Source organism: Salvelinus alpinus, chromosome 8, assembly GCF_045679555.1.
Source record: "Salvelinus alpinus chromosome 8, SLU_Salpinus.1, whole genome shotgun sequence".
NCBI classification, from domain to species: domain Eukaryota; kingdom Metazoa; phylum Chordata; class Actinopteri; order Salmoniformes; family Salmonidae; genus Salvelinus; species Salvelinus alpinus.
The window spans coordinates 19,769,269-19,830,216 of NC_092093.1; the positions used below are offsets into that span (position 1 = coordinate 19,769,269).

General features: G+C 42.6%; 3 protein-coding genes across 4 annotated transcripts; 2 read left to right on the top strand and 1 right to left on the bottom strand.

Moving 5' to 3' along the window:
• The first annotated feature begins 13,017 nt into the window (after positions 1-13,017).
• LOC139582674 (N-alpha-acetyltransferase 30-like) lies at positions 13,018-17,786 on the top strand. Of its 2 annotated transcripts, none has more exons than XR_011676398.1 (4): positions 13,018-14,332; positions 15,319-15,442; positions 15,613-15,770; positions 16,006-16,139. XR_011676398.1 is itself a non-coding variant. In XM_071412876.1 (4 exons), exons 1-4 carry the CDS (start codon positions 13,454-13,456, stop codon positions 16,141-16,143), a joined length of 1,197 nt encoding a protein of 398 aa, XP_071268977.1. In that variant the 5' UTR covers positions 13,022-13,453; the 3' UTR covers positions 16,144-17,786. The 2 variants fall into 2 exon arrangements, 1 of the variants encoding a protein (XP_071268977.1); XM_071412876.1 differs by having other exon boundaries at positions 13,022-14,332; positions 15,613-15,668; positions 16,006-17,786.
• Positions 17,787-20,623: 2,837 nt separating this feature from the next.
• On the bottom strand, positions 20,624-30,532 carry LOC139582673 (armadillo-like helical domain-containing protein 4). The gene is made up of 8 exons (XM_071412875.1): positions 30,271-30,532; positions 25,321-26,528; positions 23,706-24,068; positions 23,363-23,518; positions 23,062-23,220; positions 22,884-22,915; positions 22,441-22,593; positions 20,624-22,172 (listed from the first exon to the last, which is right to left on the bottom strand). The coding sequence occupies exons 2-8, from the start codon at positions 26,423-26,425 to the stop codon at positions 22,098-22,100; spliced, it is 2,043 nt and encodes a 680-aa protein (XP_071268976.1). The 5' UTR covers positions 26,426-26,528; positions 30,271-30,532; the 3' UTR covers positions 20,624-22,097.
• A 658-nt stretch (positions 30,533-31,190) lies between these two features.
• LOC139582675 (actin-related protein 10-like) lies at positions 31,191-59,766 on the top strand. The gene is made up of 12 exons (XM_071412878.1): positions 31,191-31,371; positions 31,798-31,870; positions 53,314-53,396; positions 53,558-53,666; positions 54,098-54,273; positions 54,507-54,586; positions 55,672-55,707; positions 55,923-56,002; positions 56,184-56,257; positions 56,669-56,750; positions 58,391-58,592; positions 58,708-59,766. The coding sequence occupies exons 1-12, from the start codon at positions 31,295-31,297 to the stop codon at positions 58,887-58,889; spliced, it is 1,254 nt and encodes a 417-aa protein (XP_071268979.1). The 5' UTR covers positions 31,191-31,294; the 3' UTR covers positions 58,890-59,766.
• Positions 59,767-60,948: the final 1,182 nt, after the last annotated feature.

Here is a 60,948-nt window from a genome sequence, read left to right on the forward strand (position 1 = left end):
TACGCCACCAATCTAACCCCTTACCTATACAGTCAGAATATGATGCAGCTTTTGCAAGGCAGGAGAGACGGAATAAGTGAGAGAGAGTGGAAAGATGGAGAAACAGAGTGAGACAGACAGATAGATAGAGATGGCGGTTAGTAGTACTGGCTGTGACCCTGCTATAGAAGATATAGAAGGTAATTAAGAGCAGAATGTTGAAGTAGATGGGTCTGGAAAGGAGATTTAAGAGGGGAACTGATTGTGCATGTCTGATTCCAGCTCTTCAGAGAGTTCTCAGTCCCAAGGCTTATAGCTTTCAAAGGACTGGTTCTCTCTCTCTTTCTCTCTTTCTCTTTCGCTCTCTCTCGCTCTCTCTCTCTCTCTCTCTCTCTCTCTCTCTGTTTTCTTTTCTAAATCAAAACCACTTTATTCATACTTGTTACACCACAAACATGACACACACACACAAACACACACACACACACTGAAATGTGAGGGTTGGTGAGATAGGAAATATGACGTGGGCCGCAGAGACACTTATATTCCTCTTTAAAGCAATGGCCTCTTGTAATGAAATCAATTTACAGGGTAATCTAAAAATACAATGTGTCTGAGAAAAACTGACAGATGATCACAGCTTCATCATGTCAACACTTCTAAACTCGTCCCTTAGCGCCAAATCCTATCTATGTTTACCTTCTGGTTGTTGTGTGATCTCTTTAGCTATTATTAGAAATGTGCTGCTCATAGTGTATCCAGCCAGGTCACCCGTGGCCGTGATACAAGTCAGTATTCGACGTCCATCCATGTCTGAGGACGTTGGGAGATGACGTGGAAACTGGCCACTAGGGGCAACAGTGAGCGCTGTTACCATTTTGCTAGGGCATTGTGGATGTGGAAGATGGATGGGCGTAAAGATAAAGGTGGATGGCCATAAAGGTTGCATGCTCTAATTCAGCGATAGAACGTTTTTTATTTTATTTTTGTTTTAAGCCTATGCCAAACCTTAACCCTGACATTAACCATTCATAGTTAATGCCTAACCTTAACATTTTGGCATTAATGCCTAAACTTACCCCTGACCTTTAAAATGCTGAGATAATGCCTAAACTTAACGTTAAACAGTTCGAAATTTGACATTTCGAATTACTTAAAAATGTGATGTTTGAGAAACATGGTTGAACATCTAGTTCTGACGTGAGACTGTGAGAGCTTGTTGTGTGTATCATGGCTGTCCATTATGACTGGGGATTCGGAGGTATGGGCAGGACATCATAGTGCAGTCATCTATCCCCATACACTGAGAGAAACTCTGAGCCTGAGCAGTGTCATGTTCACGGCACCCCTGAAATCTGATTGGCCTCCCCAGTGGCCCCACCAGAAATTCTGAGATATGATAGGATGTCTCTGAATATATTGACCAATATGGATATAATATTGGATATAATTTTGACCAAGACAGGCACCAACAGTAATACTCATATAACTCACCGGAGGAAGCATCCGAGCAAGCGAAACAGCGCCCCTCTGTCTCAGTATTTGTAGCCCATGTATATGATGCTGTGTGGCCAAAAAGAGTATGACATGTCATATTATTTTGTCTAAACAGCATCAGATACATGGGCTACAGATACTAAGAAAGAGGGTTGCTGTTTGCCTCGCTCAGATGCTTTCTATGGTGAAATAGGTTCAGCCTCTTGCGAATTGAACTAAAGGTATGAAACGATAGACACGAACGAGAAATAATTGTATATGTTTGTTTCTTTTTTTAATGTAAACATTTTTTGGTAAGCCTGGCTTCCCTTGCCATGCACGAATACACACCACTTTGTAGGTTGAATGTCACTACACTTATGGTGTTTGTAATAGATGTCCCATTCCATTCAAATGGGGGGCACTATTCGGATGCTGGACTTATTTTGGAGTAGAAGAACTTACGCAGGTAACCTACTTAACCTACTTTTTTAAGTGATTTGTTTGACAATCAGATGACAACATCACGACTGGTTGTGTTCATAACACATTAAAAGGTAATACATTTTTACAGTTAAATTACATGTCTTTACTATAAAACATTTCACACATAGGAGGTCCCGTTGAAAAAGTTGAGACTCCCAAATGACATCATGAAGTGCTTTGAGAGGCTAGTTAAGGATCATATCAACTCTACCTTCCCTGACACCCTAGACCCACTTCAATTTGCTTACCGCCCCAATACATCCACAGATGATCGCAATCACACTGCACACTGCCCTATCCCATCTGGACAAGAGGAATACCTATGTAAGAATGCTGTTCATTGACTATAGCTCAGCCTTCAACACCATAGTACCCTCCAAGCTTATCATTAAGCTCGGGGCCCTGGGTCTGAACCCCGCCCTGTGCACCTGGGTCCTGGACTTCCTGACGGGTCGCCCCCAGGTGGTGAAGGTAAGAAACAAAACCTCCACTTCGCTAATCCTCAACACAGGAGCCCCACAAGGGTGCATGCTCAGCCTCCTCCTGTACTCCCTGTTCATCCTGTGGGTCTGTATCAATGCCTGGTAAGGCAACTGCACCGCCCGCAACCGCAAGGCTCTCCAGAGGGTGGTGCGGTCTGCCCAATGCATCACCGGAGGCACACTGCCTGCCCTCCAGGACACCTACAGCACCCGATGTCACAGGAAGGCAAAAAATATCATCAAGGACATCCACCACCTGAGCCACGGCATGTCCACCACACTATCATCCAGAAGGCTAGGTCAGTACAGGTGCATCAAAGCTGGGACCGAGAGACTGAAAAACAGCTTCTATCTCAAAGCCATCAGACTGTTCAATAGCCATCACCAGGCGACTACCACCCGGTTACTCAACCCCTGCACCTTAGAGGCTGCTACTATTTAAAGTTGAAGTCGGAGGTTTACATACACCTTAGCCAAATAAACGGGGTTTACATGTTTCACAATTCCTGACATTTAATCCAAGTAAAAATTCCCTGTTTTAGGTCAGTTAGGATCACCACTTTACTTTAAGAATGTGAAAAGTCAGAATAATAGTAGAGAGAATGATTTATTTCAGCTTTAATTTCTTTCATCACATTCCCAGTGAGTCAGAAGTTAACATACACTCAATTAGTATTTGGTAGCATTGCCTTTAAATTGTTTCACTTGGGTCTGTCACGCCCTGACCTTAGAGATCCTTTTTATGTCTCTATTTGGTTTGGTCAGGGTGTGATTTGGGGTGGGTATTCTATGTTCTTTCGTTCTATTATTTGTATTTCTATGTTTTGGCCGGGTAGGGTTCTCAATTAGGGACAGGTGTCTATCGTTGTCTCTGATTGAGAACCATACTTAGGTAGCCCTTTTTCCCACCTGTCTTAGTGGGAAGGTGTCTTTGTTTGTTGGTACTATAGCCTTTAGCTTGATGTTTTTTTTGGATTGTTTATTGTTTTTGTCGGCGTCATATAAATAAAGTAATATGTACGCTCACCACGCTGCACCTTGGTCCTCTTCATTCAACGGCCGTGACAGGGTCAAACATTTTGGTCAGCCTTCCACAAGCTTCCCACAATAAGTTGGGTGAATTTTGATCCATTCCTCCTGACAGAGCTAGTGAAACGGAGTCAGCTTTGTAGGCCTCCTTGCTCGCACACGCTTTTCAGTTCTGCCCACAAATTTTCTACTGGATTTAGGTCAGGGCTTTGTGATGGCCACTCCAATGCCTTGACTTTGTTGTCCTTAAGCCATTTTGCCACAACTTTGGAAGTATGCTTGGGGTCATTGTCCATTTGGAAGACCCATTTGCGACCAAGCTTTAACTTCCTGACTGATGTCTTGAGATGTTGCGTCAATATATCCACATCATTTTCCCACCTCATGATGCCATCAATTTAGTGAAGTGCACCAGTCCCTCCTGCAGCAAAGCACCCCACAACATGATGCTGCCACCCCCATGCTTCATGGTTGGGATGGGGTTCTTCGGCTTGCAAGCATCCCCCTTTTACCTCCAATCTTAACAATGGGCATTATGGCCAAACAGTTCTATTTTTGTTTCATCAGACCAGAGGACATTTCTCCAAAAAGTACGACCTTTGTCCCCATGTGCAGTTGCAAACCGTAGTCTGGCAATTTTATGGCAGTTTTGGAGCAGTGGCTTCTTCCTTGCTGAGCGGCCTTCAGGTTATGTCGATATAGGACTCATTTTACTGAGGATATAGATAATTTTGTACCTATTTCCTCCAGCATCTTCACAAGGTCCTTTGCTGTTGTTCTGGGATTGATTTGCACTTTTCGCACCAAAGTACGTTCATCTCTAGGAGACAGAACGCGTCTCCTTTCTGAGCAGTATGACAGTTGCGTGGTCCCATGGTGTTTATACTTGCGTACTATTGTTTGTACAGATGAACGTGGTACCTTCAGGTGTTTGGAAATTGCTCCCAAGGATGAACCAGACTTGTGGAGGTTGACAATTTTCTTTCTGAGGTCTTGACTGATTTCTTTTGATTTTCCCATGATATCAAGCAAAGAGGCACTCAAATGATGTCAATTAGCCTATCAGAAGCTTCTAAAGCCATGACAACATTTTCTGGAATTTTCAAAGCTGTTTAAAGGCACAGTCAACTTAGTGTAAGTAACCTTCTGACCCAACGAAATTGTGATACAATGAATTATTGTAACGATGTTCGTCTGAGGAAGAAGGAATAGATCAAAGCGCAGCGTGGTACGTGTTCATGATGTTTAAATATAGCCTGAACACTGAAACAAAAAAACAAAAGTGGAACAAAACGCAACAGTTCTGTCAGGCACTCACACACAACAGAAAACTACCCACAAAACACAGGTGGGAAAAGGCTACCTAAGTATGGTTCTCAATCAGAGACAATGATAGACAGCTGCCTCTGAGAACAACACCCGGCCAAACACATAGAAATAGACAACATAGAACAAAAACATAGAATGCCCACCCCAACTCACGCCCTGACCAACCAAAATAGAGACATAAAAAGGATCTCTAAGGTCAGGGCGTGACAATTATAAGTGAAATAATCTGTCTGCAAACAATTGTTGGAAAAATGACTTGTGTCATGCACAAAGTAGATGTCCTAACCGACTTGCCAAAACTATAGTTTGTTAACAAGAAATTTGTGGAGTGGTTGAAAAACAAGTTTTAATGACTCCAACCTAAGTGTATGCACACTTCCGACTTCAACTGTATGTAACAATAATTAATCAGAAATGCAGCAATTTGCTTCAATAGCCTTCATTTTTTCTATATCTTTGATTTATGATTTCTTTTAACAAGGAAAAGTACCAAACCTAAGCATAAGAGGGAACGACAATGCCTCTTCCCCTCGGGAGGCTGAAAAGATTTGGCATGGGCCCTCAGTGTAACGACTTTCCTCTTCTTCTGACGAGGAGTAAGAGATATCGGACCAATGTGCAGCGTGGTAAGTGTCCATTTTAATATATAAAAACTGAACACAACAAAAATACAAAATAACAAAGTGAATGAACAAACGAAATCGAAACAGTCCCGTATGGTACAGACACAGGAAACAACCACCCACAAAACACAAAGGAAAACAGGCTACCTAAATATGGCTCCCAATCAGAGACAACGACTGACACCTGCCTCTGATTGAGAACCATACTAGGCCAAACACATAGAAATAGAACAGAACAAAACATAGAAAAACAACATAGAATGCCCACCCCAACTCACGCCCTGACCAACTAAAATAAAGACCTAAAAAAGGAACTAAGGTCAGAACGTGACACTCAGATCCTTGAAAGTTCTACAACTGCACCATTGAGAGCATCTTGACTGGCTGCATCACCTCATAATATGGCAACTTCTTCACATCCAACCGCAAGGCATCACTGGGGCCGAACTCCATGCCTTCCAGGACCTCTATAACAGGCAGTGTCAGGGGAAGGCCCTAAAAATTGTAAAACACTCCAGCCACCCAAGTCATAGACTGTTCTCTCTGCTACCGCATAACAAGCAGTACGGATGCACCAAGTCTGGAACCAACAGGACCCTGAACAGCTTCTACTCCCAAGCCGTAAGACTGCTAAATGGGTGTTTAAATAGTTAACCAAATAGCTACCCGGAATATCTAAATTGACCATATTTGCACTAACTTTTTTGACTCATCACATACGCTGCTGCTACTGTTTATTATCTGTCACTTTATTCCTAGTTATACAGTTGAAGTCGGAAGTTTACATACACTTAGGTTGGAGTCATTAAAACTCGTTTTTCAACCACTCCACACATTTCTTGATAACAAACTATAGTTTTGGCAAGTCGGTTAGGACATCTACTTTGTGCATGACACAAGTCATTTTTCCAACAATTGTTTACAGACAGATTATTTCACTTACAATTAATTGTATCACAATTCCAGTGGGTCAGAAGTTCACATACACTAAGTTGACAGTGCCTTTAAACAGCTTGGAAAATTCCAGAAAATGATGTCATGGCTTTAGAAGCTTCTGATAAGCTAATTTACATAATTTGAGTCAATTGGAGGTGTACCTGTGGATGTATTTCAAGGCCTACCTTCAAACTCAGTGCCTCTTTGCTTGACATCATGGGAAAATCAAAAGAAATCAGCCAAGACCTCAGAAAAAACATTGTAGCCCTCCACAAGTCTGGTTCATCCTTGGGAGCAATTTCCAAACGCCTGAAGGTACCACGTTCATCTGTACAAACAATAGTATGCAAGTATAAACACCATGGGACCACGCAGTCGTCATACCGCTCAGGAAGGAGACTCGTTCTGTCTCCTAGAGATGAACGTACTTTGGTGTGAAAAGTGCAAATCAATCCCAGAACAACAGCAAAGGACCTTGTGAAGATGCTGGAGGAAACAGGTACAAAAGTATCTACAGTGGGGAGAACAAGTATTTGATACACTGCCGATTTTGCAGGTTTTCCTACTTACAAAGCATGTAGAGGTCTGTAATTTTTATCATAGGTACACTTCAACTGTGAGAGACGGAATCTAAAACAAAAATCCAGAAAATTACATTGTATGATTTTTAAGTAATTCATTTGCATTTTATTGCATGACGTAAGTATTTGATCACCTACCAACCAGTAAGAATTCCGGCTCTCACAGACCTGTTAGTTTTTCTTTAAGAAGCCCTCCTGTTCTCCACTCATTACCTGTATTAACTGCACCTGTTTGAACTCGTTACCTGTATAAAAGACACCTGTCCACACACTCAATCAAACAGACTCCAACCTCTCCACAATGGCCATGACCAGAGAGCTGTGTAAGGACATCAGGGATAGAATTGTAGACCTGCACAAGGCTGGGATGGGCTACAGGACAATAGGCAAGCAGCTTGGTGAGAAGGCAACAACTGTTGGCGCAATTATTAGAAAATGGAAGAAGTTCAAGATGACGGTCAATCACCCTCGGTCTGGGGCTCCATGCAAGATCTCACCTCGTGGGGCATCAATGATCATGAGGAAGGTGAGGGATCAGCCCAGAACTACACGGCAGGACCTGGTCAATGACCTGAAGAGAGCTGGGACCACAGTCTCAAAGAAAACCATTAGTAACACACTACGCCGTCATGGATTAAAATCCTGCAGCGCACGCAAGGTCCCCCTGCTCAAGCCAGCGCATGTCCAGGCCCGTCTGAAGTTTGCCAATGACCATCTGGATGATCCAGAGGAGGAATGGGAGAAGGTCATGTGGTCTGATGAGACAAAAATAGAGCTTTTTGGTCTAAACCCCACTCACCGTGTTTGGAGGAAGAAGAAGGATGAGTACAACCCCAAGAACACCATCCCAACCGTGAAGCATGGAGGTGGAAACATCATTCTTTGGGGATGCTTTTCTGCAAAGGGGACAGGACGACTGCACTGTATTGAGGAGAGGATGGATGGGGTCATGTATCGCGAGATCTTGGCCAACAACCTCCTTCCCTCAGTAAGAGCATTGAAGATGGGTCATGGCTGGGTCTTCCAGCATGACAACGACCCAAAACACACAGCCAGGGCAACTAAGGAGTGGCTCCGTAAGAAGCATCTCAAGGTCCTGGAGTGGCCTAGCCAGTCTCCAGACCTGAACCCAATAGAAAATCTTTGGAGGGAGCTGAAAGTCCGTATTGCCCAGCGACAGCCCCGAAACCTGAAGGATCTGGAGATGATCTGTAGGGAGGAGTGGGCCAAAATCCCTGCTGCAGTGTGTGCAAACCTAGTCAAGAACTACAGGAAACGTATGATCTCTGTAATTGCAAACAAAGGTTTCTCTACCAAATATTAAGTTCTGCTTTTCTGATGTATCAAATACTTATGTCATGCAATAAAATGCAAATTAATTACTTAAAAATCATACAATGTGATTTTCTGGATTTTTGTTTTAGATTCCGTCTCTCATAGTTGAAGTGTACCTATGATAAAAATTACAGACCTCTACATGCTTTGTAAGTAGGAGAACCTGCAAAATCGGCAGTGTATCAAATACTTGTTCTCCCCACTGTATATCCACAGTAAAACAAGTCCTATATCGACATAACCTGAAAGACCGCTCAGCAAGGAAGAAGCCACTGCTCCAAAACTGCCAAAAAATTGCCAGACTACGTGTTGCAACTGCACATGGGGACAAAGATCGTACTTTTTGGAGAAATGTCCTCTGGTCTGATGAAACAAAAATAGAACTGTTTGGCCATAATGACCATAGTTTTGTTTGGAGGATAAAGGGGGAGGCTTGCAAGTCGAAGAACACCATCCCAACCGTGAAGCACGGGGGTGGCAGCATCATGTTGTGGGGGTGCTTTGCTGCAGGAGGGACTGGTGCACTTCACAAAATTGATGACATCATGAGGGAGGAAAATTATGTGGATATATTGAAGCAACATCTCAAGACATCAGTCAGGAAGTTAAAGCTTGGTCGCAAATGGGTCTTCCAAATGGACAATGACCCCAAGCATACTTCCAAAGGTGTGGCAAAATGGCTTAAAGACAACAAAGTCAAGGTGTTGGGGTGGCCATCACAAACCCTGACCTCAATCCTGTAAAACTGAAAAAGTGTGTGCGAGCAAGCCTGACTCCGTGTAACGGAGTAAACAGCTCTGTCAGGAGGAATGGGACAAAATTCACCCAACTTATTGTGGGAAGCTTGTGGAAGGCTACCTGAAACGTTTGACCCAAGTTAAGCAATTTATAGGCAATGCTACCAAATACTAATTGAGTGTATGTAAACTTCTGACCCACTGGGAATGTGATGAAAGAAATAAAAGCTGAAATAAATCATTCTCTCCACTATTATTCTGACATTTCACATTCTTAAAATAAAGTGGTGATCCTAACTGAACTAAGACAGGGAATTTTTACTTGGATTAAATGTCAGGAATTGTAAAAACTGAGTTGAAATGTATTTGGCTAATGTGTATGTAAACTTCCGACTTCAACTGTAAGTACATATCTACCTCAATTACCTCGTACCCCTGCACATCGACTCGGTATTGGTACGCTGTGTATAGAGCCAAGTTATCATTACTCGTGTTTTTATTATTACTTTTATTATTATGTTTTACTTTTCTATTATTTCTCTATTTTCTTTTTCTTTGCATTGTTGGGAAGGCCGTAAGTAAGCATTTCACTGTTAGTCTACAACTGTTGTTCACGAAACATGTGACGAATAAAATTTGATTTGAAGCATATAATGCGTTGAACCATCATAATTATTGTACCAGTTAAAAGTTTGGACACACTTACTCATTCTAGGGTTTTTCTTTATTTTTACTATTTTCTACATTGTAGTATAACAGTGAAGACATCAACTATGAAATAACACATATGGAATCATGTAGTAACCAAAAAGGTGTTAAAACAAATCAAAATATATTTTAGATTTTAGATTCTTCAAAGCAGCCACCCTTTGCCATGATGACAGCTTTGCACACTCTTGGCATTCTCTCAACCAGCTTCATGAGGAATGCTTTTTCAATAGTCTTGAAGGAGTTCCCATATATGCTGAGCACTTGTTGGCTGCTTTTCCTTCACTCTGCAGTCCAACTCATCTCAAACCATCTCAATTGGGTTGAGGTCGGGTGATTGTGGAGGCCAGGTCATCTGATGCAACACTCCATCAGTCTCCTTCTTGGTCAAATAGCCCTTACCCAGCCTGGAGGTGTGTTTTGGGTCATTGTCCTGTTGAAAAACAAATTGTAGTCCCACTAAGCTCAAACCAGATGGGATGGCGTATCGTTGCAGAATGTTGTGGTAGCCATGCTGGTTAAGTGTGCCTTGAATTCTAAATAAATGACAGACAGTGTCACCAGCAAGCACCCCCACACATCACACCTCTTCCTCCATGCTTCACGGTGGGAACCACACATGCAGAGATCATCCATTCACCTACTCTGCGTCTCACAAAGACACGGTGGTTGGAACCAAAAATCTCACATTTGAACTCATCAGACCAAAGGACAGATTTCCACCGGTCTAATGTCCATTGTTCATGTTTCTTGGCCCAAGCAAGTCTCTTCTTATTATTGGTGTCCTTTAGTAGTGGTTTCTTTGCAGCAATTCGACCACAAAGGCCTGATTCACACAGTTTCCTCTGAACAGTTGATGTTGAGATGTGTCTGTTACTTGAACTCTGTGAAGCATTTATTTGGGCTGCAATCTGAGGTGCAGTTAACTCTAATGAACTTATCCTCTGCAGCAGAGGTAGCCCTGGGTCTTCCTTTCCTGTGGCGGTCCTCGTGAGAGCCTGTTTCCTCATAGCGCCTGATGGTTTTCAGACTGCACTCGAAAATGGACTGTCATTTCTCTTTGTTTATTTGAGCTGTTCTTGTCATAATATGGACTTTGTGTTTTACCAAATAGGGCTATCTTCTGTATACCACACCTACCTTGTCACAACACAGCCTCAAACATGTTAAGAAGGAAAGAAATTCCACAAATAAAGTTTTAACAAAGCACACCTGTTAATTGAAATGCATTCCAGGTGACTACCTCATGAAGCTGATTGAGAGAATACCAAGAGTGTGCAAAGCTGTCGCAAAGGGTGACTACTTTGAAGAATCTCAAATATAAAATATATTTTGGTTTGTTTAACACCTTTTTGGTTACTACATGATTCCATATGTGTTATTTGTGTTTTACCAATTAGGGCTATCTTCTGTATACCACACCTACCTTGTCACAACACAACTGATTGCCTCAAACACGGTAAGAAGGAAAGAAATTCCACAAATGAACTTTTAACAAGTCACACCTGTTAATTGAAATGCATTCCAGGTGACTACCTCATGAAGCTGGTTGAGAGAATACCAAGAGTGTGCAAAGCTGTCATCAAGGCAAAGGGTGACTACTTTGAAGAATCTCAAATATAAAATATATTTTGGTTTGTTTAACACCTTTTTGGTTACTACATGATTCCATATGTGTTATTTCATAGTTTTGATGTCTTCACTATTATTCTACAATGTAGAAAATAGTAAAAATAAAGAACAACTGGAATCAGTTGGTGTGTCCAAACTTTTGACTGGTACTGTATATAGAAAACCCCCACCTTGCATCGATTAAGGTTCCAAATGTTATGGCCCCCCTAAACTGGGTCTGTGCCCTACCTTGGCCACCCCATTCAAAATGTTCTGGACACGGCACTGAGCCATTGCACTACCACAGTACGTGGCTACTGGAGAGATAGCTTCGGATAGGACTTGACAAAGTTATAGGGCAACACTGCCACCTGTCTGTTTTAAAATAGCACTACACAAACCAGTTAATAAGTGCATGCGTGTGTGCCTGTACCAGAGTTGATGTCAACTCCATCTAATTCCAGTCAATTCTAGAGTTGAATTGTTTTCTTGCAGAGAATTCCATGTCCAATTCATCTGACAGGAATTCAACTGAATGCGGTGGAACTCTGGCTGTGTGTGTGTTTACATCATAATCTGGTGAACCCTTATCCAGCCTCTCCAGTTCATCTAATCCCTCCACCTGCTCAAACACCCAAACAGTCCAGGCCACACCCCCACCCCCTAAACACACATACGCCTCCCAGCTTCCCCCTTATTGCTCTCGGCTGGGGGTGCTCCATCCCCCTCTGATGCCCAGTTGGGCTCTGCCACCCCCTAACCGTGCTCCAGCTGGAGTGTGTACCCCCTTCCCTTTTACTACATCCACTCTGTGCCCCGTCTGCTGCCTAGCATTGCCAAGGGCTTCCCCGGTGTTAGGAGTCCAGCAGTGTGTGTATGCACATAGAGTCAGTGTCTGTCAATGAAAATAATATTACAAGCAGTTGTGATTAGGGTTAATGCGTTTGCAGAGATATTACTTTTGTATATTATTTTTCACCTGTATAGTATAGTTCTCTCTCCGTTACACACTTGACCAGTGCTTGACTTTGGCAGGAGCTCACTGGAGCTGAGTACAGGCACCTCAAATGTTCTACTGCTTGAGCTCCTGTTCTTGTTATTGAATATTAGCTAAAAAATATTGTGGAGCAGCTCCTGCACCTAAATACTATATAAATGGTACCGGCACCCAAAATTAGCACCGGAACCTATTTCAGTCCAAGTCAAGCACAGCACTTGACATTACTTCACCATTAGTAGCCTACTGCATAATACTTGGGGAGAAACTGGACATTTGCACCATATTGCAATGTACATAACAGTAGCACCCTCTGCTGGCAAGAGAGTATTGGATCCGGAGATGGCCTGCGTAATTTATGAATTTGATTTAAAGGTGTGAAAGGGAATACATTTGTAATACGTCAAAATTATAGATTTTTTATTTGGTCACTATTTACTTTGTTAATATCCAGCCCATTCATAATTTTGCTAGCTTTGCAGAGGTTTGCATTGTCTATTTATGCCTAAAACTAGATACACCAAATAATGCACCGTCGATTAACTCAAATTAATTTGTGAGCTTCGCTGATGCTCGAGGAGGGAGACCCAAAAAAGTTGTGCAAACCGCGCATAGATTATGCCTCTCATCACTGTCGTAAAGTGGCACCCGTGCATCGATTATGCTTCCCATCACTCTCGTAAAGCGCCACCCGCTTTCAGGGTAGTCACTACTTATCACAGCCACAAATTCATAATTATGTCTAAACCCCGCCTATTTCTACATTTTAGCTTCTTAAAATATGATTTGAAACCTTAACCATACTGCTAACCGTATTCTTAACCCAAACTTAAATGAATACCAAAAAGCTAAATGTTGTTTTCATAAATCTTTACGTTAAATCCAATTCTGACCTTGTGGCTGTAGTAAGTAGTGACAACCATCTTTCGGCTGCAATGGCGTTTGCTGCGACAGCACTTTCCGGCAGCGGGGAAACGGAGGAGAAAGCAACGACAGGCGTTGGAAGTAAAGACGAAATTGTTTCGGAAACCCTCGGATTTATACAATTATCGCCTAAGTGAAGTGAGCTTTGTTTATAAACCCGTTGACGAAACTATATTTCGAGGTTTTTTTCTAACGTGCATTGCCCCCTTGATGAGGTGGGATGGCTGCAGTGCCGACTGGGCCTAGCAGCGCATTGCCAGCATCCCCGGCTGAAATTTCTCCCTTCCCCGGGGATGGGAGCGTGGAACCTGGGGAAGGGGAGCAGCCCGGCTGCGGTTGGGAGGGCTCTGTAACACGACAGGAGCAGCGGGTCAGCGAGGACAAACGGCCAAGTAAGAAAAAACTGAAAAACATGCTATCGCATGCTAACCCGGCTGCGCTACACCTCAAAACGCAGGCCCTACAGGAACAGCAGCTGAACGGGTTGGTCAGTCCGTCTGAAGACGGTGTGATCTACAACCTCTCAACGGAAAACCGATCCGACAATCTGAGACCGTCCATGGAGCTATGTGACAGCAGCAGTTTTGGAGACGACCCGAGTGACAAAAATAATAGCGACCATTGCTGGCAACATGAGGACCACAGTCCGTGTTCGAAAGGCAGCCGCCACCCTCACTTGAACAACAATGGCATGAACGGTATGTTGACTATCACAAGAACTGAGGCTTTCCAAAGCCACGCTGTAACCGGACACAGCCCCGGTGGTAACGTTAGGAAAAGGGAATGTGACCCCACAGAAGCCCCTCGACCACCGAGCCAGCAGCCCCCAGACTGCGAAGGCCTTGGCGAGCACCGGGCTGGAGTAGAGAGTGAACCCGACGTCATACACCAGCCGCCGGTGTCAGAATTAGCGAGGCTGGATCTGAACTGTTCGCCTGACCGAGAAGCGGAAGAGAGCCAGGGGATTCATTATGTCCGCTACGAGTCCGAGTTACAGATGCCAGGAATCATGAGGTTGATCACCAAGGACTTGTCTGAGCCGTATTCCATTTATACCTATAGGTACTTCATCCACAACTGGCCTCAGCTCTGCTTTCTGGTGAGTATGACATGGCACTATCTAGTAAAACACCTTCTTGACTTGGTTTTGGTTGGTGAACATTAGCAAAATAAAAAGAGGCCAGTAGCTTCTGGGGCAACAGAGCGAGTTTGTTGGGACATTTGGCTGTGTTGCCGCTGACCCTAAGAGGCCAGTAGTGTCTCTTAGCACCGTTTTGATGTAGGCCTAGATACTGTTAGTGTCTGCTTCAATTGGGTTCTTTTCCTATCTTTCTGTATAGCAGTCCTGCTCATTTGATGTTCCTAAAGTTCTAGGTAAAGGGTAGGCTTCTCTTTAGGTAGATCCAGACAATACACCCTTCTTCTTCCCTGTTGTCTTGTCTGACAGTGAAACTAGTTTTTAAGTTGGGCTAAAAGGGTTGGTTAGTTTTGGTGTGACTGCTAGTGTAGACTTGTTCACTATGTCTATATTTAATCATCTGGAGGTGTCACACAGATACAGTTGAACATGAAGTGGCATGTACATGCGCTTGCATACAACACACACACACAAATAAACCCCCTTTGACAGCCTAACCCTAGCATAGTGTTGCAACCTCTGAGGCTTGCTGACTGTGAAACACTTGCAAGTCAAGTTTTTTTTACGTTTCTAGTCTTGATAATTCATTTTTGTATTTTGAGGTGAACTAGGCTAATAAGAAACAATTTGTGTCCACAAATTCAATGAGGTCCTTGCTTTTGCTCTGTCTCCCTCTCCATAAAGGAATGAGCCATTCATCATTGTAACCATGATACTTACCTATTCAATATGATTTCTCAGTCTACTGCCCTCAGTGACCTATAGGAAGGAGGAAGTGCTATGTGCAGTGTAATCAAACTAGAGGTCAGGGTAGATGTGTTCTTGATGCTCATTGGCTAGAAGCATTGGCTTTTGTTTACTTCCTGGTTTTGTCTGGTCTTAAGAAGGCTTCAAAAGCTTTAGGTTGGACACAGCACTAACATGACTCACTGTTTATTCATTTCCAGGCCATGGTGGAGCAGGAGTGTGTGGGGGCCATTGTGTGTAAGCTGGACATGCACAAGAAGATGTTTCGTCGTGGCTACATCGCCATGCTGGCTGTAGACTCCAAACACCGGAGGAAAAGCATTGGTGAGAACCAGCATGCTCTCTCATTTTCACATGACGACTAATCACGGTTTATTAATAGCCCTTTTTGCAAAAAAACATTTGATCTCAAAGTACTTCCATTTTCTTTCTCTCCACAAACTTCTATGCGTACCATCCCACTGAATTGATTTTCTGGTGCCTGTATGTTGCAGGTACTAACCTGGTGAAGAAGGCCATCTATGCCATGGTGGAGGGGGATTGTGATGAGGTAAGCGGACTGGTACTGTCTGTCTGATGGTGACGTCCGAAGGCCCTGTTGTCCCTCTGGGGCCTTCACTCAGCTAGTGGCCCTGACTGTACTTGGCCTGAGGTATTAACCACATATTATATATCCACACTAGGTGGACTCTAGTACAGAAAATTAAGTGCTCTAGTGAATAACATGGGGACATAATAGAAAAAATATGATCTTATGACAAACCCCCACAAAATGATACAAAGACTACTTGTATTGCTTCAGCTCTGACAAGCAGTATCTCTCCCCGCCCTCCCTCTCTCCTTCCCTCCCTCTCTCCTTTCTCTCTCTCTCTCTCTCTCACTCCTAGGTGGTTCTGGAGACTGAGATCACTAACAAGTCAGCTCTAAAGTTGTATGAGAACCTTGGTTTTGTCCGAGACAAGCGGCTCTTCAGATATTACCTGAACGGTGTGGACGCATTGAGGCTCAAACTGTGGCTCCGCTAGAGAGAGGAGAGGGAGCATGACAGGTGCTGCCCTCTTACTGAAGCAGCTCCAGTCTCACTCTCAACCCTGCCCTGGTCCCTTGTCTCACACACACGTGTGTGTGTGTGTGTATATATATATATATATATATATATATATATATATATATATATATATATATATACACACACACCTATATATATACAGTTACACACACACACACACACGCGCACACAGTCATACACCCATATGCACACACACATCGTCATACACCCACAAGCATAGATTCACCTACATTTGCATATACATAGACACACGCACATGCACACTACTCGTACACAGACATACACAGTACATACAACCCTCCCTTTTTTGATCCTTGACATCTTGGAAAACAGCTCAAGGCTGAACTGGACAGACAGAAATCCCACAATGTTTTTATGAAGAGGCCCTTGCCCTGTTAGCTGTAGGACCCTGTGAGAGGGGGAAGGAAGAGGAGTGTGTGATGTAGTCTGGTGATCTTTAACCTCAGAACATTGACCCCCCCCCTCCAACGGAGCAGTATCTAAGGCATGATGTCGAGGGTGAACCCACAAACCCCCGGAGGGCGATGCATCACGCAAAATCACCCACTGGAAAACAGAAGAATAATAATAACACAGGGTGAAAATAAGGAAGAGGGTGGGATAACGACAGATTCGAAGGAAATATTTGTGGAGTTTATTTTTTGTGTATATTTTTTAATCTCATGATTCAACAGGGGGTTGGAAAAGCTATTGTGTGTGTGTTCGTGAGAGTGTGTGTTTTGCCTAGGGGTTTGTAAAAGGAAGTGTTTAGGCTATTGTGTACATGTGTAAGGGACGTGAAGTAAGGGATGTGAAGTAATGTAGTGGATGGGTGTGTGTGCGCACGCATGCTTGATGGGAATCATGAGTTGTGCGTGTTAGTGTGCTTTTCTCCCCCTGTCTGTGTTTTCATTAACCCTACGTTGTGAGACGAACACGCCAGCTGCTTGCTGCTCAGTTTTCACCCCGTGCCCCAGACCAAGAGCTGGAGCCTGTAAAGATATGCATGCATTTATTTTAACAAGAGTGGTGGTATGAGTGTGTGTTGATTAACACTCGGAACATTGCCCAGTTCCAAACAGACCCATAGTCCTAACTCCTAGGCAATTGTGTAGATCTGAAAGGTTTGGATAGGTGTAAGCAATATGGTGCAAATTCTTCCTGGCCTGTCAGAGGGAAAGGTGGAGCTATTTCCATTTTTAGTAATACCTATTCAATCATTTCAGATACACTTGGTAAGTGCTGAGAGGGGTAAGGATGAGGGTCCTATTTGAGATTGGCCACTTGTGTTGGCCCTTTTTGCAGATCAAAGCTAATTTTCCCAAAATGCACTGCCAGCCACTGGAACATTGCTCAAAAATCTCCTGAGAAAGATAAATAATTATTGACAAAGGAGACGTTTGGGCTCGGAAACTATTTCCCTATTGCAGTTTGTTCATTCAAATTCCTCCTAATTTGGAGACAATTTTTTCCAAGCTGTCTTTCAATCATCACAGTTGTCTATGAATTAACAACATGCAGAGCACTGGAGTCCTGTTTCAGTATGGCAAAGTGTCAGGCTGGAGTAATAGTGTTATTAAATATGCTGGATTCCTGTTGGCTTCGCTCTGTGTGTGTGTTTGAATCAGTGTGTTGATCTTTGGTTGACCTCTGGTAAAGGAGGGCAAAAGTATTGTTAGCAGTTTACTTATTTCCTGTTTGCTCTCTGAGTTTATTTAGATTGTGTACTATATACTCGTACACTCACTCCCCTTAGTGGCCAAGCCTAGTGTGCACTTTCCAGGCGCCCTACTCTGATGCAGCACACACTCCGGTAACATTTGAGAGCTCCTCTGTCTGGGAACGACAGACACACTAGGCAGTTCCTATCTACTCCAATAATGGCAAAGAAAATCTGCGTTTGTGGTTGTTTTTTGACAACAAAAAAATACAAAAAATAACCCCAAAAAAATCAGAGTAAATGAACAAAGGTGTGTGTTTTGACTGATGGTGTAAAATCGGTTATTTCAGACTAGATAACCCTGAAGTATAGTGAAGACACAGGGACACCAGGAGCTAGGTATAGAAGGTGGTGGTGGTGGTAGTAGTAGTAATGGTGGTGGAGATGGTGGTAGTAGTAGTAATGGTGGTGGTGGTAGTAGTAGTAGTAATGGTGGTGGTGGTAGTAGTAGTGATGGTGGTGGTAGTAGTAGTAATGGTGGTGGTGGTAGTAGTAGTAATGGCGGTGATGGTGGTGGTAGTAATGGTGGTAGTAGTAGTAATGGTGGTGGTGGTGGTAGTAGTAGTAGTAGTAATGGTAGTAGTAATGGTGTTGGTGGTAGTAGTTACTAAAGATCTGCTCCTTGTCTAGCAGAGACACTAATGTACTGTACTGCTGAGCTGTGATGAAGTCCCATAGGCTGAGAGAGCAGCTATAAGGTGTACACTAGCATACACAACACATTATGGGCCAGGTTTACTCAGTGTCTGCATCTCTGTAAAGTTTTAGCAGCTGTTATTTCAGAGTTTGCAGCTTTAATAAAACAGATGCAAACAGTTAGGAGCTATTACTCAACGTCTCTTCAATTCAACCGGCTAACATTGCAGAATAGGAAGTGAGAAGGGATGTCGACAGATACTTTACACACAGGCTGCTGTGTGGGTGGTTATAGTATGTGTGTGAGTGTGTTTGAAAAGACCGATCAGATGACTTTTTTCTTTTCTTTTTTTTAAAGATTTGTATACAGAGTGTTTGCGCTCTATTCATTTGACATCTGAGGTCATCTTTTTTTGTGTGTTGTGTTTTTGGAGGGATTGATTAGTTAGGTTTTCTGTTTCTTTTCTCTGCTAATTTATTTTCACCCATCCAGACTATTAGGACTAGAATAAGAATAAAGGATTGGACAGCAACGATGTCATCAGAGATCCGGAAGCACAGATGGGAGCTAGGCTAGCTGTTCCAAAGCCATACTGCTTTGAACTGTTCCAATGGCACTCTGTTCCATTCACTGGGAAGACTTCCATTTGGCTCCCTGTGCAGATACACTTCCTGTTGAATCTTGACTCTTTCTGACATCACTCTGATCCTGGTTCAGTCTAGAGGTGTGAGGGGGCTCCTGTCCCGTTTCAAATTAAATTGGTCTTTGTTTTGGTCTGACCCGCTTTCCTCATTCTCATTGAACGTCTTTATTTCTCCCCTAGTTTTTAAAAGTGTGAACCCCTGGCAGTGCCAGTAGGGACCGTGGACATTATTGCCTGCCATGATAGGCCAGACAGCTCCGTTTGACCATCTACACCAGAGGTCTGTTCATGAGGGTGCCCTGTTAGATAGAATGTTCATATATAAATGTTTTGTCTAGAACCAATTTGATTCACTGTCATGTAGAATTAGGAATTGTCTACTCTATTCATTATCTTTCTAGCTGCATTGTTCTTAACTTTGCACCTCATTGAATGCACCCCAGTTGAAGGGCTTCCTTGTCAGTCTGTTTGTGGCCAGAGTCTGGTGTTATTTCAAAAGACATTGACATCTATTTAATCTATGGCTCTGGTCTGTTTTGACGAAGGAGTGAGCTAAAGAAGAAACAGACTGGCATCCAGGTAAGCTGATACCTTCCCATCCCTCATGGCTTCAAAATAAGTCAATGAATGGTCTTCACTACAGACAAATCAAAAGTTGTCTTGCCATTTCAGAGTTTAGGGTCTAAGAACATGACAAGGCTACTTAAACTGGTCTTGGAGGGCCACCATCCCACTGGTTGCCTAGCTACCATTCACCCCAGAGACCAACCACTCTTCTCCCATCTCCTTGTACGAGAGGAAGAGTTGTCAAGCTTTTTATTAGATATTCCAGTTGGCTTCTTGCTCTGGCTAGAATTTTCTCTTTAGGTACACCGATCTAGGATCAGTTTATCATGTCCAAATCCTAACCTTCACCATTACAGAGGGAGGATGTAAACTGACCTTAGCTCAGTGGGCATCTACTCTCTTCTTACCACTCCACTCGGGGACCCCACACACTGTGCCCCCCCCCAGGACCAGCTAAAGGGGGTCTCTGTTTTTTGCAGTGACTAGCCCTGGACCCCTGTGATCTGTAAGGTGTGGTAAGGGAAGAGAGAACGGTATTTTTGCATGTCAGAGTTCTGTTCCTCTGCCCCTCTTCCTCTGTCTCTTTGATTTCAATCTGTCCGACGATATCTTTTATTTAATGTGGGAACAGTACACAGAAATAAATTATTAGATTTTTTTTAATGCGGTAAGGTGGATTGGTTGACTCTTGGTTGTCTGATGGTTATCTTGGTTCCAAAGCAAACAAACGGCACATCTGAAAGAGTGCAGTATTTTACATTGTATTACAATGTATCATGTGATTCATTCATGATTAGGCATTTTGTCTTCCAACTGTGTTTAGCAATAGAAACAAAAATAGTGAACCTTTCCCACAAACAGAGATCCTCCTGGGTAAAAGAGAGCTTTATTGGTAACACTGCACATTTGGTATCTATAGAAAGAAAGCCCAAAATGTGGCCATCATTTTACAGAAGAACCCATACATTACATTGTTATTGCATATTCACAGGCAATATATCTCAAGCAACCTACCAGGAGATGGTCACGCAAAATGTGACACATTTCAAACTTGAATGACTACTATACAATGCAAGATTACTCAATTACATTGAATTAGACTTTTCAAAGCACCTTTAATATTTAGTGCTAAAATGCAGACACTAGATGCATCAACCACAGAAATGAATAAATATATACATTTGGATCACAAAGGCATCAACCAGGGGGAATGGAAACCTTTGTCAACATTAAGTGCGTAGACTAGCAGCAAGCGTCCTGTTTCTCCTTAGACTTTTGGCTTTCACCTCAGTTCTTTCAGGTCCCAGTGCAAAATAAGAAAAATGGATTGTTAGGCAATTAGGAGAAACAACAGTACAGAAGAGAGCGGTTGAGTGAAAATACAAGTAGTCTCCCTTTTAAAAAATCCCTCAGCATGGCTATGGGATGTAATGATTCTGAATGACTTGGACTTTCTGTAGAGTAGGCTATTCAATAGTAAATGATATGGAGATGATTAAATAAGCATTAGCCTTGTAGTCATGAAAGATGTTGCCTGCCACGCACTGGAGGAAAAACATTGTCAGGAGGAGCAACAATAGAATGATCAGTTTCCTGTAACTGTACACACAGAGAGAGCTGGTTCCTGCTGAATGCTTTTAAAGGAGGATGATATTAATTTGGCCTTAAACAGTCGACAAGGCTGAATCAAGCAATGGCTGTCTATGAAAGTATCTACAGTACATTAATGCACACTGGTGTTGACAGCTTATGTTTTTTCAGTGTCTATGATGTGTAATGAACTCAATAGTGTGTGACCATCTTACTCCAGTAACCGTGAGTGCATCTCTATAGCCTGTAGTGGCTTCATTTCTGAAGTGGCTTCCTAAATGTAGGAAAGGAGACAAGAAGAGGAAGCCACTTCATACTATTGAAATGCACTCCTCGTCAGCTATATAAACAGAGATCCTATTAAATGGATTCTGCTCTAGCCCTTTTATTACATAGAAAGTAATTGAAAAAGAGGCTTCAGCACACGGTCATTCTTGTATGCTCTACACACTGTTGGTTTAAAGGATCTCAAACACATTGTGGATCATACAAGAATGTCAATAGCCTGGAGTTTATTTTTCAAATATTGTATTGTTTTCCCTCTATGCACCTGTAACTACATAGGTGTTAAAACATTCAACCCTGTTTTACATGTCAAATACCCACCCGTCTTGTTGGTTAGACAGTCAAATACTCTCTGATGAATTATAGCCAATCGGCCCACAGTGATTGGAGATGTGGTAGTCATGGAGATATGATAACGACGACGCGGGCCGAGTCTCATCGGTTACAGGCACAGCGCTGTGGGCAGGATCAGAACTCGTCCTCAGAGCTGTCAGCCAATAGCATGGCTTGGTCCTGGCCGTTGCTGCTTGGCTCCCTGGGTTGCTGGAGACAAGACGGCAAATACCAAAAGTCAGGACATTCATTACATGGAGTTAAAGGTTGTATAAAGCTCAATAAGTCCAAAGTCTCTTCCATCTCTTTCATCTGCACTGATGTGAAAGAAACTGTCCAATGTCTTTAAATCAGTACAGATGAAGGTGTGGAGATGAGGAAGCCACTTTAAACTACTGGTTAATGGCAATTTCTACCACAAGCTGATATATGCATCCTTTTTTAATAGTGTAGCGCTAGTGAGCATATTCCTATTAACCTCAGTGTGCCTGGCCTTCCTCCTACGCTGGTGTTTGAAGCTGTTCCTCCTCTTACGGTGGATCATCCTGATGCTGTAGAGGGCCCCAACGATGAGCAGGGCCCCCATGATGCCAATGCCCACCGGGGCCAACATCCCAGACACATACCCTGCCTGGAGGGAGAGGGAACATGGTTGAGGGACAGAGGTGAACGATAGGGGTGTGTGAGGAACGAGCAGGGAGAAGAAACTAGCCACACACAGGAAATACAGACCACTCGTAGACCAGAGTGTCTTAGAGACAACTCTTCCAGTTGATGTTTTTTGACTAATTTAACTTAAGGGTAATAGGGGTCAATATTATCCCTGCTACACAGCCAAACAGCCTAAAGGACCACACTTTCTAACAGTTCTTTATAATGAGGTTAGTATGGTTCTGTCATGACCATTAATGGCGATCTTACCTTTTCTCTGATCAGTTCCACCCAGCTACGCACTGAAAAAAAGGGAGGAAGAGTGGCTTTGAAGCACATTTAACCCACACAAGATTGTCACCCACTATTTCAATTACACTTATTTCCTAATTGAAAAGAGCCAAAGTTAGTTTTATGTGCGCATGCATTCGTGTGTGTCTCCTCTCACTCAGGCCCTGATTGCGCTGCACCCAGACAGGAGGTGGGGGGATGAGGCTGTAGGGAGGTCGAGTGGGGGCTGGGATAGGGGACTCCTTCTGTTCCTCTTCGCTGTCCTCTTCCTCTGACTCCTCTGTGTTCTCATCCTCCTCATCCACCTCTGGCTCCTCTACAGGAAGAAAAGAAGGAAAACAGCTGATTCAACTTCCTGTCAATTTGAATTGTGAACTTTCATCTTTACATTGTATAAACAATGTGTGTACATTAGAGTATTAGTGTGCATTATGTGTGTGTGTTAGTGTGACTCCTACCTTCAGACTCCAGTTCCTCCAGACCTGATTTGACCACAGGCAGATTGGTTGTCTTGGTGACCGTTGTCATGGTGGTCTGCTGGGAGGCGATGCTTGTAGGGTTGGGTTCGGAGGTGGGCGGGGTTTCCTCTGGGTTCTGTATGGTCTCACTACCACCTAAATATAACCATCACGGCTGGATCATTATAGTGGATATAGTGAAGAATAACATCAACATCTAGTCCTTAGATACTACTGTAGAAACTTCTAGATCTAAATGGATCGGATGAGTGTCAGCAATATGGTGAAAAGATGAAGAGGACGAATGAAATAATGAAGAAGATTAATAAGAAAGAAGTCTCACCTGGCTGTTCTGTCTCTGAAGGGGGAGGGTCTATGGGTGGACCAGAGGGGCAGATAGGCTCAGAGATCTCAGCCCCGGATGTCTGCCATGGCGAAGTCCAATCTGGTAGCACCAGGGGTGGGACACGGGATGGCCCCGTGTCACCTGTGTCCACCTGGTCGAACTCCACCTTTGACAGTAGCATCCCCGTGGTAGCCATGGAGACAGACAGCTGTGAGTTGCTGGGCGCGAGAGAGGCTGTCGCTACCCCCGCCCCTTCAGGTGTGACATCATCAAAGGGCTCGAAGATGAGAGGGAGGTCCTCCGATGACATCGTGCCCTCTGTGGACGCGTCCTGCATGGGAGGGGCACTGGCATCGACGGCTGGTAGTTAAATACACACACACACACACCGACAGATGTTGGGTCTGGACTCACTGATGGTCCATAGGCAATTCGTATTGGCTCGTATTGGCTCTATTGACTGCTAGATATCAACCTGTGACTAGAAACATGATGGTATGTACTGGTGAAGAGAGAGGAGTTTTAGACCCACAGCTCTGCTTCCAGTTCTCAACTACATTCTAACTGCTCTGCTCACAAATAAAAAAGGTATAAATCCCATATCACATAACATAACCATGGAAGGAATCCACCATATGGTGCAGCTTTCTGGGACAGGTTATTCTTGTAATTGATGAAGATTCAATCAAAATGTTTATTTCTGCATCTCTTTCAGTCATGTAGATGTTTTTTTTTTTTGCCATGTTGAAAAGGGTGTTCCAAAAAGAAAATCCTTCCTTCTACATACTACTCATCAAGGTAGCTTGGTTTCCCTTGTAGGGAAGCTTCATGTCCCCAAAGAGAAGCTGGAACACACACACACAAATATACGCACATACGTATATGTACATACACGCACACGTCCCAGAGGGACGCTAACAGGCTGCCTGTAGCGCTAACAGACAATCCTTAGAGGGACGCCAGACAGGCAGGAACAGTCAGGAACACATATTGGCTGAGACAGACTCCTCTATTCTACTGCATCACACAGTAATAAACTGCCTGGCTGGCCATGCTAGTGCCTAGGTCTTTAATGTTCCTCTCTGATGGAGGGAGGGAGATAGAGATAAAGGGTGAGTGAATTCCCCAGACTTGTATAACAGTCCCTGTCATTGCTGTCTCCTGGCAGTCATGTGAGGTTTATTTCCACCGTCAGAAATAGAAAGTAATTAGACTGCTTCCCTGGAACCCTGCCTGCTAAGGTTCAAAGTGAAGCGTGGAAAACCAAGCATCCCCCCCCCCCCCCGATCATCAAAGGAGATCTCTGCAGCTAGACGTGTCACTTTCATTTCCCTTCCCTTTTTAATGAAACCTATTGAAACCCAGCGAAAGGCAAACAGGCAACCCGTGTAATGGAATTCTATGGTGTGACACAACAACAGCTAGAGCAGCACCTTACCTTGTTGTGTGGCAGAGTAAGTGTGTTGGTGTGTGCATGTGCAAAAACTCAACATAGAATGTGGCCCTCAAGTGCATCTGTAGAGTAGACTCACTCCAGGTGGCTGAGTTCCCAGTGGCTGTCTCTAACATATCCAGTATGTACTCATTGGACCATAGCATACTGCATACTCACCCCCATTTTGCTGTAGTGGTTCAGTCCAGAGGCTGTCAGGGTCATCCTGTCTGGAGGATCCTGTCAGGGCTGGTCCAAGGTCGGGCAGGAGGGGGTCTGGGAGAGCAAACGCTGTCTCTCCATCTTGGGGGTGTGGAGATGCAGGGCCAGCGGCCTCCAGACCACTAGGGGGCAGTGATGAATCGTCTCTGCTGGATCTCCATACTGACGGAGGGATGGAGGTCAATGGGGAGTTTGTAAGGATACTATGGGGAGATGAGGAGCTCGGTCTGGTCGTCTCTGTCTCCTGCCCCAGAAGAGGAGCTCCGAGGTCGGGAAAGCTCTCTCTGAGTTCCCCTTCCTTTCCTCCATGGAGATCTGGCCTCTCTTCCAGGATGAGGTCTCTTCTCTCCCCAGCAAGGTGCGTCCCTGTCTGGCTGTCTGGTTCTGGGGCTCTGGTTGCTGTGGAAGCACCATGTAGAGCAGCTCTGGGTGTTTTCATGGCCACCGTCATCCCTTGCCTCTCTCCTAGGGAAGCTATCATGGCCCCAGTGGTGACAGTAGGTACATCCTCCATAGGATCCTCTTCGGGCCCTACTTTCATCTCTTTGTCTGTGTAGAGTTCTGGAGCTTCTACAGGCAGTCTGTGAGTCTCCTTCCCCTCAGAGAAGCTCTCAGAGGCAGCCCCTGTCTCTGCCTCCCTCCCCTGGCTCTTAGCCCTTCCCGGTTCAGATATACCCTCATGACTGTCCACGTTTCGTGCCTGCGTCACCGGCTCTATCCCCCCTGGTTTGCGTCCCATCACATCAGGGCCAGTGCCTCCCCCTGCTCCAATATTCTCTGATAGGTCAGTCCAGCTGCCAGTCATATGTTCTGCCATCCCATAGGACAGTCTGCCGGGATCAGAGGGCCCAGATTGGACACTTGTTGATGTCACACTGACAGGTGTTGCTGGTGTTACACAGGGCTCTCCCTCCATTGGCTCCCCAGCTTGTCCATCACAGCCACTGTCCTGTGAGGCGAGTGCGCAGTCGTGGAGGGGCGGGACTGGGGTGCTGTAGACGCAGAGACAGACCCCTACCAATAGGAGGTGATGGAGAGTTGCAGGGAAGAGCATCTTTCCCATCTCTCACCACAAAGTAAACATGGAGACGTAGAGAAGCGTCGCAGTGGCTAGAAGGGGGTGGTCAGATGACGGGGGCAGGTATGGAGATGGTATGGCGATTCAGCTGAGGAAAGAATTTCACCACTTATTTATTGCTGAACTCTAACCTAAGATAACTGAGGCTGAGGATTATATTAGCTTTTGTGTAAGCCTTTCCTTTGATGTTGCAGTCTGGCAGTTTCGTGGAAAATGTGGACTTTTGAGCCCTCTCTCTGGTTGTTTTACTTCTACTCCATTCCTCTCCACACACACACACACACACCAGTGTTAATTTTGTGACTATTTTTTATACAGTATTACATTTAGTCTAGTCTTAGTCATTTTGATTAAAATATCATTAAGTCTTAATCACATTTTGTCATTTGAATAATGATTTAGTCTAGTTATTGTCAAAATGACTACAACAGTGGGCCAATCCAGTCAACTAAATGCCCTTTCATTGTAGTCACATCACATTTGTATTGCGTCATTAACCCTGCAGGGGTATTCAACTCTTACCCTACGAGGTCCAGAGCCTGCCGGATAATTAATTGCGCCCACCTAGTGTCCCAGGTCTAAATCATTCCCTGATTAGATGGGAATAATTTAAAAAGTTGAGTTTGAGGGATAAAGTACCAAAATGTGCACAAAAATACATAGCCTTGTCCTACCAACATATTTTTCTGAATAACATCCTATTCTCTTCTCAACAGCAGAAAAATGACAAACATACAGTATATAAGAATATGTAAGAATTATCTGTCCATGTAAATTCTCAAGCACAGAGACAGAGAGAGAGAGAGAGAGAGCGAGAGAGAGAGAGAGAGAGTGTGTGTGTATTGGCAAAGTAGTATGGGTTGCACATCAGTCACTCGGTCGCGTCATTGCCATTGTCATCCACGTTTCACTGACACCGCAGCCACATTGGTGTCCAACACTAGAACGGGGGCTAATGACTTTAAATGGGAGCTAATGACTGTTTCGCCCAGTGATGTGGGCGAGTCACTAAATTTTGAGTCCGAATCGAGTCCCCTGTGCGCGAGTCCATGTCCGAGTCACCAATGGTCGAGTCACGAGTCGGGTCACGAGTCCCTATAGCTAAAGTCTGAGTTCCTATGTGTACAGTAGTCCTGATCCAAGTGCTCAAGTCTGAGTCACTTGGTCCCCATTAACGTAAAATACATTTTGGTTAGTTCTACAAAACATATTTCTATCTGAACATTCCAAAACGTTAAGTCCTGCTGAATGCGCCCTAGGTTGTTAGCTATAGCTAGCTAATGAGGTAAAATGACTGAACAAGATGTAGCCTAAACAAATGGTTAATGGTCCGGACCGCAAGTAGCCTAGTTTTAGAATTGGCCTGCAATATGCTTTATGAATGTAAAATGTGGCATACCAATACACGATAGAAAGAAAAAAAAACGTAGCGCCTGGCAATGAAATGCAGTGGAGAAAGTGAGAGGGTTGAACAAGATTACAAATCCAAAGACAGCCTTCTTTTCTATACTCAATGGAGAGAAAAACATAGCTACACTGTTGTTTTACTATTAAACTCAATGCTGCTATTGCTTTTAATTTCGTAAAGCAGCTTGTGTTTCTTAACCAGGCAAAGGGTAGCTAACGAGAAGGCTGGTGAGTGACTGGTTAGCTATGTGGAAGCAAGAGGGTAATTTGCGCGATGTGTATAATCGAAGGTGGAGCCTGTCTGTCTGCCCACACTCATCGCTTGCTCCCCCGCAGCTCACCAGCTGATGTGGGCTGTGTGTGCCGGGTATGGTGCATCCTTCCCACTGCTGAACAGAACTGCGCTGTGCATCTGTGCTGCTAATATTACATATGTTATCACTGAAAAGCTCTCAATGTCTCCAAAAACTCTTGTCCAGTCCACTTAGTAGTCAGGTCACAGAGATAATTTTGTATCGTCTCGTTTTAGTCTACTGAAATTAAAAATGTTTAGTTATAGTTTTTTCTGGGTCTATTTAGTCAGTTATAGTCTCGTCAATTGCCACTGAAAAACAAGTGTTTGACAAATATTTGTGTTACTATTTTTGTTGACGAAATTAACACTGACACACACTCACACACACACACACACACAGTCAGTACAACCTGACACAGCAAACCCTTGCATTGTACTTTTAACATAACTATAAATAGCAGGTTATCTCCAGAATGACTCAGTCCTGTTCAGTTGGACTCTGCAGGTTAATATTTTTAGATAGATAATAACACGTTTCAGTTAGTGCACTTTCATATAAAATGTACCATACAAATAGATAATACCATTATAATAACAGAAAGAACACATTCAAATATCAAGTGAGGAAGAGACTAGGACACTGCACAAATACTTTGGTAATCTGCAAGGGGCATTCTTCTTGGCAAATGGAGTTGACTTGTAAACAGAGAATTCTGTTCCCATTGGGTTGCCTGGAAGACACCCTGCTTCCCTCAGGTTCCCTGTGTTGCTGCAGTGTGTCAGCAGCCTGGTCTCATAGACTAGACGTAACAAAGTAAATGTAAATCCGGTTCAGTCAAATTACTATGATATGTTACGTTTGGTATGGTTACATAAGACAAAAAGTTACTTAAGGCAAAAACTAAAGAAAGGTGGTTGGTCGGAGTGGGCGTGGGTTTATAATCCAAAAGTCTAGCAACAAAAAGGTTGTGTGTCAAATCTCATCACTGCCAACTTCAGCATTTTAGACAATTAGCACATTTCCAACAACTTACTACTTTTTAGCTACTTTGCAACTACTTAGCATGTTAGCTAACCTTTCCCCTGACCTTAACCCTTTTAGCTAACCCTTCCCCTAACCCTAACCCTAACCTTAATAACCCTTTAACCTAACTCCTAACCCTAAGTTTAACACTAACCCTTAACCCCAACCCCTAGTCTAGCTAATGTTAGCCACCTAGAATATTCCTAACATATCATACGAATTGTAATTTGTAACATATACTAAATGGATTATAGCCATCCAAAAATGAATACATACCATACAAAACATAACATATCATACTAAATGGAGAGTTCTGATTTACGTACACAATAATACAAAAGGCTCTGAGAGCAGGTTGGTGTCAGACGTCAGACAGGCGTTTCACAGACATCAACGTCAAACCCTGACACACATACACACACACACATACACACACATTTGATATTTTAGTAACATGTGTGCTTATCCAGAGCGACTTCCAGTTAGTGCATTGTACACACACACACACACACACACACACACACACACACACACACACACACACACACACACACACACACACACACACACACACACACACACACACACACACACACACACACACACACACACACACACACACACACACAAACGCACCTTCTTACTCTAACAAACACTACCGACCCCAGCTGACCATCACTAATCAATGTACTCAACAAGAGTCAAGAGAGCCGCCTGCTGCTTGACACCCACAATACCAGTTATGAACCAATTCTGAGGATTAAAATAGACCTCCATCCGGTAAACAAACATCATCATCCAGACCCACACCACGCCACGCCACTGCGGCGCAGGCATAAACCGCTTTAGTGTACAGATTCATGGCCAAGAGATCTAAGTAGCCTAGTCTTCTAGTGCATTAAAATCCGTGTATTCATATGTGCGTGTGTGACTATGCCACATAGGCTACAGTAGAGACGGTGCTTCTCATCTTAGAAGCCTGTCATGAACCATATTGTTCTATCAATAGATCATGTTTTACATTTCAAACAAATCGAAACAAATGGGTTATGTTAGATGAAAAGTCATTAAAAAAAGATGCACTGTATAATGCATTGTCCTTACCTGCCGGAGTCGTAGACGGGAATGATGTTCACCTCATTGCACAGGGCGGTATTTATTTCTCCCCAGCCTTTCCTTTAAACAACGGGTTGTATATTACAACTGAACCAATATCATATCAATAAGCTGCCAATATCGATCCGGAAGCAAGCTTAAGGAATAGACTCGTCTTTATTAATGTGCTGATCACACAATGTAGACTACGCTTCGGAGTGCGTGTGCATGCGCGCGCCTCAACTGGCAGAGTGCCTCGATCTGCTCTGTGATTGAGCGCGTGTAGAGATATGATTTATGAAGAACATTCAGTAATATTTTATGTCCAATGCGTTGCATAACAGGCAATTGTTTTAGTGTGGGGAAATGTTTTCAAATTCTATTTGAACCTCAGATTTTGTTTTTCCAGAGGTGGTGCTGAATGGACAGCTCCTTGGTTCTAAAACCTGTGTTATAATAATAATAATGTTGTGTTGGGTGTCTTAGAAAGTTACCCTCCCTATAGCAATTAATTAATTAATGGAAGATAAATGTGAAATCTAAAAATGTAAGTAAATTACATGAAAGTTGATCTGCTTATTTATTATGTCGGACTACCTGTCTCTAGTCGATGCATCACTTCATGGCAAATAAAGAAACCACCGAATTTCTCTCCTTTCATCCTTTCATGTCTACTCTTGAACGATCTATAAGAACATGAAATTGATTGCATAAAATATTGCCCAAACAATTTCATGTTCTTTATAGATCGTTCAAATTCTCAGTCCATATCTAGTGTGTAAAAATGACTTCTATAAATATTTGGATATGACTAGTATAGACCGTGATGTATTTTTATTTTGCGTTTGATTTATAACATACAAGTATAATTGCATAAACTATTTTACAGCAGGGACAAAATATTTTTAATCAGGCGAGTTCATCAGACGTTATTCCTCAAACTGAAAGAAAGGACCCTGCCAAGCCCAGCAATTTATTTGCGTTTGCATGTTGTATATCGGAAACGATTAATTAAGTGAATATAAAATATAAAATGCCCTTGTTTGAAGGGTTGGGGAGTGGAGGGGAAAAAACTGCAGTCGTCATTGATTTAGGAGCAGCTTACACAAAGTAAGTATTTAGCTAGCTAGATATGTCGTTAACTAGCAGAGCTAACGTTTACATGCTAACAACATTGGCCACTACCAGTCACACATGCTAAGTACTGAACATCAGAAGTTTAAGCAAATATAAACCGACTATCCAATGTTTAAAGCAAGTTATTAGTTGGTCACAATGTGTTAAATATGTGTTTAGCTGAAAAAGGGCTAGCAATATTAACGAAAGCTAGCTGGCTAATGTTAACTAGCTAGCAATGTAAGGAACAGCAGCAGTCTAGTGCCTGGGCTGGGGAAGATCATATGAGAATCAGACACACATTGGGACACACTAAGGACCTTTACTCATTAAATCCACATTCATTGGCATTGAGTACTGTCTGACAACTGTCAATGATTTCACTCATCACAAACTAAATGGTTTTGTATGATGATGCAGGTGTGGCTTTGCTGGAGAAACGGGGCCCAGGTTCATCATTCCTAGTGAGATACAGAAGCCGGGACAACCGCAGGTGAGTGAGTTAGTGAGCGAATTAATGAATAACTAGTGCTCTTTAACTTATGGACAGGCATTATTGAAATCGACAGCCTCTTCTCTCTGTGTGTGTGTGTGTGTGTGTGTGTGTGTGTGAGAGAAATAATAACTAGTGCTCTTTAAAGTGGAACTGACAGCGTTTTAACTACTTTTCAGATATGAAACAAACAGACAATCATAATATCAGTAAAATATATAAAATTCCCAGATTATGCTACAAAACCAACTTTATAAAAGGTTTTTCCATGACGTACACTAAGGCATTGTTAGCAGAATAGATTAGATGGATGCAGTTCAGTGCATGATTAATATAATTCACCAATACATTACTTGGTGGTCCAAAAAATATTGTTATCAGGTTGTAAATCCCAGCTGGCCTTGTACATTGTTTGCTGCCTCCACCCGGGATGCACTGATTCTGTTTCACTTACTCAATATTTTTGACAAAAATGGACGAATGTAACTAAGACTGGGAATGTCAATACAATCAAACTAGCAAGGGAAATGATCATAAGTAAGTCATGACATGGCTAATAGGCATGGGTATCTATTTATGTAGCAAGATAAAAACACAGAGCCTAACGTTAGCTAGCTAGCTTGCTGCTAGGAGGATACCATGTCATTGGAGGGGTGTGTGAGTGACTTCTCCCACTCATTGTTTTTCGGTGGCTATACACAGCTAGAGATGCAGGTATCATTTTGTTAGCTAGCAAGAACCTGAACGACTGTATTATACAGTTAGCATATCTCTTGCGTTCACAAATTCACTCTGGCTAGCTACTCCGATTTCAGAGCACTCTCACCTGTGTGCCAGAGCGCAGAATAACTGTTTAATTTACAAACATGCAACATCTGCTGAGTCACGAACACTCTAGATTTAGTATTTTTTAGGGTCCCCATAGCTGATGCTTTTGCAACAGCTAACTCTTCCTGGGGTCTACATGAAACATGACATAATACATAGTAGGGAACATTATTAGTCAAGGACTGAAATACATTTTATAATGTCACACACAGCCTACATATCAGTACATACACACAATATCTAGGTCTAATACATAGTACAGTACAAATTACAATACAATATATATAAAATTGCTCTCTCTTCACAGTCCCCTTTGTGCAGTAAGGTGTTCTATTATCTGTTTTTTTAAACTGGTTTTATTGCTAGCTTGCATTACCTGGGGTGGTGGAGAGTTCCATGTAGTCATGGCTCTATTTAATACTGTGTGTTTTCCAGCCTTTGTTCTGGACCTGGGGACTATGAAGAGACCTCTGGTTGCATGTCTTGTGTTGTGTGCCAACTGCTTGAACAGACAGTTCGGTACCTTCAACACGTCAATACCTCGCACAAAGACCAATAGTGATTGGTCTCTCCTCAACTTTGAGCCAGGAGTGACTGACATGCATGACACTTTTCCTCCGTGTTGCTTTGTTCTAGACCAGGTATTCCCACAATGCACAATGCCGTCGGGGGTACGCCAAATAAAAATGCGATTCACATTTATATATATATATATATATACAGTGGGGAGAACAAGTATTTGATACACTGCCGATTTTGCAGGTTTTCCTACTTACAAAGCATGTAGAGGTCTGTAATTTTTATCATAGGTACACTTCAACTGTGAGAGACGGAATCTAAAACAAAAATCCAGAAAATCACATTGTATGATTTTTAAATAATTAATTTGCATTTTATTGCATGACATAAGTATTTGATCACCTACCAACCAGTAAGAATTCCGGCTCTCACAGACCTGTTAGTTTTTCTTTAAGAAGCCCTCCTGTTCTCCACTCATTACCTGTATTAACTGCACCTGTTTGAACTCGTTACCTGTATAAAAGACACCTGTCCACACACTCAATCAAACAGATTCCAACCTCCACAATGGCCAAGACCAGAGAGCTGTGTAAGGACATCAGGGATAAAATTGTAGACCTGCACAAGGCTGGGATGGGCTACAGGACAATAGGCAAGCAGCTTGGTGAGAAGGAAACAACTGTTGGCGCAATTATTAGAAAATGGAAGAAGTTCAAGATGACGGTCAATCACCCTCGGTCTGGGGCTCCATGCAAGATTTCACCTCGTGGGGCATCAATGATCATGAGGAAGAAGAGGGATCAGCCCAGAACTACACGGCAGGACCTGGTCAATGACCTGAAGAGAGCTGGGACCACAGTCTCAAAGAAAACCATTAGTAACACACTACGCCGTCATGGATTAAAATCCTGCAGCGCACGCAAGGTCCCCCTGCTTAAGCCAGTGCATGTCCAGGCCTGTCTGAAGTTTGCCAATGACCATCTGGATGATCCAGAGGAGGAATGGGAGAAGGTCATGTGGTCTGATGAGACAAAAATAGAGCTTTTTGGTCTAACTCCACTCGCCGTGTTTGGAGGAAGAAGAAGTATGAGTACAACCCCAAGAACACCATCCCAACCGTGAAGCATGGAGGTGGAAACATCATTCTTTGGGGATGCTTTTCTGCAAAGGGGACAGGACGACTGCACCGTATTGAGGGGAGGATGGATGGGGCCATGTATCGCGAGATCTTGGCCAACAACCTCCTTCCCTCAGTAAGAGCATTGAAGATGGGTCGTGGCTGGGTCTTCCAGCATGACAACGACACGAAGCACACAGCCATGGCAACTAAGGAGTGGCTCCGTAAGAAGCATCTCAAGGTCCTGGAGTGGCCTAGCCAGTCTCCAGACCTGAACCCAATAGAAAATCTTTGGAGGGAGCTGAAAGTCCGTATTGCCCAGCGACAGCCCCGAAACCTGAAGGATCTGGAGAAGATCTGTAAGGAGGAGTGGGCCAAAATCCCTGCTGCAGTGTGTGCAAACCTAGTCAAGAACTACAGGAAACGTATGATCTCTGTAATTGCAAACAAAGGTTTCTGTACCAAATATTAAGTTCTGCTTTTCTGATGTATCAAATACTTATGTCATGCAATAAAATGCAAATTAATTACTTAAAAATCATACAATGTGATTTTCTGGATTTTTGTTTTAGATTCCGTCTCTCATAGTTGAAGTGTACCTATGATAAAAATTACAGACCTCTACATGCTTTGTAAGTAGGAAAACCTGCAAAATCGGCAGTGTATCAAATACTTGTTCTCCCCACTGTATATAAAACTACTTTTTTTCACATTTTCATACAGTCCATTTATATTTTCCAACGGGGCTATACATTTGGGTGAGTTTTTTTCTCTCACCTAAGTAGCCTCTTTTCACTGCCAAAAAGAAAATTAAACCATCTAGTGTTCAGCGAAATAACAACACAATGTCAAATACAGGTAGCCTAGTCAAATAATTAACATCCAATTACATCAACCGTTACTCTCTCGCGGGAATTCCACTAACGGTCCGTATGTAGCCAAAAGTAGCTGCTGCTCATTCCGTTTGCTCGAAAATTGATAAATGGTATTAAAAAAAAAAAAAAAAAGTACCTGCTACTACTACGACACAAATTGTTCTGCTTCCACGAGCACATTCAATGCTAGCATCAGTAATTCTACATTTGTTGTTAGCCCAGCTAGCATGGACACTGACAGTTGTGAATCTGATGCAGCTGAAGAGCTGCTGCCCCCTTACACGGGAAAGCAGCAAAAAAAAGACAGGGACGTTGGACCATCGAAGAGGCGCAAATATGATGAGAACTACATTGATTTGGGGTTCACTTATATTGGGAGTAGTGCCTTTCCTCAGCCACAGTGTGTTATATGTGCGAAAGTACTATCTCACAACTTGATGAAATCTTCACACAAAAATTTTTTGAGCAAGAATTAAGACGACTTTCGGGTACTAAGACATGTATAAAAGCAACAGATACCATTAATAAGAAGGGGCTAGAAGCGTCTTATATGGTGAGCTACCGAGTGGCTAGGACAGGCAAGTCCCATACTATTGTGGAGGACTTAATTCTTCCTGCTGCTGCGGATATGGCTGGGGGAAAAGGCCAAAAAAACGAATGCCTTCATCAAACAACACTGTTTCATGACGCATCAGTGACATGGCAGGAGATGTTTTGAAACAATTACTGCTTCGCATACAAGCCAGTGAATTCTATGCGTTACAGCTGGATGAGTCAACAGACGTAGCAGGCCTGGCACAGCTCCTGGTATATGTCCGTTACGTTTATGGGGGGTCAATTAAGGAAGATATCCGCTTCTGCAAACCACTGGAAGTCAGTACAACAGGAGAGGATATTTTTAAAGTACTGGACAGCTTTGTGACATCAGATGGACTTTGGTGGTAAAGATGTGTTGGTATGCGTGCAAGCAGTTGCTCCCGACACCACTTGGGTACACTGCAGCATCCACCGAGAAGCTCTTGCTGCCAAGGGAATGCCTGACAGCTTGAAAGATGTTTTGGACACTACAGTGAAAATGGTTAACTTTGTTAAAGCAAGGCCCCTGAACTTGTGTATTTTCTGCACTATGCAATGATATGGACAGCGACCATGTAACACTTTTACAACATACAGTTAGTTGTACACTGGTTATCAAGGGGCAAAGTATTAACACGTTTTTTTTTAATTGAGAGACGAGCTTAAAGTTTTCTTTACTGACCATATTTTTCACTTGTCTGACCGCTTGCATGATGACGAGTTTCTCACACGACTGGCCTATCTGGGTGATGTTTTTTCTCGCCTGAATGACCTGAATCTAGGATTACAGGGACTCTCCGCAACTATATTCAATGTGTGGGACAAAATTGAGGCTATGATTAAGAAGTTGGAGCTCTTCTGTTTGCATTAAGGACAACACACAGGTCTTTCCATCATCGTATCATTTTTTTGTGTGCAAATGAACTCAAGCTTACGGACAATGTCAAATGTGATATAGCAAAGCACCTGAGTGAGTTTGGGTGCCCAATTACTTTATTTATTTATTTCACCTTTATTTAACCAGGTAGGCTAGTTGAGAACAAGTTCTCATTTGCAACTGCGACCTGGCCAAGATAAAGCATAGCAATTCGACACATACAACAACACAGAGTTACACATGGAATAAACAAAACATAGTCAATACAGTAGAAAAAAAGAAAACAAAAATTCTATATACAGTGAGTGCAAATGAGGTAAGATAAGGGAGTTAAGGCAATAAATAGGCCATGGTGGCAAAGTAATTACAATATAGGATAGGGGGCAGCATTTTCACGTTTGGATGAAAAGCATACCCAAATTCAACTGCCAGCTACTCATCCCCAAAAGATAAGATATGCATATTGTTTAAAGATTTGGATAGAAAACACTCTGAAGTTTCTAAAACTGTTTGAATCATGTCTGTGAGTATAACAGAACTTATTTAGCAGGTGAAACCCCGAGGACAAACCATTCAGATTTTTTGTTTTTTAGGTCACTCTCTTTTCAATGGATTTTCATTGGGAATACAGATTTCTAATTGACCTTCTTGCAGTTCCTACAGCTTCCACTGGATGTCAACAGTCTTTAGAAATTAGTTGAGGGTTTTTCCTTTGTGTAATGAAGAAGTACGGCCATTTTAAATCAGGGTCACTTGAAGTGTCCTGTTAGATAGAGGCGCGTGACCAGAAAGCATGCTACAGATTGTTTTAATCCTGTATTGAACACAGATCATCCCGTCTTCAATTTTATCGATTATTTACGTTAAAAAACACCTTAAGTTGTATTACAAAAGTAGTTTGAAATGTTTTGGCAAAGTTTACAGGTAACTTTTGAGATATTTTGTAGTCATGTTTCACGAGTTGGAACCGGTGTTTTTCTGGATCAAACGCGCCAAATAAATGGACATTTTGGATATATATCGACGGAATTAATCGAACAAAAGGACAATTTGTGATGTTTATGGGACATATTGGAGTGCCAACAACAGAAGCTCGTCAAAGGTAAGGCATGAATTATATTTTTATTTCTGCGTTTTGTGTTGCGCCTGCAGAGTTGAAATATGCTTATCTCTCTTTGTTTACAATGGTGCTAACTCAGATAATAGCATCGTTTGCTTTCGCCGAAAAGCCTATTTGAATTCTGACATGTTGGCTGGATTCACAACCAGTGTAGCTTTAATTTGGTATCTTTCATGTGTGATTTAATGAAAGTTTGATTTTTATAGTATTTTATTTGAATTTGGCGCGCTGCATTTTCTCTGGCTTTTGGCCAAGTGAGACAGTAGCGTCCCGCCTAAATTCAGATTTTTGGATATAAATATGAACTTTACCAAACAAAACATACATGTATTGTGTAACATGAAGTCCTATGAGTGTCATTTGATGAAGATCATCAAATGTTAGTGATTAATTTTAACTCTATTTCTGCTTTTTGTTACTCCTCTCTTTGGCTGGAAAAATGGCTATGTTTTTCTGTGGCTATGTACTGAGCTAACATAATCGCAAGGTGTGCTTTCGCCGTAAATCCTATTTGAAATCAGACACTTTGGCTGGATTAACGAGAAGTTTATCTTTTAAAATGGTGTATAATACTTGTATGTTTGAGGAATTTTAATTGTGAGATTTCTGTTGTTTTGAATTTGGCGCCCTGCAATGGCGCCCGGCTGTTGGTTAGGTGGGACGCTACTGTCCCACATATCCCAGAGAAGTTAAACACTGGAATGGTAGATGTGCAGAAGATGAATGTGCAAGTAGAGATACTGGGGTGCAAAGGAGCAAAATAAATAAATACAGTATGGGGATGAGGTAGATAGATGGGCTGTTTACAGATGGGCTATGTACAGGTGCAGTGATCTGTGAGCTGCTCTGACAGCTGGTGCTTAAAGCTAGTGAGGGAGATGAGTCCCCAGCTTCAGTGATTTTTGCAGTTCATTCCAGTCATTGGCAGCAGAGAACTGGAAGGAGAGGCGGCCAAAGGAGGAATTGGCTTTGGGTGTGACTAGTGAGATCTACCTGCTGGAGCGCGTGGGTGGGTGGTGGGTGCTGCTATGGTGACCAGTGAGCTGAGATAAGGCGGGGCTTTACCTAGCAGAGACTTGTAGATGACCTGGAGCCAGTGGGTTTGGCGACGAGTATGAAACGAGGGCCAGCCAACGAGAGCATACAGGTCGCAATGGTGGGTAGTATATGGGGCTTTGGTGACAAAATGGATGGCACTGTGATAGACTGCATCCAATTTGTTGAGTAGAGTGTTGGAGGCTATTTTATAGATGACATCGCCGAAGTCGAGGATCGGTAGGAAGGTCAGTTCTACGAGGGTATGTTTGGAGCATGAGTGAAGGATGCTTTGTTGCGAAATAGGAAGCCAATTCTAGATTTAATTTTGGATTGGAGATGCTTAATGTGAGTCTGGAAGGAGAGTTTATAGTCTAACCAGACACCTTGGTATTTGTAGTTGTCCATGTATTCTAAGTCAGAGCCGTCCAGAGTAGTGATGCTGGACGGGCGGGCAGGTGCGGGCAGTGATCGATTGAATAGCATGCATTTAGTTTTACTTGCATTTAAGAGCAGTTGGAGGCCACGGAAGGAGAGTTGTATGGCATTGAAGCTCGTCTAGAGCTTCGTCTAGAGGTTAGTTAACACAGTGTCCAAAGAGGGGCCAGAAGTATACAGAATGGTGTCGTCTGCGTAGAGGTGGATCAGAGAATCACCAGCAGCAAGAGCGACATCATTGATGTATACAGAGAAGCGAGTCGGCCCGAGAATTGAACCCTGTGGCACCCCCATAGAGACTGCCAGAGATCCGGACAACAGGCCCTCCGATTTGACACACTGAACTCTATCAGAGAAGTAGTTGGTAAACCAGGCGAGGCAATCATTTGAGAAACCAAGGCTGTCGAGTCTGCTAATAAGAATGTGGTGATTGACAGAGTCGAAAGCCTTGGCCAGGTCGTTGAATACGGCTGCACAGTAATGTCTCTTATCGATGGCAGTTATGATATCGTTTAGGACCTTGAGCGTGGCTAAGGTGCACCCATGACCAGCTCTGAAACCAGATTGCATAGCGGAGAAGGTACGGTGGGATTCGAAATGGTCGGTAATCTGTTTGTTAACTTGGCTTTCGAAGACCTTAGAAAGACAGGGTAGGATAGATATAGGTTTGTAGCAGTTTGGGTCTAGAGTGTCACCCCCTTTGAAGAGGGGGATAACCTTGGCAGCTTTCCAATCTTTGGGATCTCAGACGATGCAAAAGAGAGGTTGAACAGGCTAGTAATAGGGGTTGCAACAATTTTGACAGATCATTTTAGAAAGAGAGCGTTCAGATTGTCTAGCTCGGCTGATGTGTAGGGGTCCAGATTTTGCAGCTCTTTCAGAACATCAGCTATCTGGATTTTGGTAAAGGAGAAATGGTGGGGGCTTGGGCGGGTTGCTGTGGTGGGTGCCGGGCAGTTGACCGGGGTAGGGGTGGCCAGCCAGGTGGAAAGCATGGCCAGCCGAACAGAAATGCTCATTGAAATGTTCAATTATAGTGGATTTATCGGTGGTAACAGTGTTTCCTAGCCTCAGAGCAGTGGGTAGCTGGGAGGAGGTGCTCTTATTCTCCATGAACTTTACAGTGTCCCAGAACTTTTTAGAGTTTGTACTACAAGATGCAAATTTCTGTTTGAAAAAGCTAACCTTAGTTTTCCTAACTGCCTGTGTATATTTGTTCCTAACATCCCTGAAAAGTTGCATATCACAGGGGCTATTCGATGCTAATGAATCAAGGACTATATCTATTCCTAGTTAAATTTTTGAAATAAGCATGCTTATTTAAGATGGTGAGGAAGGCACTTTTAAAGAATAACCAGGCGTCCTCTACTGACGGGATGAGGTCAATGTCATTCCAGGATACCCCGGCCAGATCGATTAGAAAGGCCTGCTCGCAGAAGTGTTTTAGGGAGCGTTTGATAGTGATGAGGGGTGGTCGTTTGACCGCAGACCCATTACGGATGCAAGTAATGAGGCAGTGATCGCTGAGATCTTGATTGAAAACAGCAAAGGTGTATTTGGAGGGCGAGTTAGTTAGGATGATATCTATGAGGGTGCCCGTGTTTACAGATTTGGGGTTGTACCTGGTAGGTTCATTGATAATTTGTGTGAGATTGAGGGCATCTATCTTAGATTGTAGGATGGCCGGGGTGTTAAGCATGTCCCAGTTTAGGTCACCTAGTAGCACGAGCACAGAAGATAGATGGGGGGCAATCAATTCACATATGGTGTCGAGGGCACAGCTGGGGGCAGAGGGTTGTCTGTAGCAAGCTGCAACGGTGAGAGACTTGTTTTTGGAAAGGTGAATTTTTAGAAGTACAAGCTCGAATTGTTTGGGTACAGACCTGGATAGTAAGACAGAACTCTGCAGGCTATCTTTGCAGTAGATTGCAACACTGCCCCCTTTGGCAGTTCTATCTTGGTGGGAAATGTTATAGTTAGGGATGGAAATTTCAGGGTTTTTGATGGTTTTCCTATGCCAGGATTCAGACACGACTAAGACATCCAGGATGGCAGAGTGTGCTAAAGCAGTGAGTAAAACAAACTTAGGGAGTAGGCTTCTAATGTTAACATGCATGAAACCAAGGCTTTTACGGTTACAGAAGTCAACAAATGAGAGCACCTGGGGAGTGGAAGTGGAGCTAGGCACTGCAGGACCCGGATTAACCTCTACATCACCAGAGGAGAAGTAGGATAAGGGTACGGCTAAAGGCTATACGAACTGGCCATCTAGCACATTCGGAACAGAGAGTAAAATGAGCAGGTTTCTGGGCACGATAGCATAGATTCAAGGCATAGTGTACAGACAAAGGTAAGGTAGTATGTAAGTACATTGGAGGTAAACCTAGGCATTGAGTAATGATGAGAGAGATATAGTCTCTAGAGACGTTTAGACCAGGTGATGTCATCGCATATGTAGGAGGAGGAACAACATGGTTGGTTGAGGCATATTGAGCAGGGCTAGAAGCTCTACAGTGAAATAAGACAGTAATCACTAACCAGGACAGTAATGGACGAGGCATATTGATATTAGAGAGGCATGCGTAGCCAAGTGATCATATGGGTCCAGTGAGTGGTTGAGCTGGCTAGCAGGCCGGGGCTATCAGTTAGTAGTCCGGGACTAACAAGCTAGCAGTTGGCAGACCGGGGCTAGCAGACTGGGGCTAGCAAGTTAGCAGAAGGGCCTTTGGGGGACGTTGCGATGGAGGTAAGTCTGTTTTTGCCTCTTCGTGCGGTGACATTGATAGACCAGTCGTGGATTAGTAGGGTTCCAAGTAGCTCTAGGTAGCTAGCTGGCCGCGGTTAGCAGAATGGGCCTTCAGCGGACGTCGCGCCTGAAGGGCCTGTTGGAATCCTCAGGCAGATTATGTTGGTATTCCAGCCGTAGAGGATCGGCGGGATTCCTTGCCCCGTACCGGCAGTAGAAGGGGTCCGGATATTGTAGCCCAGGAGTTGGCTTCGGTGGTAGCCCAGGAGCCCTAGCCGGGCTAGCTTCAGGCTAATTGGTGCTTTCTCCGGTATGGAAACGCTAGCCAGGAGTAGTCACCCGGGATTGCGGTTAGCTAGTTGCAAAGATCCAGATGAAAATGTTCAGAGTTTGCGGTAGGAATCCGGGGATATGGAGAGAAAAAAATAGGTCCGTTATGCTCTGGTTTGAGTCACGTTGTACGAACTGGCGAGAGCTTTCCGAGCTAAAGGTTAGCTGATGACCGCTAGCAGTGGTTTGCTGACTGATAGCTGGTAGCTAGTTAGCTGGCTAGCTTCAGTTGAGGGATTCCAGATCCGAAGTAAATAGAAATACTTTAGAAAAAAACAGATCCACGCCACATTGGGTGAGGCGGGTTGCAGGAGAGTATTTAGAAGTTGATGTTTAGGAAAATATTTAAAAAAGATATACAAAGAAAAATATATAAAAAGATATATACAAGGGACACAACAGGACAAAGACAAAGATGTCTGACTGCTACGCCATCTTGGAATGAGCCAGGTACTTTCCCGAAATGGATGACACAAACAACTGGATTCGTAATCCCTATCATGCCCTGCCTCCAGTCCACTTATTGATATCTGAACAAGAGAGCCTCATCGAAATTTCAACAAGCGGTTCTGTGAAAATTGAATTTAATCAGAAGCCACTGCCAGATTTCTGGATTGGGCTGCACTCAGAGTGTCCTGCCTTGGCAAATCGGCTGTTAACTTCTCTAGGTTAGGTGAGACGCTAACGTCCCACCAGGCCAACATCCGGTGAAACTGCAGAGAGCTAACATTTTAAATGCACCATTCGTTGTATTAAACATTCTTGTAAATACATGTATCTTACATCATTTAAAAGATGAACGTCTTATTAATCCAGCCGCTGTGTCAGATTTCAAAAAGGTTTACAGCAAAAGCAAACATGCGATTTTCTGAGGACGGCGCCCCACACACACAAGTATTACTAGCATTTTCCAACCAAGCATTAGCGTCACGAAAGTCAGAAATAACAATAAAATAAATCGCTTACCATTGAAGATCTTCCTCTGGTGGCAATGCCAAGTGTCCTAACTACATAGTGAATGTTCATTCTGTTTGATAAAATCTATTTTTATAGCCTAACACGAAACATTTGTAAACCGGTTGCGTCGTGATTTCCCTCTCATTCAACTTTGGACGAAGCGTTCGTGGTAATTACACACACTAAACAAACGTTTATCCAGTCATGGTTGGTTTCATTGCAATCCTCTGGTTGTTACTAACACAACCATACATGATGGCTCTTTTCCCGGGACGTATTGACCGAAACAAACCGATTTGAAGACACCAATCAATGACCTCATTGCGCACCAATGGTAGGACCGGTCTATCGTTGATTGACTGTATTTTGGCCCAATGACCACTGATCATCTTGAAATCTAGCTTGGAAGATAGGTAAACGGCAATATGTAACGGAGGTAAACGGCAATATGTAATGGTTATATGTTTGAAGACCAGCCTTTGTCGTAAACTCTGGCGTAAAAGAGGTTCATTCGCCATTGCAAATCCTACTTGACGGAGCCACGAGTGTTACGCATAGCAGTACATATTCAATAGCATTTTCAACAAGTTTATATATTTAAATTATGGCGAATAAATCAGGAAAAGCTAAAACAAAGTCTAGGTATACAGATTTAACCCAAATTATAGAGGAAATTGATAGAGACAGCCCCCCATCTCACAGCTAGCCTTCAGGGAGCTGCTCATCCAGGAAAGTTCACTGCAGCACCTTCTGCTCCGTCAACCAGTGGTGTTCACCTGCCCAGATTCATCTCTGCAGGCATGAATGTGCCTCAGGGCAAAAAGGGCACAGTGGGGAGGCGACGTTGTGCCCTTTGTCACAGGAAATGCCCCATCACCTGCACCACCTGTTCAGTAAGCCTCTGCTTTACAGCAGAAAGAGACTGCTATGGGCCATGGCACCAGGGCTGAGGGTCTTCACAATATTTATCTATCTATTTATTTATTTATAAAATATACAATATTGTAAATAGAACATTTGTAAATAGTTACCCTTGTTATTTGTTTGTTTATTTATTTATTTTTTCATTTTTTCCCCCATATATATATTTATTTATTTTTTGGGGGTGTGTTAGAATAGCATTAATGTATTTTGTATATAGTTATCTCCTTCAAAATGTATCACTGTACCAATTCGGCCACTTGGGTACATTTGGGTACATTTGTGTGGGACACCTGGGTGACTTCATGCTGAATGTCATGTAGCTCGCTCATTTATGAAGTTATCTGCCTAAACTTTGCTCAGCTATTGTTGCCATCTTATGTTCTTCATTCAAATCATCCTCAGCATCCTATCTGTATGTTTGGCTGTTCTTGGTCATTTGAAATATGATGCAGCAACAATAAAAAACAGAAAACGTATGTTTATTTCCTTGTATTTTCTTCTACCAGATCTATGGTGTTATATTCTCCTACATTCAATTCACATTTCCACAAAATTCAGAGTGTTTCCTTTCAAATGATATCAAGAATATGCATATCCTTGCTTCTGTGCCTGAGCTACAGGCAGTTAGATTAGGGTATGTCTTTAGGCGGAAATTGAGAAGAAGGGGGGGTACCCCAAAGAAGTTAAGACACTGATGCCCTTTGCAACCATGTACCTATATGAGAGTGGATTCTCGGCCCTCATAAGCATGAAAACTAAATACACGCACAGACTGTGTGTGGAAAATGATTTAAGACTGAGACTCTCTCCAATACAACCAAACATTGCAGAGTGTATCCTTTCAAGCACACCCTTCTCATTAATCTGTGGTGAATTATTCACAATTTTCTATGAACAAATAAGGTTTTATATGTAGGCTGGTTAAATAAAGAGCAAAATGATTTATTATTATTTGTGCCCTGGTCCTATAAGAGCTCTTTGTCACAACCCGGCTCGTGGGAAATGACAAACTCACACTCATTCTTATGTTTAATAAATGTATAGTGTGTGTGTGTGTGGCAGGTTTACAATGATGGCAAAAAACAACATTTGAGAGTGTTGACTCTGATGCTAGAGGGGGTACGCAGCTGGAGGTTGAATATTTGAAGGGGTACGGGACTATAAAAAGTTTGGGAACCACTGTTCTAGACCAACTGCAATTTACCTATGTCCTACTTTGCCTCACATGACCACACAGCTGGGCAGTAGTCCAGTTACGGCAAAACTAGATCCTGTAGGACCTGTCTGGTCGACTGAACAACGCCCTATCATGGACAGACCTCTTCCCATTTTAGCAACCATTTGAGTCTATATGTTTTTACCATGACAGCTTGCTATCTAGGGTTACACCCAGCAGTTTAGTCTCCTCAACTTGCTCAATAGCCACATTTTTCAATGATAGATCTAAACAAGGTTTAGCGTTGAGCGAGTGATTTGTCGCAAAAATGATGCTTTTAGTTAAGATATTTAGCACCAGCCTATTGCTAGTTACCCATTCTAAAACTGACTGAAGCTCTATGTTAAGTGTCTCAGTTATTTATTTTACTTTTGCAGCCAATGCGTATACTGTTGAGTCGTCAGCGTACATCGACATACAGGCTTTATTCAAGGTCAGTGGAAGGTCATTTGTAAAAACAGAAAACAATAATGGTCCTATCCGGCTGCCCTGCGGTACACCACATTCAACTGAATTTGCATGAGAGAGGCTTCCATTCACGAAAAACCCTCTGTATTCTATTAGATGTGTAACTCTCTATTCATAATAAGGTAGAGGATCCAAATCCATAACAGCAAAAAAAAGTCAGCAATAGGTTATGATAAATGACATCAAAAGCTGCACTGTAGTCTAACAAAACAGCTCCCACAACATTCTTACTATCAATTTATTTCAGGAAATCAGTCATTTGTGTCAGTGCCGAGCATGTTGAGTGTCCTACAAGCATGCTGAAAGTCTGTTGTTAATTTGTTTTCTGTAAAATAACTTTATTTGATCAAACACAATTTTTTTCTAAAGTTTGCTAAGCACTTGTAAAATAAATAAATAATAATAATAAATAAAATGTATTTAACTAGGCAAGTAATTTAAGAACATATTCTTATTTTACAATGACGGCCTACCTCGCCTAAACCCTCTCCTAACCCGGACGACGCTGGGCTAATTGTGCGCCGCCCTATGTAACAGGCTGATTGGTCAGCGCCGTTTGAACCATTAAAGGGTGCTCTGCTATTCAAGGGCACACACTTCTTTTAGGCTTAAATTGAAGATGTGGCAAACAGGAGTCCCAATCTATTCTGCTACCAAACTCAGCAATTTACCACCCAGGTTGTCGGTACCAGGTGGTTTGTCATTATTTATATATAGCAACAATTTTTCACCTCTTCCACAACCACGTTGTGGAACTCCAAACTACAGTGCTTGTCTTTCATTATTTGGTCCATTATGCATGAATATGAAGGCTCAGCATTTGTTGTTTGAATGTCATGCCTAAGTCCACTAATATTGTCAACAAAAAAGTTCTTAAAGTGATTGGCAATAATCAAAGGGTTTTGTTATGAACAAGCCATCTGCCTCAATGCAGGATGGAGCTGTGTTTGCTTTTTTTGCCTAGAATTTCATTTACAGTACTCCAGAGTAGAGGTCGACCGATTTATGATTTTTCAATACCGATACCGATTATTGGAGGACAAAAAAAGCCGATACCGATTAATCGGACGATTTATAAAAAAAAATATATGTATATATATATGATACACACACACACATTTTTGTAATAATGACAATTGCAACAATACTGAATGAACAATGAACACTTATTTTAACTTAATATAATACATAAATACACACACACGCACACAGCTCTGAAGTGACAATGATACTGAAGAGTCTGCTTAGGAGACAAATACTCTCAACTGTTTGAATAAAAATAGAGTTTAAGTTACCTGTGATGAATGTTGAAAACAAAAACCTTAATTTCTATATGCAGGAAATCCTATTTTAATAATGGGCATGGTAAGAATTGACAACCAAAGTGCGAGTCATAATTCCCATGACACCTAGAAAATTCTGAAAAGCGGTTCCTTCATTTATTGCATAGGATATTTTTAGATAGATAGATAAAATAAGGTCTGTGTTTCCTGTAGGCTTACATCACCGTGCCAATTTTATAACTGTGTAGATATCCATAGGACAAGGTAACTCTGATCAATATTGGCTAAATATAAGCGAAGATAAAAAAAAATTGTAGAGTGGATTTATGAAAATATGTTGACAAACGTTACCTTATCCTAGTGAGATTTACACGGGTATCAAAACGTCGAGGCGGTTTAAGCCTGCACGAAACACAGACCTTATTTGAAGTAGATCAAGACATTCTCTATGGAAGACATAAACGGTAAAATAACGAAGGAACCCCTTTCAAATTCAGCCGCAAGTTATTACAGGAATTATAACGCGTCGACTATTTCTCTCTAAACTATATACCTTTGACTAATCCGGAAACTATCACCTCGAAAACAAAATGTTTATTCCGTTCCGTATTTTATCTAACGGGTGGCATCCATGAGTCTAAATATTCCTGTTACATTGCACAACCTTCAATGTTGTCATAATTACGTAAAATTCTGGCAAATTAGTTCGCAAAGAGCCAGGCGGCCCAAACTGTTGCATATACCCTGACTCTTTATGCAATGAACGCAAGAGAAATGACACAATTTCACCTGGTTAATATTGCCTGCTAACCTGGATTTCTATTAGCTAAATATGCAGGTTTAAAAAATATATACTTGTGTATTGATTTTAAGAAAGGCATTGATGTTTATGGTTAAGTACACATTGGAGCAATGACAGTCATTGATTGATTGTTTTTTATAAGATAAGTTTAATGCTAGCTAGCAACTTACCTTAGCTTACTGCATTCGCCAACAGGCAGGCTCCTCGTGGAGTACAATGTAATCAGGTGTTAGAGCATTGGACTAGTTAACTGTAAGGTTGCAAGATTGGATCCCCCGAGCTGACAAGGTTAAAAATCTGTCGTTCTGCCCCTGAACAAGGCAGAACGTTCCTAGGCCGTCATTGAAAATAAGAATGTGTTCTTAACTGACTTGCCTAGTTAAATAAAGATTAAATAAAGGTAAAAAATAAATAAATAAAAAACGGCGCCCAAAAATACCGATTTCCGATTGTTATGAAAACTTGAAATCGGCCCCGATTAATCGGCCATTCCGATTAATCGGTCGACCTCTACTCCAGAGCTTCTTACTATCATTCTTTATATTATTTATCTGTGTTCCATAGTATAGTTTCTTTTTTTTGTTTAATTTAGTTACGTGATTTCTCAATTTACTGTATGTTTGCAAGTCTGCTGTGTTGTCAGACTTATCTGCTATTCCCTTTGCCTCATCCCTCTCAGCCATACCGTTTTTCAATTCCTCATCTATCCATGGGGATTTGGCAGTCTAACAGTCAGTTTGTTGATGGGAGCATGCCTATCAGTAACCAGAAGAAGCAGTTTCATAAATTCTTCAAGTGCAGTGTCCAGATGTTCCTCATTACACACATCAGACCAACAAATATATTTCACATCTTCCACATAGGAATCCTTGAAAATCCTCTTGTATGATTGTTTATACACAATTTTAGGTCCAGTCTTTGGAACTTTGTTTTTTGTAGATATGGCTATTATATTATGATCACTACATCCGATGGGTGTGGATACAACTTTAGAGCAGATTTCTGCAACATTAGTAAAGACCTGATCAATGCACATGGATGATTGAGGTTCTGTTTGTAAACCTGGTAGGTTGACTGATGACTTGAATCAGATTGCAGTCTGGTTAGCGATTGGAGATTATTTTTGTGTGTACAGCTTGATGACAACCAGTCAATATTTAGGACACCCAGAAAATATACCTCTCTTATGATATCACAAACATCCAACATTTCACACACATAGTCCAAATACTGACTTTTAGCACTTGGTGGTCTATAGCAACTTCCTACGAGAATAGGCTTTAGGTGAGGCACATGAACCTGTAACCATATTGTTTCCACATCATCTGACATGAGATCCTCTCTCATCCTAACATGAGATCCTCTCTCAGCCTAACATGAAAACACCCTAATCAGCTCTGCTAGGGCGAGTAAAATGGTCAGTGTGGTGTTCCCTCATTTGTGTCTGGTAGCTAGCTAGCCAACTAGCCAATTAACTTGGGTGCTTGTTTGGGACAAGGCAGCTGCAGAAGGCTACAATTCCCCATCGTTTATCAGTGCAAGTTTCACGGCCAACTAGCAGAAAAAGTTGAGGGTTTATCTAATGTGCCTTCGTTAGATTTTAGCTCATTTTGCTCTGGCTAGCATTAGTTGTTGGTGTGCCTAACTGAGGGAGAGAGAGCCTACCCTTTTCATGGTTGTTTGGTCAATAGGACTGTAAAATTACCAAATGTAATAGAACTCCTGTGGTATTTACATATTTGCAGAAAACTATTCGGGTGGCTTTTGGCGAATGCATTCTACTGATCTAAAGTCGCGCTGTTAGAACTGCCTGCAAACATCCAGTTCAAAGTGAATAATGGCAGGCCTGTGTGGCAAATGAGTTGTTTGCGTGAAGGCCTACTGTAGCTTTGATTGGCTATGGTGCACCAGTCTGCGTAGAGTCTGGTCCTGTACGAGACGGATGTTTTATTTAGTTCAGGGTCTATTAATTGTCCAAACGCATGGCTGCTTTCACAAATGCCTTATACATCATTGCTAAACATTCCCAAAACGAGCATATCTCAGCGGTCGCTTGTCAGAATCTTTTTTTAAATTATTATTATTATAAATTTTTTTTTTTGAAAGGTGTCATTCTTCCTTGAATGACAGATTTTAATAAGATTGTTAGCATGTTGCTAAAATGCTGTCAGTTCCATTTAAACTTATGGACAGGCAGTATAGTCCAGAATATGTGAGCGGATCAGAGCAATCCCAATTTGATTGGAGCGCGGCGCAAGATTCCCAAAAGCTGAGCGTCGGCCTTCTCACCCGCTCCAATTTTGCCCCAGTAGCGCTCACTTCACGAGCTCAGGCCATGCCCAGCCCAGCATGCATTTTTAGTCTACTTCTGTGCTGCTGTAGATAGCTGTCATTAAAGCAAATTATTAATAAACAAAAAATCTGATCTCTTAAACGTTTCGTTCAATTTGTTCTGTTATCTGTATACAATAGGCCATCATTGATTTTGATCCCAATAGGCCTGGAATATTCCCACGTTCAAGGAGCTCTCCGTTTTGATTGGATTATTTTGCCTAAAAACCATTAGGCCTACCTATAGACAAATAAAAATAACTCCGCATCTCCGCAGAGTAGCCAAAGGGGTGTTTAGCATCCCCTGTGGCTTTGCCGGTGTAGCGAGGATATTCTCCGCTGCTGGCCTGCTCTCCAGGCACCATTGCATGAACCTGAAGCCACAGACTGGACAAACTCTGTCACGTCTGCTCGCGCTCCCCCTCTCTTGCGCTCGAGGTCGCCAGGCTGCTAATCATTACGCACACCTCCTGTCACCATCGTTACGCGCATCAGCGCTTCATCGGACTCAACTGGACTCCATCACGTTATTAATTACCTGCCCTTTATCTGTCACTTCCTCCGTTTCTTTCCGGAGTCTGTCCTTAAACTTGTTTCTAAAAATGAATTCAAAGACACTAATAAGTAATATTTATTTAAATTTTGTATTAAATTCTAAGTAAGTCACAGCCTATATGTGCAATTTGTAGACTATAATGATTTAATACAACTATGTTTTAAAATTCTGAGCGCTTTGTCCCTACCAGCCTATTGTGTCGCACTCGCAAATACTTCACAATGTGTTTCTTTGTAGGTTATAGCCTTGAAATAATTTAAATAATATAGCCAAAATAATTAATCTTCATTCCTTCTTAGGCTGCCTGTCTGGCTCCTGACCTATTTAGAGTGTTTATATGCTGTTTAATATGACATGTAGCCTATTTGAAATTGTGTGCTTCTTACATTCACCTTTTCGTGTTTATTCAAATACTTTTAATTCAAATCCATATATTTTGGTTTCAATACTTCATAACCAAATGGTAGGTCCAGGTAGTCACATAAATAGATTAGTTAGATTTTGATTATTTAAATTTAAAAAATGTAAAATAATGTTGCGAGTTTGGACCGGCAGTTTCTTTTCCTGTGAGTATGGAGCGGTTTTTAGCGGAGCGGTTGGAAAGGACATGAGCGGGATTTCCAACTGCTCAACTCCGCTCACATGCTCTGGTAATTAATATGGGATGTTGCGGCCCCGTTTGCCTGTGGGTAAAACAACCCATGGTTACCTTGATTACCCCATTGGCTGTGATTAAATGTTTATACACACATAGCTGTGTGTAGCCTACTTGGACAAAGGGTCCCCACAATTTCGCACTCTTACACACTGAATAGCCTGAAGCCACAGGGCGCTTCTCGCATGCTCCATTTCCCTACATGGGAGCATTGTGAACCGTAAGTCGGGATTTTTGATCAGGTTACATATACAGTGCCTTCGGAAAGTATTCAGACCACTTTACTTTTTCCACATTTTGTTACGTTACAGCCTTATTCTAAAATGTATTAAATTGTTAATTTTCCTCAATCAATCATCCATAATGACAAAGCAAAACGTTTTTAGAAATGATTGCTAATTTGGTTCAAGTCCGGGCTCTGGCTGGGCCACTCAAGGACATTCGGAGACTTGTCCCGAAGCCACTCCTGTGTTGTCTCGGCTGTGTGCTTAGGATCGTTGTCCTGTTGGAACCGTCGCCTCTAGTGTGAGGTCCTGAGCGTTCTGGAAGAGGTTTTCATCAAGGATCTCTCTGTACTTTGCTCCGTTCATCTTTGCCTCGATTCTGACTTGTCTCCCAGTCCCTGCCGCTTAAAAACATCCCCACAGCATGATGCTGCAACCACCATGCTTCACTGTAGGGATAGTGCCAGGTTTCCTCCAGATATGATGCTTGGCATTCAAGCCAAAGAATTTATTGGTTTCATAAGACCAGAGAATCTTGTTTCTCATGGTCTGAGAGTCTTTAGATGCCTTTTGGCAAACTCCAAGCAGGCTGTCATGGGCCTTTTACTGACTAGTGGCTTCCGTCTGGCCACTCAACCATAAAGGCCTGATTGGTGGAGTGCTGCAGAGATGGTTGTCCTTCTGGAAGGTTCTCCCATCTCCACAGAGGAACTCTAGAGCGCTGTCAGAGTGACTATCGGGTTCTTGGTCACCTCCCTGACCAAGGCCCTTCTCTACAGATTGCTCAGTTTGGCTCAAGGAAGAGTCTTAGTTGTTCCTAACTTCTTCAATATAAGAATGATGGAGGCCACTGTGTTCTTGAGGACCTTCAATGCTGCAGACATTTTTTGGTACCCTTCCCCAGGTCTGTGCCTCAACACAATCCTGTCTCGAAGCTCTACGGACAATTCCTTCAACCTTATGGCTTGGTTTTTGCTCTGCCATGCACTGTCAACTGTGGGACCTTATATAGACAGGTGTGTGCACCTTTACAAATCATGTCCAATCAATTGAATTTACCACAGGTGGACACCAAGTTCTAGAAACATCTCAAGGATAATCAATGGAAACAGGATGCACCTGAGCTCAATTTTGAATCTCATAGCAAAGGGTGTGAATACTTACGTAAATAAGGTATTTCAGTTTTTTTTATACATTTGCAAACATTTCTAAAAACCTGTTCTTCGCTTTGTCATTATGGTGTATTGTGTGTAGATTTGATGAATTCATTTGATTTGATCCATTTTATAATAAGGCTGTAACGTAACAACATTTGGAAAAAGTCTGAATGCTTTCCGAAGGCACTGAACAACACAGCAGCTTTTCGGCATGTTTTGTTATTTCTGTGTAATAAAATAATTGACATAGTTGGCTCTTTTACAATGGGGGTCAATGGTAAAGAATACTCCCCCCCCCCCAATTTGTGCGCGTGGTTGAGGGGAATTCCTTCATATGACATGAATACCGACTTATTGAAATGGACAGCCTCATCTATAACCATTTCTGTCGGTGTGTCTTCTCTCACAGTCTATCAAAGTGGTTCAGTACAACATCAACACAGAGGAACTCTACTCCAACCTCAAGGAGTTCATCCACACGCTCTACTTCAGGTAAGGAGCTTTTGACATAGCTAGTAGTGTGTGTAATGACTGACACATCAGTGGCAATAACATTAAAGCAACCATGGGAGTCAGCCATTTTGGAGATGCACCCCAGGCCATAATAACATTGATGATTGAATGTCTATCTATTACCTTTCTGTCCTGCCCAGGCATCTGCTGGTGAACCCCCGTGACAGGAGAGTGCTGATCATCGAGTCCATCCTCTGTCCCTCCCACTTCAGAGAAACCCTCACCAAGGTCTTCTTCAAACAGTTTGAGGTACTGAGACCAGCTGGACCAATGATCTATGTCTCTGGGTGCATTTACACATGCAGCCCAATTCTGATCTCTTTTTTTTCTTCCACTAATTGTTATTTTGACCAATTTAGATCAGCTCTGAAAAAGATCAGATGTGATTGGTCAAAACCAATTATTGGAAAAAATATCAGAAATGGGCTGCCTTTGTAAACTCAGCCTCTTATGTGTAGAACCACTTTACCTGGTACAAAAATGCTATCCCCTTCTCCTAACCCAAACTAGATGGTTGTAAGCTAAATGGTGAATGTAATGCTCCCCTAAGCCAATAGGGAGGCTAGATGGAGCCATCTCCATAGTGCTCACACCTGATAGTAGTTGGAACACAAAGGGGCATGGATTTTATATTTTCAGATCAGGCAATGGATGTTTAGGATGATGCCTCTGTTTCCCAGGTGCCCTCAGTGCTGTTTGCTCCCAGTCACCTCATGTCCATCATGTCTCTGGGCATCAACTCAGGCCTGGTGATGGACTGTGGCTACACTGAGACACTGGTGCTGCCTGTGTATGAGTGCATCCCCATCCTGTCAGCCTGGGAAGCCCTGCCTTTGGGTGGCAAGGCCATTCATAAGTAAGTATTGTGCATGTGTTTGAGATGGTGTAAAGATGTTGCCGTGTGTGCTACTTTGCTTGTGTCACGTACTGAACTTCAGGGAAACAACCTTTTGTTCACCTCTTGAGAGCTGTGTGTTTCAAGCCCCAGTTTCTTGACTACTGTGACAGAATCAAGTGTATCAAGGTGTGTGCTTTCAGGGGTACTTGCCCCCCTTTGTTCTAAGTGCCTGTGTGTGTTCTAACCCTCAGGGAGTTGGATGGGCTCCTGGTGGAACAGTGTACAGTAGACTCAGACTCCAGTACTGGACAGAGTCTACCTACAGTCATTGGTAAGACCCCGACATCAGAAACCTACTTGTCAAAAACATAAGTAACTTACCGTACAACTCAAGCAGTGCTTTGTCATTGTATAAACTGTCTCAGCCGTCCCATGGATCCTCTTGTTTTCTTGCTGTGGCTATATCATGCATTGTGAATAGCTGTTGTTGGCAATCTTGTTAATTGATTTTCCTAATTAGCTTCATAATGATGCTGGTGTTCCATTGTTATATGTAGAGGAAGGAAGGAATTTATAATTGCTCTCTGGGTGAATCAATCATGCAACATTTTGTATTCAGAAGTCGTTGATTTTGCCTGATGTGAAAGAAAGGAAGGACCTGCTCCGTCTCTTTTTAATTATATATTTAATATATATATATAATATATATTGAAGCAAAGCAGATACTGGTTTGTATGTAACATCACGGAGAAGAAAAAATACTTTCTAAATAATGGGCCATTTAGTTATATATATATATATACACACACACATGGCCTATTTGAATTATTTTTCTCCCTGTGTACTGTATCCTGGAAGTACTGTTCTTTTCTGATCCGAGAGTGAATTCCTATGAAGAGCAGCAGTAGCTCACTAGCTAGCTGATGCAGGGCTAGGCAGGCCTGATGGCATAAATCATTTCAACAGGCATAACATAGACCACCTCTCTCTCTGCACTACTGAACCACACCACTACAGTACCACGGCACAACTGAATGCACTATTACAGTCAAATGACTGATGTAGCCTATGTAATTAATGGCATGAGACTGTTGTGAATGCAAACACTAAACTGTAGCAAACGTATCCAAGGCAAGCAACAAAAAGAAGTATGTATTAAAATTGGGACAAGTAGAATGCTCTGAACTTATCAAGAGTTGATATAATCTACTTCACTTTTTCCATACTTCCTCAACCAATGAGTGCACCTCTGGTGTCCTCTCCTTGTCTCGGACACACACCATTTGACTACAATGAGACACAATCATTGAGTACAGTAATAGAACCATTGACGTGAAAGGAAGGGCTCTATGTGAGGGAGGATAAGTGGGTCATTGGTAAATAGGTCTCACTTTTCATCCTGTATTTTGTTCCCAGGCTCCATCCCAGAGGAAGTTGTGGAAGATATCAAGGGTATGTTCAAAAGAGACTGAAACCACTTGTTTTTATTGCCTTTATTACAGACAATGCTGGGATTCCAGTTTAGCAGCTAAAGTAAATTGATTTAGCTACAAAAGGCAGCTAAAGCTAATTCATTTAAAAAAAAAAAACATATCTTCGCCCCATTCATGTATGTTGGCGGTAGCATACTCTCATAGACCCTCTTGTTTGTGTTGTTTCTTGTCCAGTCAGGACCTGTTTTGTCAGTGACCTAAAGAGAGGCCTGAAGATCCAGGAGGCCAAGTTTAACCTAGAGGGCACGGCTGAGGTCAGTGACCTTTAACCCCCAACTGGGCAGTCAGTCATTTCTATATTTGCATTGTCTGGTATATTCAAGCAGTAGCTATTGCTGTGTTCTTCCAGGAAATGCCATTCGTTAAAGTTAGTTTGGTGAGTATTATAGTTCAGTGCATTTGAGACCCTTGCATCCATGTTCTTCCAACTTATAGCGACCAACACCACCCCCTGATGTTGATTACCCATTGGATGGGGAGAAGATTCTGCATATCAAGGGAACAATCAGGTAGCTGTTTTTTATATATATCTTCTCAGCTGAAATGTGATACAATTACAAAACACAGCAAAGGGGTCGTGTTTTCTGATGTAATCTCTGTCTATTTCATTCATGTCCAGAACATTTCAAACCTGGATATTTGGTTCTGTGTCTCCTCTTTAATATCTGGGTCACCTTCTTCTATTATTGAATCTGGGTTGTCTCTGCAAGGTTTTCATCATTCATCATGTCTGTCTGTATGCTCTTCTCAGGGGTGGCTAATGAACCTACAATTGCCCCTTGGGGCCACAGAAAACGTTTATTAAATTGAATTGAAATCAAGGCTGTCTTTTTGCAAACTTATTGCAGGGACTCTTGATTGATGTGTTGGTTCTGTATTGTAGGGACTCTGAGTGACGTGTGGGTTGTTGTGTTTTGAAGGGACTCGGTGATGGAGATGCTGTTTGAGCAGGACAATGAGGAGAAGAGTGTGGCCACTCTAGTGCTTGACACTCTGGTCAAGGTAACATTAGTTTTCATAATTGAAAAATACCATGTATTAATCTGGGGTTTCTTTCTGCTCAAACCGCAAGAGATGAGATACTGCCAAAATGGGTACGGAATTCATGTTACTTCGTCAGTAATTACTGGACGATGTTTTGTTCGCAACGACCTTTCATCAGACATATGCGTCTTCTAATTAAAATCGTCAGCTATTTCATAATTCCTTCTTTTTCCATTTTGTAATGACGAACGCATTTCACCGACACGTACGAGGAGAGACTTTAACCCTGTTACCATAGCAACAGTCCCATCCTCCCGGGACTCTCCAGTTCACTGAGGTGAAATCGTCTCGGTTCCTTCTCGATTTGCCTGAAGACACGATGTTAAATTGCATAGAATTCTACTTTGGGCAGAAATTAGCATTTGTATCAGGAAAGTTTCCTCTCACGACCTCTACAAGCCAGAATGCTGAATAAAATTATACTTTACTGGTTGTCCATGTAGTTGGTCCTTTTGCAGGTAGGAATGTGAAACAAAATATCCACAGAGTAGTACTATCAACCCGACCTTCGGTATGCTGGTCTGTATATCGTTTGTATTTCTGTTTTTATTTTCAATACTGATGCAATTCGCAGGTGACAAACATGTGCGCAATATGGTTGAGCCTAACAGAACGGCAAACACTTCCAGCTGATTGCAAAAAAAAAAGTGCTTCGGTTGACTACATTCGGTATTGTGCATCATGTGCAATGCGTCAGCATATTGAATATACAAGTGACAGAACCTACCGCTGCCGTAGAAAGTCGGGTAAACAATTTCCTGTGGATACCCCATCCACCTCCTACCGCCAAAATGACCAACAGCATGTACAGCTGGTAAAGTAAGTGTAAATATAATTTTATTCAACATTCTGCCTTGTAGACGCTATTGCATATTTTTGACAGTTAATTTTTTTCAGACTGATATCCATGGGAACAGTCTGATGTTTAGGCAACTTCTCAACGAGTCGGATCAGACCAATGACAGACCATTCATCTTAATAGGCAGAGCAGCTTCCATTACTCTTCTTGCATGCTTTGTGCTTGTGCTGCACTCTGTAAGCACAGTACCATAAGCACTCATTGTGAACAAGTGTGACAGGCAGTGTAGTAAGCTTGTAAACAGTCCACTTCTCTACAGTGTAGGGTCGGTCAATGAGATTTCTCTCCTGAGAGACCAGCACTGTGGACGAACAGGTTTCGTCCCACCCAGTCCTTAAGGAGTTTTTTCTTGCCCCTGTCGCCTCTGCTTGGCACTGGTTGCTGTGAACCACTTAACAAGTACAACTGACTTAGTAAATGAAACAAATCTGAATGACTGATTGATACATTTCTTCTGATCACATGTTTTTTTTGTTGGTCTTATTAAATCCTTATTTCTGTCCCATAGACAGTCTTAAGCAGCAGTCAAAACACCTAAGTTTTGTACATTCAGAGAATAGCTGGTTTCTGTATTACAGTTCTACCAAGTATTCATACCACTGACAGACTTTTATAAAAGGTGTTTTGACTGCAACTAACACAAAACACAGTCTTACTGTTAAACTTGTGAAAAGTACATTTGATAAAATACTAAAGATTGATACATACTGATGTGTTTCTATCTGATGCACCCCCTCAGTGTCCCATTGACACTCGTAAGGCGCTATCTGAAAACCTGGTCATTATCGGGGGCACGGCCATGCTGCCTGGCTTCCTGCACCGGCTCCTGGCTGAGATACGCCTCCTGGTGGACAAACCCAAGTATCGTGACGCCCTGGCCACCAAGAGCTTCAGGCTGCACAGTCCTCCAGCCAAACCCAACTGCACCGCATGGCTCGGAGGTGAGAGACAGAGTAGTCTGATAACCAACCTTGTCCTTGGACGCTGTATGGATCAGTTGGGGGTTGTAAACCAGCTTTGAATAACCCTGTCTCCTGCTTTCCTCTCCCTGTGTAGGAGCGATCTTTGGAGCACTGCAAGACATCCTGGGTAGTCGTTCTGTGTCGCGCGACTACTACAACCAGACAGGCCGTATCCCCGACTGGTGCTGTCTCAGCTCCCCGCTGCCAGAATCAGTCTATGATGTAGGGAAGACCCCCCCACCACTCATGAAGAGAGCCTTCTCCACAGAGAAATAAACCACCAGACCAGACACTATTGTCTACCCCTGGTCTGCGTCTGCAGTGCCACCCTAAACCAAAAATAGTGCACTATATAAGGAAAGTGGTGCCATTTTAGTGGCACCACTAAAACTCACCCCAGACGTAACGTAAACATCAGACGTTATGGGTGTGTCTCAATAGTCTATTGTGGTTTCCTCTACTCATGCCCTTCCCCTCATCTGTAAGGCGAGGAAGCCACTTTAGACTAGAGATGCACCCAGCATCTCAACCCCCAGATGGCTGTGGATTGTGGGGGGTTTAGTTTTATCAGTCTTTATGTGCCTGTTCTTGTTCTGTAAGACTCCTGCCACACTGTGTTCCAGATTCTGCTCACTCTATTGCTAACTAGATGTTTTGTCTAAGGATTGCACTGGTACAGTAGTCAGCATTTGAATTGAGAGTACTGTGCTGGGGTCAGGGAGAGCAAGTTCTGGGTCCAGATCATTGTGCACAAGGTGGTCTTGAACAGAGTTGTGGCCATGTGTTGACTATCCCCTTGAGGCAGAAATGTGGATTTGACTCAGTTTTCCAGCTGAACTGAGGATTGTCATGTTAAAACACTCTTGAGCTGTATATAGAAACTGTCAGTAAGAAAATGTACTGCAGTTCAACCAGATAAATTGTAGTTCAACCGATTTAAATTTCAGTTCAGTTTTGAAATTTGGCTCTGTCAAGTTTCTCTTTATGTAGTCCTTGTGAATGCTACCCCCAGGCATTCCTTTTCAGCTAATATGTAGTGTTTATTTTTTATTTGCCATGTAAAACATTGTAATATCAGTTTCAATCTCCCCAGAGCTCTTATCCTGTAATGCATCAACTCAAACAGCGCTAAATAAACATTCCTGCTGTTGCATGTTGTCGTTCCTGTCTTGTCTGTTTATGTTGCTCTGCACTGTCTCTCGTGAGACTTATTTCTCACTCTCCAGAGCCTTTAAGTGATGTTTCACACAGATATGCCCACTACTAGAAAGCATACTATAGAGTACACTGGCTGAATAATGTTCACTCCATGAGACAGCAGTCAGGAGGATTGTTTGAAGATGGTTTATGGGTATTTCCCAGCACTGTCACTTTCAAAGTAATGAACACCAGGCCAAAGTAATCACCAGTTGTATCATGCTTATAAGAAATAACAGGCTGAGCAGCACACGCAGATCTCTGAACTACCTGGGCTGAAGTAGTCTCTTTTCCGACAGTCACTGGCTTCTCTGGTATGGAGTGCCATGAGTCTGACACATGAAATAAAGAAAAGATGCCCGCACACTAATGAATGCTCAAGTTGTTTTATTGTGCAACACTGACAAAGGTCTTTGTCATTTTGGGTTGTAACATGAGCTTTGAGAAGTGTGCTATTTCATTATTTTATTTTTTTAAACCAGTACCAGCAAATCATTTAATGTGTGTACACTATGTTTAAAACATGAATTATCATCCATTTCTGGTATGAATAAAAGATGGCAGTCAGAACTGGAATACATGAAATGTGGCTGTATTTGATTCAAGGTCTTCTATCCTCCTGGGTCCATATCAACTTACACATATCAACACACACATTCCCCAATCCCACAATGACTTGTAATCATACAGCTGAGATCACCATATGACTGTATCCTTAAAACCCTGAATGAACCTCTATGATCTGGCCTGGTCCCAGTCTAGTGGATTATGGATCCAATATGGACATTGGTAGGTAATTCTGGCTGGCCGGGCAGGTAGGTTTTGAGTACAACATGTATCGCCCACAAGGAGGCGCCATAGGGAAACCAAAGTGTGCCTCAGAGGTCACAAATCATAAACTTTTTAGGCGGTTACTGTGTGTCTGTCTGGGAACTGGTGAGACTGGGAAATCTGATACAGCTCAGAGTCCAATCCCCAGTTTGACTTAATCTCTGCCTGTACACGCACACACAAAAAACACCCACTGTCCCTGTCTCCCTCACTCTCTTTAGGCTTCCCCGGAGCTATCTCTGTTGGGGTCTCAGCATGACATCACTGAGCCAGACCACACAACAGTCACACTACTGTTCTCTTCCTG

Excerpts from the sequence above, each read along its gene's own strand:
- LOC139582673 (XM_071412875.1), bottom strand. The coding sequence starts at position 26,425 with ATGGGAAAGATGCTCTTCCCTGCAACTCTCCATCACCTCCTATTGGTA. Across the intron at positions 23,519-23,705 it reads TTCAGAGACAGAACAGCCAG|GTGGTAGTGAGACCATACAG; the intron begins GTGAGACTTCTT and ends GGTTATATTTAG. Across the intron at positions 22,173-22,440 it reads GGAAGGCCAGGCACACTGAG|CAACCCAGGGAGCCAAGCAG; the intron begins GTTAATAGGAAT and ends TCTTGTCTCCAG.
- LOC139582674 (XM_071412876.1), top strand. The coding sequence starts at position 13,454 with ATGGCTGCAGTGCCGACTGGGCCTAGCAGCGCATTGCCAGCATCCCCG. Across the intron at positions 14,333-15,318 it reads GGCCTCAGCTCTGCTTTCTG|GCCATGGTGGAGCAGGAGTG; the intron begins GTGAGTATGACA and ends ATTCATTTCCAG. Across the intron at positions 15,669-16,005 it reads TGGAGGGGGATTGTGATGAG|GTGGTTCTGGAGACTGAGAT; the intron begins GTAAGCGGACTG and ends TCTCACTCCTAG.
- LOC139582675 (XM_071412878.1), top strand. The coding sequence starts at position 31,295 with ATGCCCTTGTTTGAAGGGTTGGGGAGTGGAGGGGAAAAAACTGCAGTC. Across the intron at positions 54,587-55,671 it reads GAGTCTACCTACAGTCATTG|GCTCCATCCCAGAGGAAGTT; the intron begins GTAAGACCCCGA and ends TTTTGTTCCCAG. Across the intron at positions 58,593-58,707 it reads CTGCACCGCATGGCTCGGAG|GAGCGATCTTTGGAGCACTG; the intron begins GTGAGAGACAGA and ends CTCCCTGTGTAG.